General features: G+C 33.2%; 3 protein-coding genes and 1 pseudogene across 27 annotated transcripts in view; all 4 read left to right on the top strand.

The window, feature by feature from the left end:
- The first annotated feature begins 19656 nt into the window (after window positions 1-19656).
- On the top strand, window positions 19657-21467 carry LOC112784011 (N-alpha-acetyltransferase MAK3). Of its 2 annotated transcripts, none has more exons than XM_025827085.3 (2): window positions 19657-20197; window positions 20709-21467. In XM_025827085.3, the coding sequence occupies exon 2, from the start codon at window positions 20761-20763 to the stop codon at window positions 21361-21363; it is 603 nt and encodes a 200-aa protein (XP_025682870.1). In that variant the 5' UTR covers window positions 19657-20197; window positions 20709-20760; the 3' UTR covers window positions 21364-21467. The 2 variants fall into 2 exon arrangements, with proteins under 2 accessions (XP_025682870.1, XP_025682871.1); XM_025827086.3 differs by having other exon boundaries at window positions 19788-20138.
- An 11200-nt stretch (window positions 21468-32667) lies between these two features.
- LOC112786859 (glycine--tRNA ligase, mitochondrial 1-like) lies at window positions 32668-35045 on the top strand (annotated as a pseudogene).
- Window positions 35046-35976: 931 nt separating this feature from the next.
- Window positions 35977-44168, top strand: LOC112784057 (uncharacterized). 22 transcript variants are annotated; one of them, XM_025827159.3, is made up of 13 exons: window positions 35977-37380; window positions 38201-38430; window positions 38725-38828; window positions 40801-41149; window positions 41250-41335; window positions 41457-41523; window positions 42108-42250; window positions 42548-42596; window positions 42697-42834; window positions 42938-43018; window positions 43099-43275; window positions 43349-43435; window positions 43806-44168. In XM_025827159.3, exons 4-13 carry the CDS (start codon window positions 40880-40882, stop codon window positions 43866-43868), a joined length of 1161 nt encoding a protein of 386 aa, XP_025682944.1. In that variant the 5' UTR covers window positions 35977-37380; window positions 38201-38430; window positions 38725-38828; window positions 40801-40879; the 3' UTR covers window positions 43869-44168. The 22 variants fall into 22 exon arrangements, with proteins under 22 accessions (XP_025682944.1, XP_025682936.1, XP_072086619.1 ...); XM_025827151.3 differs by having other exon boundaries at window positions 40720-41149; XM_072230518.1 differs by having other exon boundaries at window positions 40661-41149.
- A 22902-nt stretch (window positions 44169-67070) lies between these two features.
- LOC112784638 (uncharacterized) overlaps window positions 67071-72089 on the top strand; it is a 7235-nt gene continuing 2216 nt past the window's right edge. The window contains exons 1-6 of one of the 3 annotated variants that reach the window (XM_025827921.3): window positions 67071-67203; window positions 68141-68455; window positions 68705-68813; window positions 69021-69141; window positions 69296-70138; window positions 70778-72089. The exon at window positions 70778-72089 is cut by the window's right edge and continues 567 nt beyond it. In XM_025827921.3, the coding sequence (XP_025683706.1) occupies window positions 68260-68455; window positions 68705-68813; window positions 69021-69141; window positions 69296-70138; window positions 70778-72089 (2581 nt within the window). In that variant the 5' untranslated portion in view covers window positions 67071-67203; window positions 68141-68259. Of the gene's footprint in view, window positions 67647-68140; window positions 68456-68704; window positions 68814-69020; window positions 69142-69295; window positions 70139-70777 lie in introns of all 3 variants that reach the window. The other 2 variants (XM_025827920.3, XM_025827922.3) reach the window with 2 other exon arrangements.

The raw sequence follows: 72089 nt of genomic DNA, 5'->3' as shown, positions 1-72089 counted from the left end.
ACTCCCCTCCCCTCTATTTATAAAATGTACATTCCCCTCCCTTATAACCTTTAAAAAGTCTCCTCTTTAATCCATTTTAATTTTTTTGTGTTAACTAATGTTAATTTTATCTATTTTTTTAAAAAAATAAATTATTTTTATGAAAATATCTTTTAGTAAAAATTTTATTTTTTGTCATTAAATTTTGCTTATCAAAATACAGTTTAATAAATTATTTTTTAATTGATTAAATTGTATTTTTATCAAAATATTTTTTAAAAAATTTAATAATTAAATTATTTTTTTAAGAATTTTTTCAATAATTTTTTAATTATTAAACTATGATTTTACCACAATTTTTGTTAACAATTTTTTTATATTTTACTATTAATTTTTCGATATCAATATATTATTTAATATTAAAAAAACTCTTAGTAAGATTATTTTTCAATATCAATATATATTAATTGTTATACATATTAATAATGGTAATATTTTTTATTTAATGTTAAAATAATATACATTAATATCAAAAAATTAATAATAAAATATAAAAAATTATTAACAAAAGTTTTGATAAAATCATAATTTAATAATTAAAAAATTATTGAAGGATATTTTAGAAAAAAAATAATTTAATTATTAAATTTTTTTAAAATTATTTTGATAAAAATAGAATTTAATCAATAAAAAATAATTTATTAAGTAATATTTTGGTAAGTAAAGTTTAATGATAAAAAAATAAATTTTTTGTTAAAGAATATTTTTGTAAAAAATAAATTTTTTTTTGAAAAATAGATAAAGTTAACATTAGTTAACACAAAAAATTTAAAATAGATTAAAGAGGAGGTTTTTTAAAAGTTATAAGAGAGGGAAATGTATATTTTATAAATAGAGGGGAGGAAAGTGTCATTTTAGCATCTGGTAGGGGAGGGGAGTGTAATTTTCTCTAACTTTAAACTAGAGATTCAAAATATAATAAAAAAAATACTAAATATATTATAAAATTGACTTAAAACACAGCAATGAAAATATTTTTGGTGGCTGACTCTATTTATATTCTGGATAAAAACTAAAATTTTGGGAGACACTTAAGTCCACTACACATCATATAAAAACTACTTAAATGTAATAATTAAAAAAAATTATTTTATTTTAAAAATATTTTTTATAACCATAGTTGTTGTATCATGTAATGCTCTTTAAGATCTGTTGTATTTGAAAATCTTCTTCTACTTTTGTAAGAAGTGCATATATAATTTTTGTCTCGATGAATTTTAGACTGATGATCTTTAAGGACATGATAACTATCAGTCTTTATTGCATAAATGGCAAAAATCATCAAAATCTCTTTTTTACAGTCTTTTAGCTTAGTCTTTCATTTCTCTGTTTCTCTTTTTCTTTTTTTCTTTTCTTGTCTTGTTTGGTCATTTTTATTAGTATTCTTTTTATTTCGTTTATTTTCATCTTTTATCTGAATCATCTCCTTCTTTTTTTTGTCATTATTATGACTATGCAGGATATCATCTCCCAGAATAATCACTTTCTATTAATGCAAAGATAACAAGATATTAATAAATTATATATATTCTTTATGTGTAGTTACTAGTGAGTTAAGCCTCACTTTAGTTTTTGAGATTGGCGAGTTACACTGATTTGATCTTGACTTTTAATTGCTACAATTTGATCTCTCAGGTTTAAACAAGTGCATCTATATAATCACTCATGTATTTTTCGTCACCAGAACTCAACATCGTTAGTGATTTAAAATGTTATACTCTTCCCTTTTAGTATTGTTTAAATCCTCAAATGACGTCGATTAGGAATATTTTTAGTGCCAAAACGTGTACAACCTATTTTAATGTGTCCAACATGATAAGGTTTGAGGTCACTAATGACCTTGAGTTTGAGTGACAGAAAATATATAAGGGACTACATTAATGCACTTTTTAATATGAGGGATCAAATTGTAGCAATTGAAAAATCATAAATTAAATAAGTGCAACTTGCCAGTATCAGAGACTAAAGTAGGGCTTAACTCAGTTATTAGTAAGTGAGGTTGAAATGTAAAATTATAGATTTGGTATATATATTATCTATAGATGATATGAAAATGTGATATCTATAGTGTACATTTAAATTTCTATAAATATCATTTAACAATTAAGATTACGAATATTTCATGTTCAAACTTCACATGTAAAAAATTTAATTTAAATAAATCTTATTCTACAACTAATATCAAATTCATGAGTTAGTAAGTAATAATCTAATTATTTTGGACAAGTCTCATTCAATAACCAATAAAAATTTCATGAATTTATTATTATGTAATGGTATTTCATAAATTTCATCCGTACAACATGAATTTGTTAGTAGACATTAAAATTAAAAGTGAATAACAGTAAATATTCATAATTTATTATATAATAATTCATATAAAACTATTAATTATGTATAATAAAAAAGCAACCAAAGTTATAGCTAATGTGAAAAAGAAAAAAGATTTCAAATATTCATCTATTAATTAATTTATTCAATATATTTTTTATTTGAATGACTAATTTAATAATTAATATATAAATAATATAACTAAAGAAGCAAATTTTTTTTCAAAGATCAAAATATTTGGGATGCTATTTTAAACATAATTTATGTAATTTAGCCATTTAAGAGAGTAGTCATTTTTTATTAATGCAAAGATACCAATATATATATATATATATATATATATATATATATATATATATATATATATATATATATATTATTCTGTGGGTGTAACTATTAGTAGGTAATGTTGAAATATAAAATTGGTAAATATACTACTTATAAATAATATAAAAATATGATATCTAAAATGTGCATTTAAATTTGTATAAGGATTATTTAATAACTAATATTACGAATATTTCATATTCAAATTTTACATGTGAAAAATTTAATTTAAATGAATCTCATCATTTATAAATTAATAAATAATAATTTAACTATTTTGCACAAGTCTCATTTAATAACCAATAAAAAATTCATAAATTTATTATTATTTAGCTGCCTTTCATAATCATTTTTAGTCATTTTGGGTTAAAATTCAATTACATTTCGTTACCAATAATCAAATCATTCTCTCGCATGCATTACACGGTGGAAGATTAATGTCGTTGCTACTCTAGGACGCCAGAAAAGCTCGTCGCACGCATTCCCATTTGCTAGGACGAGGAAGAAGAACCTGCGCACCATTATTTCTCCAAAAAAGGTTAATAACACAAGTATTCTACTTTTGGGTTTAATATTATATTTTATTCTTCTCTTGGTTGAGGTTTATAGGCTATTGATTTGTGCACTATTTAATGCTCAAATGGATTGGTGGGTGCATTGTGAAAGTAGATAATTTTAGTTATTGATCCTCTTCTGTTAGGATTTTTTTTTTTTAAAAAAACTGGTTATGATTAATGGTAACTATGTTACAAAAAAAAAATACATCCAAGTTAGTGAGTGAAATCTTCCACTTCTTTATGTACCAGTTTCTCCTTATAGATGATTCCAATAACTGAGCTTTTACTATGATTAGTGTTAACTGTGTTATTTTGACAAATAACTTGTTTAAATTTTCTGGGATGATATTTTTTCTGAAAATATAAAATGAGAAATTCATGAATGAGTAAATAGATTATATTTGTCAACGTGATAATGCGTAGCTGTTAATTATAGATAGCAAAAAATTGTGTAGCTGTTGTTACAAGGATCACTTTTGAATATAAATTTTTACATTTTTTGTTCTGAAAAAAGATTGCCTTGGCATGTTAATATAAAGTCAGCAGCTGATACATGATATAAAAGGATTTGAATTTTGAAGTTAAGTTGTTAATTATTTGAATTATATTTGTAGATGGGTAATTTGATAACCATTGTGTATCATCATGGAGGCAGCTTTATTACAAAGAATGATGGCAGTGTAGTTTATAAAATGGACAACACAGATGAATTAACTGGATTAGATGAAGATAGATTGGATGTATTTTTACTAAGGAATTACTATAAGAAACTTGGTTATGCTGACATTGTTGAATGTTGGTGGCTTGTTCTTGGTAGACCTTTAAAGAGTGGACCGAGAGTGCTTTCACATGATAAGAGAGATGTGCTATCTTGCAAGAATAAACCAAGAAAGAGTCCACTTATATTTTGAGCATAGAGTTTTCCAACCTCATGATGATGAAGTACCTCAGTGAATAGAACTTACTTCCATTGCTCGTGAAGAAGACAAGGATACATCAGTCACCCCACACCTAATCCAATAGAAAGTCCAAAATAATGTCTCAGCTACGAAACCCACTGAAGAACCACCAGCCCAGGCCCAAGGAGAATCACCAACCCAGGCACAATCCGAATCACCAACCTAGACCCAACCTAATCCACCAACCAATATCAAGTTATCTAAACCCAAGCCCATGTCAACCAAATCCACTACTACTAACATCAAATCTAAACCCAAACCCAAACTCACTACAACCAACTCTGCCAAGACCAATCACACATCATCTAAATTTGCAACCAAACCCAAACCCAAGACCAAACCCTCATCATCTAAAGTCACAACCTCTAAGTCTACAAACAAGCCCTAACCCAGACCCACTTCAGTTAATTCTGCCAAGAGCAAATCTATTATCAGATCATATGCTAGATCAGTAAGTAAAATAGTAAAAAATAAAGATGGTGGAGACTAAACCAGCAGTAGTAGTGACTCATATGATTCTGTAAAAGACAACCTATATAGACCTGATCCATTTAAAAGCTCAAGTGACTCTGATATTGATGGTGAAATTTTTGAAGTAAGGAAGAAAAATTTGAAGTTCAAGCATTGATGGTGTTTTTGTGGAAAAATGAATTTCCAAACACCTAAAACTCACCGGCAAGTGTACCGGGTCGCATCAAGTAGTAAAACTCACGTGAGTGAGGTCGATCCCACAGGGATTGATGGGTCAAGCAACTTTAGTGGGTGATTAGTTTAGTCAAGCTAACATTGAAGTGAATTGTGTGAAATTGTAGCCAACAGAAAGTAAATGACAATGAATTTAAAGTTGCAGAATGTAAATTGGCACGTAACTTAAAGAGCAAGAAATGTAAATTGCCAAAATCTTAAATGACAAGAAATATAAATTGCATGAAATGTAAATGGGAGTGGGTGCTGGAAATTAAATAAAGCAATAGATCAAAGCTTAGAACTCTTGCAGAAAGCTTAAATTGCAGGAAAGTAAATTGAGAGCAATGTAAACAGAGAGTAAAAATGCTTGAAAGATCAAAAACAGAAAATGACTGATGCTAAATTTCAGCAATTAAAAGGATGTTGAAGATCTCAGGGGTGGAGGAGACTAGAAAACAAATCTAGATCTCAAGTCCTTCCTTGATCCAACAGCAGACAGATTGAAGAAGAAATGAAGATGAAAGCAGTAAGAGAACTTTGATTTAAATTGCAATTCACTTGAAAGTTTGCAGAAGAAGAAAACAGAGAGAATTTTCGAGGTGAGATTGAAACAGAATTTCTTCAATTCTCAACCCAAGATTTAAAACAAAATGAAAACTAAGAGAGAGAGCTCTCTAATGCCAATGCTCCCTAGTGGAGCCAACCTCTAATGCTCTAGCAGAGCTCGCCTTCTATCAAATATGAAAATGATGCCTTATATAGGCTTTACAAAATGAAAATGAAAATGAAATTGAAATTAAAAACAAATTACAATTAAATGAAATTCCTATTTTATCTATCTCTTGTGCCTTTGAGTGATGATAATGGGCTTTGCTTGCTTTGGATTTGGGTTGAAGATGGCCTCTGTTGATTGCTCTTGGAGTTGGAGAGAAACCCATTTGTGAACTAGGCCACGAACCATTAAAACTTGAGTCAAAGTTTGAGGCAAACTTTGACTCAAACTTTTTCACCAAACTCATCATGAAGATGGCCATTTTGCTGTCATCCACGTTTGAGCCAAAGTTTGAGGTCAAACTTTGAGCCAAACGTGGATCCCTCTTGTTGCATATCAAGCCTTGGGGCGCTACTTTGTCCTCTTGTCAACATTGCCAATTTTATGCCCACTATGAACTATTATATATGGTTGAAAAGCTCTGAATGTCAGCTTTCTAACCCAATTGGAATCATCTTAATTGGACATCTACAACTCAAGTTATGCTCCTTTGAAGAGGACAGGGTCGCTGGCTTTGGTGTGCAACGTTTGAGGTAAAGTTTGCCTCAAACGTGGTCGAAAATGCCAATTCTGGAGGCTCAAACGCATTGTCCACCCTATACTATTATATATTTTTGGAAAGCCTTGAATGTCTACTTTCCAATACCGTTGGAAGTGCATCATTTGGAGCTCTACAGCTCGAGTTATAATCCGTCGAAGGTGCAGAGGTCAGTTGGCCTCACTGCAGGTTGCCACCATGTTCGTTTATACACATTGCGGGGCAGTTTTCTCCCTCAATTTTAGTGTCCACCATACAGTGCCATATATGCTTGGAAAGATCTCGATTCCTACTTTCCATTGCTTTTTGAATCACCTCATTTGGAGCTCTGTAGCTCAAGTTATTCTTGTTGGAAGTATACCCCTTCAGGCTGTTGTGGCGCCAACGTTTGCCAAAAAGCTTGAGGCAAACGTTGGCGCAAGCTTTTTCTCCCCTGGGTATGTTGGTGTGGCGCCAACGTTTGCCAAAAAGCTTGAGGCAAACGTTGGCGCAAGCTTTTTCCTCCAGGGTGTTTGTTTTGTGGTGCCAACGTTTGCCAAAAAGCTTGAGGCAAACGTTGGCGCAAGCTTTTGCTCCATCTAGGGTGTTTTCAACTCTTCCAAAAGTTTGAGCTAAAGTTTGAGGCAAACTTTGGCTCAAGCTTTTTGTCCTCTCTTGCTCTTTGCCATTCCTTCTTTCTTCAACCTTCTTCAAAGCTCTTTTCACCTATCATCAATCAATCAAAACATCAAAGCTATGCTCAAAATCATGAGATTGTTTCTCTTTCATAATATACGACAATTATAGCAAAAAATCTCATGAAAATGCATTAATTTATCCATGGTTGATCGAATCAAAGGAAACATGGAATTCCACCCAAATGGCTTACTTATTGCATAAGAATGCATGAAAACCAAGTAAAAAAACTAGTGAAAAAGCATAGGAAAACATGACATGGTGACATGTCATCACAACACCAAACTTAAACCTTGCTTGTCCTCAAGCAAGAAAAGAATCATGTAATAGAGATTGACAATCCAAGGTAAGAAGAATAGCAACTCAATGTTCATGGTAAGCTAGTTTTCTAAGCATGCTATAATCACAAAAGAAATGTAAATGATTGATGCTTCTATCTAGCTCAATTTATGAAATCTTTTCTTTATATTTCTTCCTTGAAGCAAGCTTTTGATTTTTTTTATTAGCTTCTCCTTATGGGTGCTTTGCCCCATGAGTTAATAACAAAGCTACGACTTCTAAATGCTTTATTTTCAAGTATTACCACTTGATACATAAGCACCACAAGCATTTGATTAGAGGACTTCATTAAGCTCATTTTTATTTTCTTTTCTTGACTCTCTAATCATTGATGCTCAGAGCCTTGAGCTTTGAGGGAGTGCTTTTGCACTTTGAGCCTAACCTTGACTTCTAAGTGTTTTGTTTTCAAGCATTTGGCTTGATACATAAACACCACAAGTACTTAACAAATAAATTACCATTGGTACTCAGAGCCTTCAGCTTTCTCATTCTTTCCCTTTTTCTTTTCTTGCTTTAATTGTATTTGCCTCTTCAAGGTTTTCATGATTTTCAAAAGATTTCACAAAATGTCCTAGATGAAAACTTCAATTAAATAAAATCCAATGCAATTAAGCAACAATCAAACATACTAGCTTTCCAATACTTTTATGCACATGCTAAAATCTTCTTTAATGCCTTGTTTGTTTATAATCATGATACTTTATTGCTTTTGAATTCACAAAACTCAAGTTGGTAATCATAATGGCACAGCACCATGCTGCAATTTAGAAATCAAATTATGCCTTTTCATACACACATGCATACAGAGAAGGTAAAGACAATCAGGCAGTTTATAGTGCTTGAAACAAATGAGAAGAAAAGGAACTCTACAACCTTGTAGTTCATCTTCATTATTGTTGTCCTTTTTCCTCTATTCTTCTCTTTCCCTTGCCAAACTCAGAATGCTTGCTCATCCTCAAGCAACAATTAGAACAATGGCTATGGGGCTAAGATGGATCATGAATGTCTTACACAATGAAATGTTAGTAGCACATGTGTTTTAAGCAAGCAAAATGATAGATAACAATCAAGGCACAAGAGACAGAGACATTATGATTGCATAGATAAGAAGGTGTGTACAATACATTGCATAAAAGATAAGTGGCACACCAAACTTAGTGTGACACTTTCACTTGGAATTGATGCAAGTATCTGTAAAGATTGGAACCAAATTTTGTTGCATAGCAACACCAAACTTAGAATGCAATCCTATGTCAATTTATTTGAATTAATACTAAATGAAAAAAAAAAAGAAAGACTGTTATATGTTAAATACAATCACCAAGTGAAGAATCTGTCATGAATAAGGATGTCTTGGTGAAGTATTAACAAGAACAGTTAAACAACAAATTAAATGAAAGCAAGTAAAGATAGAAAAATGACTAAAGCAAGTAGAATGAAAAAGTGTCAAGTCAAAAGAGAAAATAAAACTGCAGAGGCATTATGATTATGCAGACAAGTAGTGTTGCTTGAATAAATTGCATAGAAAAATAAGTGGCACACCAAACTTAAAATCTTGGTGTGTCACTTTCATTTTTGATTTGATGCAATCATCCAAAAAGATTGAAAACAATTTGTTGCAAGGCAACACCAAACTTAGAATGTAACCATATGCCAATTTATTGAATTTAAACAAAACAAAGAACGAAAACAAAGCAGAGAAGAGAAATTATACCTACGGTTGATATGTTATTCACTTTCTTCCTCTTCTTCCAGTTTGTTAAGAGGAATGACTTCAAGAGAGGAAAAGATTCAGCTATTGCCCCCTGTCTTGGTTTTCTCTCAGCAAGCTTCCTTGTGAAATTGGCTTGATTGATCTTGCTTGCTGGATCAGGGGGAGGATTGTTTGCAGTTGACCTTCTCATGAATGTTGTCCTTGGTATCTTGGTCACAATCCTCTTCTTGGTGCTTTTGTCAATTGCCTTCACTTCTTGGATGTCAAGACATGGTTGCTGTGTGATTATTGGAGTGATTTCTTCATTAAGAGCCTCTTGAATTGGTGGTTCCATGAGTTCTTCTTCTATGCATTTCTCTGCTTCAATTGAGGGTGACTTCTCTTGAGTGTCTTCCTCACTTTCTTGCTCCTCCACTCCTTTCCTTGTCACCTCAAGTGCAGTTTCATTTTCAACCACCTCATTCTTCATTGAAAGTTCACTTGATGCAGTGGCCTCCTTATCTTGCTCTTCCACTTTCTCCTTCATATCCATCAATTGGCCTTCATTTTTCTTGCTCAGTGGTTCTAAGCTCCTCCTTATTTTCTCTAAATCTCCATTTATATTTTTGAAGAGAGCTTCTTGCCTTTTCCAGGATTGTTCTTGTCTTTCAAAAAATCCTATGGACTTTTGAAGGAGATCCTCTGAATCACAATTTGAAGAATTGTTGAACTCATCACAGTATGGATTGCTAAGATTTCTTTGATTTTGACTTTCCCAGTCACAATATGAGTAGTTGTTAGACTCATCAAAATCTGGATCATATTGTGTCTCTGGGAAGTGTCCCATATGATTCTCTTGCTCATCTTGTGTCTCTGAAGCAATTCTCCATGGATTGGAGTGCTCAGAATCTGTTAATTCTTGGTGATATCCCCAGCCACCATTAGAGGTTGGTGATGGTGGGTGATATCCTGAAAAATTTTGTTTGACTGCAAGATGAGTTGAACTCCATTTGTATTTTGCAAAACACAACACCATTGAAAATTGAAATTCATGTCACAGAGACAGAATTTCTTAGTGAGGCAAAAACACAAACACCTTGGTTTCAACTTAGAACAGAGAATAAAAATAAAGAAAATGCTTGATCTAGACTTCTCACCCACTTAATCATTATTGATCTAAATCAATCCCCGGCAACGGCGCCAAAAACTTGATGGTGTTTTTGTGGAAAAATGAATTTCCAAACACCTAAAACTCACCGGCAAGTGTACCGGGTCGCATCAAGTAGTAAAACTCACGTGAGTGAGGTCGATCCCACAGGGATTGATGGATCAAGCAACTTTAGTGGGTGATTAGTTTAGTCAAGCTAACATTGAAGTGAATTGTGTGAAATTGTAGCCAACAGAAAGTAAATGACAATGAATTTAAAGTTGCAGAATGTAAATTGGCACGTAACTTAAAGAGCAAGAAATGTAAATTGGCAAAATCTTAAATGACAAGAAATATAAATTGCATGAAATGTAAATGGGAGTGGGTGCTGGAAATTAAATAAAGTAATAGATCAAAGCTTAGAACTCTTGCAGAAAGCTTAAATTGCAGGAAAGTAAATTGAGAGCAATGTAAACAGAGAGTAAAAATGCTTGAAAGATCAAAAACAGAAAATGACTGATGCTAAATTTCAGCAATTAAAAGGATGTTGAAGATCTCAGGGGTGGAGGAGACTAGAAAACAAATCTAGATCTCAAGTCCTTCCTTGATCCAACAGCAGACAGATTGAAGAAGAAATGAAGATGAAAGCAGTAAGAGAACTTTGATTTAAATTGCAATTCACTTGAAAGTTTGCAGAAGAAGAAAACAGAGAGAATTCTCGAGGTGAGATTGAAACAGAATTTCTTCAATTCTCAACCCAAGATTTAAAACAAAATGAAAACTAAGAGAGAGAGAGCTCTCTAATGCCAATGCTCCCTAGTGGAGCCAACCTCTAATGCTCTAGCAGAGCTCACCTTCTATCAAATATGAAAATGATGCCTTATATAGGCTTTACAAAATGAAAATGAAAATGAAATTGAAATTAAAAATAAATTACAATTAAATGAAATTCCTATTTTATCTATCTCTTGTGCCTTTGAGTGATGATAATGGGCTTTGCTTGCTTTGGATTTGGGTTGAAGATGGCCTCTGTTGATTGCTCTTGGAGTTGGAGAGAAACCCATTTGTGAACCGGGCCACGAACCATTAAAGCTTGAGTCAAAGTTTGAGGCAAACTTTGACTCAAACTTTTCACCAAACTCATCATGCAGATGGCCATTTTGCTGTCATCCACGTTTGAGCCAAAGTTTGAGGTCAAACTTTGAGCCAAACGTGGATCCCTCTTGTTGCATATCAAGCCTTGGGGCGCTACTTTGTCCTCTTGTCAACGTTGCCAATTTTATGCCCACTATAGACTATTATATATGGTTGGAAAGATCTGAATGTCAGCTTTCTAACCCAATTGGAATCACCTCAATTGGACATCTACAACTCAAGTTATGCTCCTTTGAAGAGGACAGGGTCGCTGGCTTTGGTGTGCAACGTTTGAGGTAAAGTTTGCCTCAAACGTGGTCGAAAACGCCAGTTCTGGAGGCTCAAACGCATTGTCCACCCTATACTATTATATATTGTTGGAAAGATCTGAATGTCTACTTTCCAATGCCGTTTGAAGTGCATCATTTGGAGCTCTACAGCTCGAGTTATACTCCGTCGAAGGTGCAGAGGTCAGTTGGCCTCACTGCAGGTTGCCACCATGTTCGTTTATACACATTGCGGGGCAGTTTTCTCCCTCAATTTTAGTGTCCACCATGTAGTGCCATATATGCTTGGAAAGCTCTCGATTCCTACTTTCCATTGCTTTTTGAATCACCTCATTTGGAGCTCTGTAGCTCAAGTTATTCTTGTTGGAAGTATACCCCTTCAGGCTGTTGTGGCGCCAACGTTTACCAAAAAGCTTGAGGCAAATGTTGGCGCAAGCTTTTTCTCCCCTGGGTATGTTGGTGTGGTGCCAACGTTTGCCAAAAAGCTTGAGGCAAACGTTGGCGCAAGCTTTTTCCTCCAGGGTGTTTGTTTTGTGGTGCCAACGTTTGCCAAAAATCTTGAGGCAAACGGTGGCGCAAGCTTTTGCTCCATCCAGGGTGTTTTCAACTCTCCCAAAAGTTTGAGCTAAAGTTAGAGGCAAACTTTGGCTCAAGCTTTTTGTCCTCTCTTGCTCTTTGTCATTCCTTCTTTCTTCAACCTTCTTCAAAGCTCTTTTCACCTATCATCAATCAATCAAAATATCAAAGCTATGCTCAAAATCATGAGATTGTTTCTCTTTCATAATATACGACAATTATAGCACAAAATCTCATAAAAATGCATTAATTTATCCATGGTTGATCGAATCAAAGGAAACATGAAATTCCACCCAAATGGCTTACTTATTGCATAAGAATGCATGAAAACCAAGTAAAAAAACTAGTGAAAAAGCATAGGAAAACATGACATGGTGACATGTCATCAAGCATATACCGGGGTCTGCCTGAAAAAAGGAAAAAGAAAAAGTGTTAGTGGAAGATGATGGAATTGTAGTAGAGAATTCTGATGAGGAGGTGGACTGGTTGCAAGTGTTAAGGAACAACGAGGGATCACATTATGATGCTTATAATCCAATGCATGACGATTCTGATGGAAACGGCTCTTGGCAATCTAAAGAGTTAAAAATCTCCCCAGATTCTAAAGATGAACTCACCGAGGAAGAAAGTGATGACATCTTTATAATATTCTCGCAAGGTGCTCGGTTTGGACAGTTGATGCTCCAAGTTGGAATGAAATTTAACACCTAACAAGAATTTATGGAAGTTGTAAGGGACTTCACCATTCAAGAGGGGAGGCAAATAAAATTCAAAAGAAATGAAAGTTGCAGGGTGAAGGCAGTTTGCAAGTGAAAGAATGAAGAAGTTAAATGTCCATGGGTTGCATATGCATCTAAGGACCATGAGGAGACATCCTGGCAGTTAAAGACGTTCAGCAATGAGCATGTATGTCTTATGATGACCAAAAATAGGACAGCAAATAAGAAGTGGCTTGCTCAGAACTTAGTCAAGAAATTGAGAAAATACCCTAACTTGAAGCATTGTGAGGCAGCAACTTATTTCAAGTGGAAATGTGACTTGGATTTGAATAAGTTCTCTTTGACTAGAGGTTTAACAGATGCAAAAAATGCGGTGTATGGTAATGCAGCTGCACAGTATGATAGACTTAGAGACTATGGTGAGACATTACTTAAGAGATTCAAGGTTTGCATATTACACCAAATCGAGCATAGTCATAGATATCATCAAATCTATCTGTGATCATATACAATATGTTATCGTCAAGAAGTGCCCATTGAGACGAAGCATTGCTGGTGTTTCCTTCACTATTGTCGTCATAATTACAACAGAGAAAAAGAAAGAGAAAGAGAAAAGAGAAACTATGGTTTAATGATTTTATTTTCAATTACCTAAAGTGTGTGAAGATCAATTATATGTAATTGAAAAGATATTAGAAGTTGATTTTATTAAATAAGTTGGATTTTAATAAAATACTTCAAACTTTTTTTTATTTAAATTTCAAATTTTTTTAAACATAGTAACATAATCTTTTCTGTGATTAATTTTTAAATAAAATAAATATTTTTTAAAATTTTGTAGACATACGAATAAAATTTATTTTATTCAAAGTTAATTGAAGTTCAAAATTTCATAAAAAAAGTGATATCACAATTTAAAAATATATATAACTGAAATATGAATTATGTTACAGCATGGAAGGATAAGGATGAATGCTCATTTAGGGGTGAATCTAATTTTCCATGCTGGAAGGAGCGAATTCTCATATAGCACAATTAATAATATTTGAAAAGAAGAATTTGTTTGCCTATAAAAGCATGAACGAGGCAATAGAATTTGACACACACAATTACAAATATTTTCCTTTCTCTCTCTCTTTACAGTAATAAAAACAAATGCAATTCTCTCTATCTTTACTTTTAATACTTCTTTCTATCTTTACATATATATACATATTATAACATATAATATTAATGTATATATATAAATCATTATTGAACTAATAATATTAATGCTAGAGTCTTCTATTTACATATTTTTATTTTATATTTACATCTTCCTTATTTATTTAGTTGTTTCACAACACGTTATCAACACGAGACTCTGATCAAATTTTTAGGAAGACTCAGGTAAAAAATTTTCATTATGTCGAAACTCTCTCATCTTGAATTCAATGCTCTTGATATATCTGGAAACAATTATTTATCATGGATACTAGATGCTGAAATCCATCTTGATTCAATGGATCTTGGAGATACCATTAAGGCTGAAAATAATGCATCCCAGAAGGATAAAGCCAAAGCCATGATTTTTCTTCGCCGTCATCTTGACGAAGGATTGAAAAATAAATATCTCACATTAAAAGATCCTGCAGATCTTTGGAAAGACCTTGAAGAAAGGTATAATCATCAGAAAACGGTGATACTTCCTCAAGCTCGATATGAATGGACGCACTTACGTCTACAAGATTTTAAATCCATAAATAAATATAATTTTGCAATGTTTCGAATCACCTCACGAATGAAATTATGTGGAAAAAAGATCACTGATCATGATATGTTGGAGAAAACTTTCTCAACCTTCCATGCCTCGAATGTGCTCCTACAGCAGCAGTATCGAGAAAAAGGATTTAAAAAATATTCTGAGTTAATTTCTTGCCTTCTTGTTGCTAAACGCAACAATGAGTTGCTCTTAAAAAATCATGAAGCGCGCCCAGCTGGCGCCGCCCCATTTCCTGAAGTAAATGCAGCAAATTACCCAGAAGAGGTAAATGGCAAAGTTTTAATAACAAGAAAAATTATGGAAGGAAAAAGAATTATATTCAAAAGAAAGGATCTCACCAAAAGTGGGATAAAGAAATAAATATCGAGCAGAATAAATCAACAGAGGATAAGTGTTTCCGTTGTGGTGGAAATGGCCATTGGTCACGTACCTGTCATACCCCAAGGCACCTGGTCGATCTTTATCAGGCATCTTTGAAAAAGGATGACAAAGGAAAGGAAACAAATTTTATTTCAAATGATACTGAAAATTTCACCACTCATTATGATGTATCTGATTTCTTTGAGGACCCTGAAGGAAATATTGGTCATTTGATCAATGATGGAATAGTTTAATATGTGAGATTGTGAAGTATCTATGTAAATAAATAATGTAAAGAACTTATTGTTAAGTTTTATTTTCTATGTATTTAAGTTTCAAATGTGATGTATATAAATAATGAAATATCAATGTTTATGAATTTTGAAATCATTAAATATGTCATTTTTTAAAATAAAATTTTAGTATATGATATTATGTGCAGTATTTCTTAGAAAAATAATTCCGATCAAATATTCAATTTAACTGTGCATGTACTTTTACTCATTTTATTATTATCATTATTTGTTTTTTTGAAGAAAAATGGCAAGGACATATTCTGAAGATATTTGCCTTGCGGATAGTGCAAGTTCGCACACTATTCTTAAAAGTACTATATATTTTACCCATCTTGTGCCAAAAGAAGAATGTGTTAATACTATTATTAGCTCAGGCAATGTGATTGAAGGCTCCGGAAGAGCTATAATTTTGTTTCCCGGAGAAACAAAATTCATAATAAATAATGCACTATTATCTACGAAGTCTCGAAGAAACTTGTTGAGCTTTAAAGATATTCGCCGAAATGGATATCATATTGAGACTATGAATGAGGAAAATCATGAGTACTTATGTATCACAACTCATGATTCAAATAAGAAAGTTATATTAGAAAAATTTTTCTCACTTTCATCTGGGTTATATTATACCAAAATTAGTGCAATTGAATCACATGCCATTGTAAACCAGAAGTTTACTAGCCCAAATGAATTCATAACTTGGAATGATAGATTGGGTCATCCGGGAACAACCATGATGAGGAGAATTATTGAAAACTCTCATGGACATTCACTAAAGAACCAGAAGATTCTTAAATCTAGTGAATTTTGTTGTGCTGCATGTTCTCAAGGGAAGTTAATTTTAAAGCCATCACCAGTAAAGATTGGATTTGAGTCCCCTAAATTCCTAGAAAGGATTCAAGGTGATATATGTGGACCTATTCATCCACCATGTGGATCTTTTAGATATTTTATGGTCCTGATAGACGCATCCTTGAGATGGTCACATGTGTGCTTATTATCTTCTCGCAACCTGGCGTTTGCGAGATTACTGGCTCAAATTATTCGACTAAAAGCACAATTTTCAGAAAATCCAATCAAAGCAATTCGCCTTGATAATGCTGGTGAATTTACTTCCCAAGCTTTTGATGCTTATTGTATGGCTAATGGAATAAGTGTTGAACATCCAGTAGCTTATGTTCACACACAAAATGGGTTAGCAGGATCACTTATTAAGCGCCTCCAATTAATTGCTAGACCCTTACTTATGAGAACAAGTCTCCCAACCTCGGTTTGAGGGCATGCTATTTTACATGCCGCATCACTTATTCGTTTGAGGCCAACGAGTTACCATCAGTTCTCTCCTATGCAATTAGCTTTTGGCCAACAGCCAAATGTCTCTCATTTAAGAATATTTGGGTGTGCGATATATGTTCCCATTGCACCACCTAATCGCTCCAAAATAGGACCCCAAAGAAAATTGGGGATATATATTGGATATGATGCTCCCTCTATAGTGAGGTATCTTGAGATACAAACTGGAGATGTGTTTAAAGCCCGATTTGCGGATTGTCATTTTGATGAATCAAAATTTCCAACATTAGGGGGAGAGAATAAGCTTCCTGAAAAGGAACTTAATTGGAATGCATCATCATTGATGCATTTAGATCCTCGATCAGGGCAATGTGAACTAAAAGTTCAAAAGATTATACATTTGCAAAGAATAGCAAATGAATTGCCTAATGCATTTTCCGATACAAAGAGGATAACCAAGTCGTATATACCAGCGGAAAATGCCCCAATTCGAATTGATGTCCCAGTAGGACAAGTAGTCACTGAAGCAAATACACGCCAGAAGCGTGGCAGGCCTGTCGGTTCCAAAGATAAAAATCCTCGAAAGAGAAAATAGGTAAATACGATTTCTGTTGAAAAAGACATAGTAAAGACACCTGCAGTTGTCCAAAATTCTGATATAGTGTTAACGCCAGAAGACGTTCAGGTACCTGAAAATTGTGAAAATGATGAGATCTCAATAAATTATGTCTTTACAGGAGAGAAATGGAACCGAAGTAAGACAATTGTCAATGAAATATTTGCATATAATGTGGCATTAAATATCATGCATGAAAGTAAGGATCTTGAGCCAAGATCAATTGAAGAATGTCGACAAAAGAATGATTGGCCAAAATGGAAAGAAGCCATGAATGCTGAATTAGACTCACTTGCAAAACGTGAAGTCTTTGGACCTGTAATCCGTACACCAGAAGATGTAAAACCTGTTGGATATCGATGGGTATTTGTGAGAAAACGAAATGAGAAAAATGAAGTTGTGCGCTAGAAAGCCCGACTTGTGGCACAAGGTTTTTCACAAAGGCCCGGTATAGATTATGAAGAAACGTATTCTCCTGTAGTGGATGCGATAACATTGCGCTATTTGGTCAGTTTATCTGCATATCATAAACTGCATATGCATTTAATGGATGTGGTAACAGCCTATTTATACGGCTCATTAGATCGTGATATCTATATGAAAGTCCCTGAAGGACTAAAGATATCTAAACCATCCAATGAATATTCGCAAGGGTTATACTCAGTCAAATTGCAAAGATCTTTATATGGTCTAAAGCAATCTGGACGAATGTGGTATAATCGTCTTACTGAGTATCTGGCCAAAAACGGTTTCAAGAATGATGATATATGCCCGTGTGTTTTCATAAAGAAAACTGCATCTGGATTCATTGTAATTGTTGTGTACGTTGATGATTTAAATATCATTGGGACTCCTGAAGAGATTCCAACAATTATAAAAACTCTAAAAGAAGAGTTTGAGATGAAAGATCTTGGAAAGACTAAATTTTGTCTCGGCCTGCAGATCGAGCATATAAAAGACGGGATCTTCATTCATCAAACAACATACACAGAAAAGATCTTGAAAAGATTTTATATGGATAAGTCACATCCATTAAGTACCCTAATGATCGTAAGATCTTTGGATGTGAAAAAGGATCAATTCCGCCCTAAAGAAGAAAATGAAGATATCCTTGGTCCTGAAGTACCATATCTCAGCGTCATTGGAGCACTAATGTATCTTGCTAATAATACGCGACCTAACATATCATTCGCGGTAAATTTACTAGCAAGGTATAGTTCCTCTCCAACCAGAAGACATTGGAGTAGAATCAAGCAAATTTTTCGATATCTTCATGGAACAGTTGATATGGGATTGTTTTATCCTTATGGATCTAAGTCACAACTAGTTGGCTATGCAGATGCTGGATACTTGTCTGATCCACACAAAGGGAGATCTCAAACAGGATATCTGTTCACATATGGTGGTACAGTTATATCATGGAGGTCCACAAAACAGACGATAGCAGCAACCTCCTCTAATCATGCTGAAATACTAGCGATTCATGAAGCTAGTCGTGAGTGTTTTTGGCTGAGGAGTCTGATTCAATATATTCTGTCATCATGTGGACTGATTGATCATAAGATAGCTCCAACTGTCCTGTTTGAAGATAATACAGCATGCATTGCTCAACTTAAAGGCGGATACATCAAAGGCGATAGAACAAAGCATATTTCTCCCAAATTCTTTTTCACTCATGATCTTCAAAATCAGGGGACAATTGATGTCCAACAGATTCGATCAAGTAACAATCTGGCAGATTTATTCACAAAGTCACTCCCAAAATTCTCCTTTGAAAGATTGGTACATGAGATTGGGATGCGGCGATTTCGAGACATTAAATGATGTCGGCAAGAGGGGGAGACTGTACTCTTTTTCCCTTGGTCAGATTTTTTTCCTATTGGATTTTTCTTGATAAGGTTTTTAATGAGTCAGTCCCCATCACAAAGGATATTGTACTCTTTTTCCTTCACTAAAGTTTTTTCCCACTGGGTTTTTCTTTAGTAAGATTTTAATGAGGCATATTCCTAAATGAGCATTCAAGGGGGAGTGTTACAACATGGAAGGATAAGGATGAATGCTCATTTATGGGTGAATCTAATTTCCCGTGCTGGAAGGAGCAAATTCTCGTATAGCACAATTAATAATATTTGAAAAGAAGAATTTGTTTGCCTATAAAAGCATGACCGAGGCAATAGAATTTGACACACACAATTACAAATATTTCCCTTTCTCTCTCTCTTTACAGTAATAAAAACAAATGCAATTCTCTCTCTCTTTACTTTTAATACTTCTTTCTATCTTTACATATATATACATATTACAACATATAATATTAATGTATATATATAAATCATTATTGAACTAATTATATTAATACTAGAGTCTTCTATTTACATATTTTTATTTTATATTTACATCTTTCTTATTTATTTAGTTGTTTCACAACAAATTAAAGATATATATATATATATATATATATATAGTAATAATAATGGTGTTGTTGGTGGCGGTGATGACAATAGTTTTATTTAGTTAAAACTTTAACCTAATTTAGTTTATGTAAAAAGTATGAGCTAATTAACATGTAGAATACTTAAAAAAATTAGAAGTAAGAAACGACTTTTTGGTCGAGGTATGGGCCGGACAGGCCCGATCCATACCGGAACAGAACCTAAAGACCCGGCAACACCCCGCCGAAGTCACTCTCAAATTCGAAACACTCCTTGAAACTACCCCCCAGGCTCTGCGTCTGGATACTCCTTCTTCTTCATCCGATTTCCTTCCATTTTGCCTTCTTTCTTTCTCCGACGAAGACACCCGCTGAGTTTTCCAGGAACTCCTGACCTGAGAGCTTCTAAGTTTTACGCAATTTTTTTGGAGTTTTGGTCGAATGGGTCTTATTATCCATACTCCTAGTTTTTGTTTGCATAATTGGGCCAGCCCATGAACCCTAACTTTTTTTGTTCATTGTTAGGGTTTATCTCCCTTGCTTCAGATACCTCGCATCTCGCACGTTGCCACATCGCCGATCACCGTAGTGGTTTCTTCGCCGGTAATCGATTGCCGATCCACATATAATATCGTTGCTTCTTCCTTCGTTGATTTGTCCAGGTTTTTTTTCTTAATTTTTCATTTTTTCTTCTCTGTATGCTACTTCAAATCTTCGTTATTGAGATTTGTTCAATTTGAGTTAGATTTTATTTTTAGTTCCAATTTCAGTTGGATTTTAGCTTTTAGGTAGCTCTAATCTTTCTCTGAGAACTGGTTTACTTCTAATGCTTGTATTATGAAACTATATCCATCATTAAAGTCTTGTTCTATGATTCATTGTGTGGCATATTCTTTGTGATTGATTATTGGATCTTTTTATGCTTCATTTATTTTAATAAAAAATCGTTGCTATTAATTGTTTGAAAACTTTCATGATAAGCTTGTTAATTAACGTCAACCTTGAAAGAATTTGTTCAAAGCAGTAAAGATGTTTGGGTTCTTTTAAATGAAACTTAGTCTTTTGATTACTAAATTGATGTCATGGATCTTGAATAAACGATGTTTCACACCTTTGAAGAGTTAATTTAAGGGTTTAGCTCTAAATGTTACAATTGTATTCCAATGCAAAAAGAATATCAAAGCAATAGCCAAGACTAAAACAAGGAGTACAAAGAAGAGACACCATGGAAACAAGCACCAAAGAAGGCTTAGAAATCAAGAAAGTGGATTGTGATGCATCGGAGATTGAGTATGTTAGTTATGGTGGCGAGCACCACCTCCCCCTTATCATGAACCTAGTCGACCAAGAACTCAGCGAGCCGTACTCCATATTCACCTATCGTTACTTTGTATATCTCTGGCCTCAACTCTCTTTCCTGGCATTCCACAAGGGTAAATGTGTCGGCACGGTGGTTTGTAAGATGGGCGACCATCGAAACATTTCCAGAGGATACATTGCCATGTTGGTTGTGATCAAGCCCTATAGAGGAAAAGGCATTGCTACAGAACTTGTTACTCGGTCTATTAAGGTGATGATGGAATCTGGTTGTGAAGAAGTTACTCTGGAATCAGAAGTTACAAACAAAGGAGCATTGGCACTCTATGGTCGCCTTGGCTTTATTAGGGCTAAGAGGCTCTTCCATTATTATTTGAATGGAGTCGATGCTTTCCGGCTCAAACTGCGATTCCCTCGGCCGGAGCTGCACCCATCTCTGCCTGTGATGTCTGATAAATATGGTAGTAGTCATATACCAAGTGATCATGATAATTCAGCATTTGAACAATGATTTGGTTCCTTCAGTGCTGTTTGAGTGTTTGTAAAGAATCATAAACCCTTCTTGAGCATATTGCTGTACAATTAATTAGATACCAAGATTTTTTATTGGCTCAACTCTACTTATATTACCATGTAAAGATTAATATAATGCTATTAGTATTAGTGATTATACAATATATGAATATGGTAAAAGAAAAAACTATAGAATTATGTTATATTCTGTTAAATAATATGCGGTGGGATGCCTTTGTTGTGAAACATGGAACAAATTGATTATCAAAACCTTTATTTTCTACCTTGAATATAGGAATTTACCACTTCAACGATGCACTCATGCGAGGTTTAGTATCAATCTCGCTCAAGTCATATTCATCAAGTTCTACCTCTTGATTTTGTATTAAGCAAATATTTAAGAGGACATGTATTGAACCAAAATATATATTTTGCAAAGGCAATATATACGCAGATTTGTATGGCGTATTTTAACGTTAATGAAACGTTAAAATGGTTTAGTGCAGCCAGTTCAGTTTGGAAGAGTAGGGAGGATTTTTCTTTTTCGGTTTTTGAGGCGACGAAACGTTAATGTGGGATGTGCGATTTTTTTTTTTTTTTTTTTGTCAGTGAATTGGATAACTTTCAATCCAAAGTATCCCAATGGATTGGACAATTCCTAATTCTAGGTACACAACACATCCACACACTCCATTTATTTATCACATTTTTTCCTTCAAATGCATTCTCTAGAATTTGAACTCTAGACCTTAGTGGTAGGGAGGGAGTGAAGTTTAAGGTCGAGGCTTTTGGTCTTTTTTTTTTTTTTTTTGGACGTGATTTGGTCCTTTTTTTAGGTCCTTGGTTTTTGTTAGAATAACGGAATTCCCAAGGACGCCTTTAACTGTTTTTTTTGGTGACTGAACATAACACAAAGAAAAAACAACTAAGAGAAAGAGTAGCACTCCTCTCTAATGATAATGTCTAAATTATTAGGGGGTTGTAACCACTCTAGGTACACCTGCTTGTTTAAAGCAGCAGTCTTAGCCATTAAATCAGCCGCTCTGTTTGCTGTACGCTGGATGAGCACTAAAGTAGCTGTCCAATTGCGCTGAAGCATCTCTTTGATTTTGCCAAGCAGATCAGAGTCATTCGTAATCATGCTGGTTGTGCCTCGCGAAACAAGAAGAAATGCATCAAGATTATCAGTTTCACATATGACCTCTTTACACTCGCAATCCCAAGCCATAACAAGCCCTCTCCAAATAGCATGAAGCTCACAAGAGAGAACACTAGAAAGAGGTATACTGGCAGAACAACCTTTCATCCAAATTCCCATGCTGTCTCTAATAATACATCCAAAGCCCGCTAATTGCCCATTTTCAAAAACGCTTGCATCGCAGTTCATTTTACAGACATTCATTGGAGGTGGTTCCCAGTTATATTGCAAAGAGGAAGGAATAATATGTTTTTGGTTGGTAACAACCTTAGAGAAATCGCGAGCAGCATGTTGAACTAAGTGAACAATTTTTTCCTTACTCCATGGATCATCTTGATGGAAGATGTCATTGTTCCTATCCCTCCAAATCCACCAAAAGGCCGCTGCAAAGAGAAACTCATTTTTGTTGAGGTTAGAACGAATCCAAGACACAAAATCCAAACTAGAGTCCTCAGCGGTCATTCCCAAATTTAAGCTAATCCAAATCTGACGAGCTTTTTGGCAAGTCCTAAAGCAGTGGTTAATATCCTCTAGAGCAAGATAACATCGCTGACAAAAATCAGAAGTAGCAAGACCTCTTTGAAACCGGTAACTAGCTGTGGGAACTCCGTTGTTGAGACAAAGCCAGAGCAGACACTTTATCTTCTCCGGTATTCTCAAGCGCCAAAGCCAAAGCCAATTTTCATTATCGTTCCAGCCAAATTTCTTCTTCAATAGCCATTCATACCCACTTTTAGTCGAGTAGGTGAGAGTATTTGAGTTTGTCCAAAACCAACCCGTTTTATCTCCTGCCTGCTTGATAGGATCAAAGAGCATCAAATCAAGTTTAACTTCTTCCGGAATCATTGTGCAAAGAATATCCCACCGCCAATGTCCATGGTACCAGACATCTTCTAGCTTCAAGTGAGAATCAGAGATGTGCACAAAAGGAACCAAAGGAGCTAGCGTTCCACATGGTCGCCAAGCATGATACCAAAAGGATTGAGACATCCTGCCTGTACACCAATCAAAACCATCACGAAGCTTTTCTATTGTCTTATAAATTGCTCGCCAAGTGCTTGAAACATTATTAGAAAAACTGGATGAAAAGCAAGACCTCCCAGATAAATATTTTGCCAACATAATTCTTACCCAAAGCTTATCATTATTATGCAGTAATTGCCAAACAAGCTTTCCTAATAAAGCAAAATTTACACACTGGGTATCTCTAATTCCCAAGCCTCCATATTTTCTTGGAGTGACAACTTTGCTCCACTTGACATAATTTAAGCATCGCTCCCCCACCTTTCCCTTCCACAAGAATTGTCTAAGCACAGAATCAATCTTTTGACAAATCGAAGTAGGAAAAAGAGTCACTTGCATCTGATAAATAGGAAGAGAAGAAGCAACAGATTTAATTAAGCAAAGCCTGCCTGCTCTGTTAAGGAGCCGACCTTTCCAACTAGCCAGCCTATTCTTGATCTTCTCTAAAGAGTCCGAAAAAATAGACCTAGCAGCTCGAGGATGGTTAAGGTTCACCCCCAAGTATTTGCCTAGGTCACTAGTAAAAGGAATATGAGAAACACCAGACAACATTTCCTTCCTTCTATTAGAGATATTTCTAGAACAAATAGCTTTAGATTTTTCAATGTTAACCTTCATACCTGAAGCTTTGCAGAACAACTCCAAGGTGTGCACAACATTCCGAACTTGATTTTTCTTCGCTTTACAAAAAAGGAGGAGGTCATCTACAAACATCAAGTGAGAAACTCTAGGTCCTCCTCTAGAAACAGCCACACCATCCCAAATACCCTCATCAACTTGTTTGGAAATGAAGCACGCCAATCTCTCCATGCACAAAACAAATAAATAAGGAGAAATTGGATCTCCTTGCCTGAGCCCTCTGCGAGGTTGGAAGCTGTCCAATCTATTCCCATTCCAAAGGATGGAAAGATTTGAAGCCTGAACACAATTCATTACAAGCCGAATAATTAGAGAAGGAAAGCCAAAAGATTCAAGAGTGTGCTCAAGAAAATTCCAATCAACTCTATCATAAGCCTTTTCTAAATCAATCTTAAAAGCCATAGCTCCTTTTCTAGACTTTGTCCGCTTAAGAAAGTGAAGAACTTCTTGGGCCACAATAATATTATCAGGCGCTCCTCTACCATGTATAAACCCTCCCTGAGTTGGGCTAACAATCTCATCCAAAAAAGGTCGTAATCTATTAACCAGCACTTTAGTCACTAGCTTATAAATTACATTACAAAGGCTTATTGGCCGAAAATCCTTCAATCTAGTTGGAGGATCGCATTTAGGGATAAGAACAATCAAAGTTTCCAGCAAAGAATGGCTTAAAGTCTCCCCTAAGAATGCTTTCTGAACAGTACGCCACACCTCATGACCCACCACATCCCAATATTCCTTGAAGAAAAAAACTTGAAAACCATCCGGGCCAGGAGCTTTGAACGAGCTCATATTATCCAGAGCTTCTTTAACCTCCAACATTGTTACTGGTTTAGACAAATTATCATAAGCATCTTGGCTAAGAGATGGCATAGGAATTTCTCCCATGCAATTAACCTCAACAGGCTCAGTAGAGCAAAAAATATTTTTGAAAAAATGAACGACCTCTCTTTGCAAAACTTCCGGATCATCAGACCAGGACCCATCACTGACCAGCAACCCATGAACCTTGTTAGATTTTCTTCTAATGATGGTTTGCATATGGAAAAAGCTAGTATTTCTATCACCATACCGAACCCATTGATCTCTTGACTTCTGGTACCAAAGCAATTCTTCCTGGGCCAAAACTAGATTATACTCAGCTCTCAATTCTTCCTCTTTGTGTTTCAAAATCGGATCATCGTCAGCCTCCATTTTTCGTTGAATATAATTCAAATAAGCCTCCAATTCCCTCTTTTTAATAAAAATATTGCCAAAGACCGTAGAGTTGAATTCCAACGAAGCTTCTTGAACCCCCAACAACTTCCTATGGATGCCAAAGTATGTACTATTCCAAGATTTTTGAACAATGGCCTTGTAATCAGGATGCGTTGCCCATGCCGCTTGGAATCTAAAAGGCCGGTTTCCTTTCTTGATAGGAACTCCTTGACATCGGATAAGTAGGGGACAATGATCAGAGTGGGAACGGCTGAGAACTTCAACAAAAGCTTCTGGAAAAAGAAGACGCCATTCTGCAGTACAGCAAGCTCTATCTAATCTCTTTGCAATTTCTCTGTTTCCTTGAATTTTACGGAACCAAGTAAACCGTCTTCCAGAGGTTGTCAGATCAAAAAGACCACAAGAATCTAGAGTACTTGCAAAGACACTACTGCGAGTCGGATAGTAATTACCCCCCTTCACCTCATGAACACTCAAAATATCATTAAAATCCCCAACCACCACCCATGGGTCCTGAATGCACAAACCAATATCAAGCAGATGACTCCATAATTCTACTCTATTAGTGGCTTGAGGGCTGCCATAAACCGCACTGCAAATCCATCTTCGCCCACCACCATCAATTTCCAAAGTTACACATTGATTCATAGCCCAAAGAATTTTACAAGAAAATTTTAAATTAGCAGAGAGGAACCAAATTCCTCCCTTATGTCCAACAGCATCTACAATCCCTACAGGATAATAGCCTAATCTCCCCCAAAATTCTTTCATAGTTTCAAACCCAATATGAGTTTCCACCAAAATAAAAAAAGTTGGTTGAAATTTTCGTACTAACTCCTTACAGTGCACCCGAGACATCTTATTTGACGCTCCCCTTACATTCCAACTAATAATATTTAAATGGTCACAATCCATAAAAATAAATTAAATAATTGGAATTTATAATCATTCTACCTCACGTTGATGGACCCCTGTCTTCAATTGTCTTCTGGTGGCCTTGCGTTGCAGAACCATCATTCTTCTGTTGAGGTTGGTTCTCCAAGTTTGTTGTTGCACTAGCTTTATCAAGCTCTTTTTGTACTCGAGAATCCGTTGACAATGCTTCAATAGGTGAGTTTTGAAGCGAAATAGGACGCTGCCTTTTGTGCCCTGCTTTAAAAAAAGGAGTACTCTGATCCTTGAAAGCCACCTGAGTTGTTCCCAAAGAGCCAAGTGTGGATGGAGGATCTTTCTTTTCCTTAGGCTCCACCTTTGCATTTGATAAAGACTTCACCTTTGCATTTGATGAGGATCCAGCATGCATTTTATTAGACCCAAAAGAAAATTTCTTACTCACCAAATTGGAGCATATTGCTACATTGGCTTTTTTTGGCACTACATTGGGGCCTTTACCCACTTTTTCCTTGCCTTTTCTACTAACTGTAACCCATTCATCCTCTTTTGCTTGAGTATCCCTATCCATGCGTGATTCTTGTAAATTATCATGCACAAGACCCGCTGCTCCATGCTTCTCCATAATTGGAATTGATTTGGCATTAATTCCAAATTCAAAAGTTGAATTTTGATTTTTTACTGGGATTTGACTACCTTCTGTCGTTTTCTCATTGTTATCCACCGAAAACAGTGACGACAAATTTTTCTCCTTCACCATGGTTTCCTTCCCAATGTCATTGTTGTTCTCTTTCGCACATTCTCTTGTTACATGCCCAAAGCAGCTACATTTTTCACAAATTAAATTCAAGTGCTCATATTCTATGTCATACATATGACCATCAACTTGAATCTTTTTTATGACTGGAAGTCCCAAGTTAATTTGCACACATGCTCTTGCATACTTTCCCCTTTCTGCAGACTTGGTGGCTAAATCGATGCGGATCGGTTTACCAACAGCTGACGCAATCATTTTCATGGCTTTCTCTTGATAATAGTTAATGTTTAAACCTGTGATTCTTATCCAAACCATGGTAGATCCAAAAGTGTTTTCACAAGGTCTGAATGAAGAACTCCAAGGTTTAACCGCAACATAACTACCAGTAATCATCCATGGTCCTCCAAGGAGAACTTTTTCTCTATCCTCCAAGAGATCAAATTTAACTAAGAAATAGCCAAAACCGACATCTAGTACCTCATATCCTCCTTTGGTTCTCCAGACTCCTTTAAGCCTGTGCGTGATCGCCGTATAGCTAAAGTTTTTTCCAAGAACTTTGATCACGATGGCATCTTTGTAGGGCTCTGCCAATATCTCCTTTGCTTCTTCAGTGAACGTCACAGTTGGTATCTCCGAATCGCCTTGCTTACCAACTACTTTAGCCATCTTATCCCCATCAAGAGAATCAGCAACTTCCAAAGCTCTCCTTGTTGAGGCACCCACAACTTTATCTCTGAATGATATCCGCTGACCTTGAATCTTGTTATTGTCTCCTTTAATTCCCTCCTTTTCACCTGATGCATGCCCACCTCCACTCTCCCCCTTATTGCTCTCGCCGGCATGGCCGGCTACCTCGCTATGTGCCACCCTCGAAGACTCTCCCCCGCTCTCTCCACTCTCCATTTCAAAATTCAAAATTTATTTATTTAGGTAAATTGCCCTACGCCTTTAACTGTTTAACAACTTTATCCCTTTTTTCCCCTTTGGATAAATTTAATATAATTTAGGTGTTATAACGTATAATTAACGTAAGAGTCTGAATAACGGTTTAATTAACGGGTGTTACCTACTGTTATTATTTGGGATTTTTAAATGTAGGATGAAATAGATTTTGCAACGACAAAATTGAAATTAAATATTGGAAAAAGTTTGGTAACAGAAAATTAGTCATACTTAGCCAAAATTTTTCATAATTTATTTCATTTATATAACTTAATAATATTTTGATTTTTTATTTCATTCTCTTATCAATCTACTTATCAGCCCCACTTATTACTGATATTAATTATAATATCATATTCCTAATTATTAGACATTATTATAATCACTATTTAATATTTTCTTTTATAATTTGAATGTTAATGTCATATGATTTTCTCTCTCATGCTTAATAAATAGCCACCAAAGGAATGTCATCTTTGGAGAGAGGTTCAAATCTTAGATTTAAGAATACAATAATAACTAATAATAATTAAAAATAATAATAATATTCACTAAATAATTTTAATTGTAATTTATTTTTATTTTCTTTAATTCATTTATTATTATTGCAAACGTTGAAAAATGTGAAAGCTTGGTTTAATAGATTTTTCATTGTTAATCTGGATCATGAAAGTTGTTTATTCTTTCCAGCTAAAAATCACAACTCTATTTTAATTACAAGCACAATTGGCATAGGCTAAGGAAATTTACAATGAGTTGAAAAATAATTTGAACAACAGAAAACTCACCCGATGAGATTATTGTCCGTCAAATAATTTTCGAGAATATGAAAAACAACACTAACTTTAATGAGATATGGTAATAAATTGATTTAATTTTTTTTATGTGCATCTATAATTATACTGTACTAACAAAGTTCATACACATAACATTCATAAGTTCATATACATAACAGCCATAATTACATACAACTAATATCTAAAAATTAAATTCATGTTTATTAGATGTTACATCCATACACACATTATTTTTTAGTTATTACATAAGTAACTATCAAATTAACACAGATGTTTTTAAATTTTTTCATAATTGAATTTGAAAAAATGTCAAATTCTTAAATTAATTTATTCAATTGATAAATTTACCCATAACATCCATAAATTCATATACATAACATCGATAATTTCATATTAATAACATCCATAATTTTGTACTCATAATATTCATAATTTCATACATATGATGTCTATAATTAATAAATTTTTATAATTAATATTACCAAATTTTAAACTATGCGTCTTATTGTATTTTTCAAATTATCTCATATGTGCACTAATAGGTCATGATTTTAATTATTTTAATATTTTTTATTTAATATTCATATGTATACTTATTTATTGATTTTTATTATGACGAGTTAATTATTTTTAAATATTTATTTTTAAATTTTTGTTTATATCTTATTTTTTATTTTTTATTTTTTAATAGTTTATATATAAAATATGAGTTGTACAGTAGAAGTTGTTAAAATTTTTAAATTTAACCTCCATAATTTCTGCAGAAAAATTGTATTTTAATGGGTAATAATGTGATTGAGGAGTTTTAGGGATTTAATTTGAAAGAAACTGAAATTGGTTTTGGAAAGAACATTAATGACTCCAAGCATGCAGAAATATAGTAGGTAATAAGGAGAGTAAGTGATAAGAAGGTGTATATCACTTACTTATCAAGAGAATGAAAATTTTTATATGACATTTTTATATTGTAATTAATCTTTGACTACCTAGTATCACTCTTAAATATTAAACCTCAAGGTCAATTTGGATGTGATATGGCTGTTATAATACGGCCATACGTTATAACTCGGCGATAGACGTTATAAGATCGGTTATTAATCAAACGGTCATCTAAATAAAAACGTTTCCATACGTCATTATTCTACAATAAGAAGGGGAATATTCAAAATGCAATGATCGAATACTCCACCCTATAAAAAGGGAGGTAAGAAATTTTTATATACACAAGTACATCTTGATAAAACATTCACTAAGTTGAACGTCGAGATGCCTTTTGCAAGTACCCGCACCTTTTTGTTTACCTGAGCCGAGGACAACTCTGCTGAAAGAAAAAGCTCGGATTCATCCAGCAGAAGATGAGATATATCCTGCCGATTTATAGTTCATCCACGCAAGAATAATTGGCGCCAGCCGTAGGGTCTAAGAAATAAAAGCCCTTCCTTCCTTCCTATGATGCACGGACACTGATACGGACACGGGACATGCCGACACGCGAATTTTAAAATCTTACATGACACGGGGACACGCATATATATAAAATACAAAGTATTTTTTAGATAAATTGTAATAATATTTTGATATTTTATTGATATTAAAATATAAATTAAAATTTTTAATTATTTTTAATGTCTTGTTTTAATTATATCAAGTATTTAAAATATTTTTTGTTTTAATAAATAATAATATATACTATATATAAATTTATTTTAAGAATATATGTTAAGAATAAGAGTGGACACGCGGACACGTAATGGTATTTAGGTGTGTCCAGGCGTGTTCGGAAAAGAATTTTTTATTTTTTATTAAGACACGGCTGGACACAGCAGTCACGCGTGTCGGACGAGTGTCAGTGAGTGTCGTGTCTGAAATGTGTCCGACACGCGGATACGATAACTCAGCGAAGTGTCCGTGCTTCATAGCTTCCTTCTTTCCTAGTCCTCAAAATTTTTCCATCCACCTATGGCTGCTCAACCACCTCCCACTAGGGGTGTGCATGGCCCAGCCCGATCCGAAGACTCGGCCCGATTCCGAACACTTTAGAGGCTATTTTGGTGTGATTTCACCGGGTTTAGGGCCGGGTAAGGGTCTCAAAAATAGACACGGTCATTATTTTGGGTTGGGTCTGGGCTATGGCTCGGGTCACCCGAAGTCGGCCCGGTGGCCCGGTCATCATACACAATTAATATTTTGTGTTATTAGTGATGGATGATGGCTATTCTTATGTGGAATTTAAGTATTGTAAACCTTAATATTTTGTGTTATTAGTTATTATAAGACTATAAGTTAATGTTTTATGTTTAAAATGCATAAGATTTTAGACTAATGCATAATATTATGTTATTTATATTGATTTAAATATTTGGTGTTATTAGACAATATTAGTATTGATTATGGTTATGCTTTAATTTTAGAGAAGAGTTGGTTCTTATTATATTTTTCTAAGTGAATTTTACCATGTCAAATAATGGTTGGTGTATTGGAAATTTGGATATTGTCACATGCTAGCTTATAAGAAGGTATCAAGGTAATGTAATGTTAACGGCCTGGTTTTCACCCGGTTTTTACCCGATATAATCGTGGCCCGAAAGTGTATAGGTTTCATCGGGTCTAGGGCTGGGTTCGGGTCTAATAAATAGGCCCGGTATATATTTTGGGTCGGGTCTGGGTCACATCAAATCCGGTTTCATCCGACCCATGCACACCCCTACCTCCCACACCCTCTGAACTACTTCGAATGATGACTGAGTTACAACAGGCTAATCAGCACATGGCGGAAGAGAATCAAAGAATGGCAAACCAAATAGCCGAGTTGACTAATGCTCGGATTGAAAATAATGACGATCATAATGAGAGCACGAATCTAACCCAACACATGTCTCTGAAACCCAGCAACATGAAGAAGGTCGGCGAGCCGATGAAGAGAATCAACCGGACGATGATGTTGGTCCGTTCACTGTAGATGTCATGAACTTTCAAATGCCCAAGAGGTTTACTCCGCCTACCAGCTTAACCCATTATGATGGGTTGGGCGATCCAAGAAAGCACGTCAAGAAATTTTGATCTATAATGATAGTAAACGATGCTTCTGACCTTGTTTTGTGTCATTGTTTTCCTATTTATTTAGACGGTCCTGCACTTGATTGATTTTGTTCTTTTCCTGCAGATTCTATTTCTCGTTTTTAGGATTTAGCAAAACTTTTTGAGGATCATTTCGCTGCATCTTCTATCTGTTTACATGACTCCAATTATTTAAACACAATCAAGCAAGGATAGAATGAAAGCCTGAAAAACTATATTACTCGTTTTACAAAGGTAGCAATTACTATACCAGACCTTCACCCCAAAGTGCATCTGCGCGCTATCAAAAGCGAACTTCGACCAGGCAAATTCCAAGAAACGATCACGGTTGCAAAGCCAAAAACATTGGCCGAGTTCCATGAGAAGGCTAAAGTTCAAATGGAGATTGTGGAACTCCGCCAAGCTTGAAAATAAGAGAAAACTCACAGCAGCAAATACGAGGATAAAGCTCGGGACAACAAGAAGGCCTTCAAGCTAACTCTTTGCTATGACTCATATACACAGTTTAATACAAAAAGAGAAGACATAATCAAGGAGATCCTAAATTCGAAGCTCATCAAGCCTCCCCGAAAGGTCGACAATTATCAGGACACAAAAAACTTGGATAAATCCAAATATTGCACCTTTCACCAAAAGCATGACACGCTACAGATGAGTGTGTGATCGCCAAAGATTTATTAGAGCGGTTAGCTCGACAAAGACACCTAGACAAATACATTAGCGGCCACATACAAAAACGTGCCACAAGGCTAACTCCCATTTGCTGCAGCCCAAATCGGGCAGGCATTCAGAAATGAGGTTGGTAATTGTTGCCTTGTTTTTGCTTTACAAACGCCTAGATGTTTCTCTTTGAACTTGTTACATTATTCTTTAATGTGATGACAGGTTTATAACCTTTTCTTATTCTTGATTGTTGTCTATGTGTAGATATCTCCCCGACAAGGCCTTCTTAGAGTCCGTGAATTTACATTGGCAGAAATTGAGCACTTTGTTGATCCAGAAGATAAATCTCATCCAAAGTACAAAGAGGTTGCTGAATTGGAATTTTTAATGTTCCTAAGGGAAGAACAAATGTCTGGTCAATCCGCAAAGAGAATTCGCCTCGGTGAAGCTTTGTCAAAGGTCAGTTTGAGCTATGATGAGTTCAAGCTTTCTTGTTTTCTTCTGCCCTGATTTTCAGTCATCTTCTATTATGTTTTATGATTCTTTTTTCCAATTCTTTATTATTATTATTATTATTTTATTATCAGAGAATTGTCAACAATGAGACTCTTGGTTATTTCATCGGTAGAGTATATCTTTTCTTGACACGTCTTGGTATAGACAAAGACCGGTTACGATTTAGGCAACACCTTGCTAATGAAATGGCCCATTATGCTGCTGACTGCTGGGATGCTGAGATTGAGTGCTCCTACGGTTCGATTGAGTGTGTTGGCATTGCAGATAGGTCTGCATATGATTTGCATGCTCACTCGGTAATGACCATTAAGTAACATTCTCTGAGTGATATCATTTTAAACCAAGATACAGTTCTAATAGATTAATAGGATGGCAACTTTGGTGGTTGGTACAATTCAAATTGTGTATGTTAACTACAAGATTAAGGAAATTTGAGTGTATACTATAACTACAATTCATGTGCTTTTGTTGACGTTGGCATATTGTTGAGTAAAATACATTTTTGTCATTGAAAAAGTCATTTTCCCCCTTTGTTTTACCATTATACGATAAACTGTTTGATCTATCACTTATTCTACTATTGAAGTTTCGTTTTTGACTATCTAGTGCTTGCTGTGCATTTAATTAATAAAGCAGAACTTTCAACTTTGAAACAACTTACATGGGGCTTTAATGATCGCAAAAAGCTGGAAGGGCAGTAAGTTTAGAAGTGGCTATACTTAACGGGTCATACTGTATACTATATTTTACCCTTTGTTGTAATATCATGATCACTAAATAAATCTTTTAGCATATTATTATACGCCTGTGGTTTGTTTTTGTTTCATTCTCGTTGTAACTTTTTATTTGATATTTCAGGATAAAAGTGGGGTTCCATTGGTGGCTCATGAAAAATTTTCAGAGTCTAAGGAAGTGGAGGTACGTTTTAACATTAGTAGTGTTTATATATATACTAGTCCCTGAAACTTGATATGCAACACTAAAATCTGTGGTACCCATTAGTTGATATGGTTTATGTATGATGCCAGAAATTGGTTATAACACCAGGGTCTGGCATTCAAGGGGAGTCAGAAGAATGAGGTTGAAGCACTTGAGGTAATGCCTTTAATATGGTGACACTTTTTAACAGCTACTGGGGTTACTTATGACACGTCAATTTTTTCTGCAAGCGATGAAGGAGAAAGAAGCTTTGAATATGAAGGCTGGTCTTGAATCAAAAAGGGAGGTGAACTTTGAAGTTTGTACACTTGGTAAAACTGTGACTGTTACAAACAAAATGGTAACTATTCAGAAGGAGAAAAAGAAGGAGCACCAACGAGTTTTTACACCATCCGTGATTGAACCATCCTTTGGAATTGGACGGATTATTTATTGTCTCTTTGAGCATTCTTTCTACATGAGGCCAAGTAAAGCTGGGGATGAACAGTTAAATGTATTTCGGTTCCCTGCAGTTTTGGCTCCTATTAAGTGCACAGTTTTCCCTCTGGTCCAGAATAAATAGTATGAAGATGTTGCTAAATACATTTCTAAGTCATCGACTGTTGCGGGTATATCAAATAAGATTGACATTACGGGTCAGTCAATAAATAGAAGTTCTAATAAGATTGACACCATACAAGTTATATCGTCGTTCACATGCTTAAGACTAATGTAAAAAATATTAACAGGTACATCAATAGGAAAACGGTATGCAAGAACAAATGAACTTGGTGTGCCGTTGGCAATCACGGTAGATTCAACATCTTCAGTAACTATTCGGGAGAGGGACAGACTGAAGGCCACAAGACATGGCAAGATGTGTGGTCAACTTTTCCCCATCACTCCTCCGCTTCCACCGAAGAATGAGTTTCACTCCTTTCATTGTTCCATTCTCTAATATCTCATGTAAACGCAACTACGCAAGGAATTATTCATTTAAAAAAAAAATTGATAATTATTATTGATTCATCACCTTATAACTCGGTCTTTATTGTGCATTATGAGTTATAATTCGGCGTTAATTATCATTTATTCTTTGCTTGTAACCGACACCTTCATTACCGACTTAATGACCATCATTTCAATCTTAATGACCAAACGGTCATAACATGAATATCATTCATCAATTCTATGCCTATAAAAGGAACCTTCTATATCTAATCTCAAGGGGCAACATGATAAGTTCTATAAGTTTTATATCATGTCTTACATTCTATATTTATAGAATTATTACACACACATGATAACTTCTATTTCATGTCTTACATTCTATATTCATAGAATTATTCTTATACCTCTTAAACACTTACTAACTTGAGCGTCGGAGTGTCTTTTGCAGGTATCCACCCCCTTGTTCTCTCATTGCCGACGTATACCTCATCTTGACGGAGAACTTACAAGTATTCACCGGCGGACGAGTTATACACCAGCCAATCTCAGCAAGAACAATTATGTAAACCGATTTTACGGTAGTAGGGTTTTTTTTTTTTTTTTCTACGCAAGGAATTATTCATTTATCACATTTTTTCCCTCAAATGCATCCTATAGAATTTGAATTCTAGACCTTAGTGATGAGGAGGGATCAAACGTCACCTGAGCTAAGGCTCTTTGGCAGTAGGGTTTTTTTTTTAAATTTCTATTTTTTTTTGGGCCATAAGAAAGGCCCAAAGGGTTCCATCAATCGCCCGGTAGAAATCCTTCGAAACCCCCAATTGAATTTTTTTTCTAAATCCTAGCAACCACAAAGTAAACCAAAATTCTGCAGCTTCTTATTGCAAAAGTCCTTGAGCAAGTGGTCGGCATGGTAACATACTAACATGTCCCCGTCTTCTCATCCTTAACCATGAGGTCCGTAAACTTATCCACATGACCTGAAGCCTTGAGGACAACCTCAGGTGTCACGTAGGGGCAGTCAACTTCCAACATATTCTCCTCAAGAACAAAATGCTTCCAAATACAAAGTAAAACAACACCCACAAAACCTAAACCTCTCAACTTAACAATGAAACCATAAGCACATCCATTTCTATTTCCATTTTAAGCGTGCGAGAACTTAATCATCTGAAAGCTCAAGTAACAAAGCTAATATCGTAACCATACCGATTAACTTTGTAACCACATGCATGTGCCAATCAGCAATCTCAAATAAGTGAAATAACTCAAGTCTCACTCAATTCCTTCTACAATACACAACATGCAAATTCCATAACCAAAACCGAAATTCGAAAGCCCTAAGTTTTCAATTAAATCAAATCAGTTATTGAACAAATTGTGGATCCTTGGCGCCAGAAGGCGAGAACATTGGACTTGACAGCGCATCCGGGAGGGCCGTAGTCATAGAGGCCAGCCACACCGCGGTAGATCTTGAACGATGGGATGTAGAAAAGGCGGCGCTCGAGCGTGTTGACAGCTGCCTGACGGAATGCCTCCCTGCTTAGTCCACCGTCGGCGGAGAGGATTGACTGGAGCTGGCGCTCGACATCGTTCTTCTCAAGCTTGAGTGCGTTGAGTGACTGGACGGCGGCATCGATGTCAGACTTGGGTGCTGCGGCGGCCTTGAGTGCACGTGACAACATTTCCCTGAGCCTCGACGGCAGATTGCTTTTCGGTGAGGGCCTTGCGGAGCGATTCTTCAGTGGCAGCCATTGCATAAGAAGTTGAAGAGAAGAGTGAGTGTTATGTGAGTTGGAATGAAGTAGCAGCTGAGGAGGTTGAACCACGCAAACGCAAACGCAAACGCAAACGCAGAAGCATTAGCTAAGAAGCAGTAGCACTAACAAATTAACAATACAGCAAGGAATCATAACAGAAAAAAAAAATTCAGAATAAAAAACAGTAGAGAACCAACTGATCCAACTGACCGGTCCGGTTCGGTTTTTAAAATTCTGCAATAGTTTAGTTAGTACTGAGTAGGGACCATGGTTCTGAAAACTGATCCGATCTACTACATAGAACCGCTGGAGAAAAAAACCGCTTGAAAACCGTTGAACCGGCCGGTTCGAATAAAACAAGGTCGTTTTGTTTTTTTGGGAAAAAAAAAAAACACAAGCAGCATCATTCATGAACCACCCCCCCCCCCCTCTCTCTCTCTCCTCTTCTTCCCCCAATCATTCGTGCACTCCCTGGAGACCTCTTAAGCAAAGCAAAACCCTAGCCCTTCATCACCGCCGCCGTCCCCGAGTCCTCAGCGCTGCCGCTGCTTCCTCTTCCCCGTGTCGTTTTCATCTTCACTGGCACGTCGTTTTCATCTTCCTCTTCCCCAGGTAGCTCGGCACGTCGTTTTCATCTTCGCTGGCTTCTCGGCACGGAACCCAGGTTAGTGGCTCTGCTTTCATTCTTCGCCTCCGTTTCTTCCTTTTAATTTCTGAATGTTCGGTCTTCTTCTTCGTTTGAAGTTCTGAAATTGTTGTTCAATTTTTGTTCCATTTTTCTTGTAATGTTTTGTAAATTGTAATTGCCTGCTGCTGATGGATCTGTCTTGTATTTGCTGGTTGCTGATGGCTGTAAAATTTTTTTTCAAATTTATTGATGGCTTGATGGCTCTGTTAGTCTGTTGCTTTCAATTCTTTGCTCTGTTACAGATGGCTCTGTTACTGATGGCTCGATGGCTCTGTTAGTTGCTGATGGCTCTTAATTTTTTTGACCAAATTTACTGATGACTTTGTTTGTAGTTGCTGGTTTTGCTGGGTGAAGGTTTAGTGTTTTGGAATGTTTTATAATGTGCTAATGTTTGTAATTGCTGGCTTTGTTTGTAATTGCTGAGTGAAGGTTTAGTGTTTTGTGATTATTGGTTAATGTTTTGGTTTAGTGTTCTCTCTTTTTCAGATTTCCCTTATCCCTGTATTTTTGCGTGTTGCTGAATTGGTAATCAATAAATTTGCCTTTTTGCTGTAATTCGGGACTTTATTAGGATTTGTTAAATTTGTTGCTGTAACTTGAATTTCTTGCTTCCCAGTCACAGAATCAGAACAGAATGCTCAGTCAGTGCTTGATTGATTGGCTTTGCTCACTGATTGTATTTGATGATAAATTTTAAATTGATAATAACTTTTAAATTTTAAATTTGCACTGCCTATGTTACTGATTTGGCGCAACGTCGCCCTTGTTCGCCGCATCCGCCTCCTTTTTGGCCAAGCTTCTGCCTCTGGTTTTTGGCCAACCCATGTTCTGCCCTTTTTGGCCAACCCTTGTTCGAGCTGCTTAGCCCTCTGTTCAGTCCTCTACGCCGTGTGTTCGAGCCTCTGTTCCGCCGCCTTTCAGCCACCGTTCCGCCATTGTTCTGCCTCCGTTCAGCCATCTCCGTCGCGATTTAAAGCTCCTCCCTCTCCCTGTACTGTTTGAATTTCAGAACTGCTCCATCCTAGGGTGATTTTTTTTCCTTCTTGTTCTTTCTTGTATTAATTATTCAGTTATTGTTTTTTTTATTGTTGTTTTCATGGTTAGTATGTTTTCTAGTTCTTATTTTGTTGTTGGTTTGCTGTAGTTTAAAATTGTAATTGTTCTTGTTATTTTGATTTTCAGTTTTAGTTGATCTTATTAACTTGTTAATTTGATAAATTATTGTTTTGGTGTTGTTCTCTACCTTTTGATTATTATATTGTGTTTTGCTGTGGTTGATTTAATAAATTGTTCACTGAGTGGAAGATGAAAACCTGCCAGGTAAAACTGCTCCTGCCATGTTAAAACTGCTCCTATTGGTTTAGTATGGCTCAATCCATGCTTCCAAAGAGATTCTACCACCATGCTTGGACCTTCTCTCTGAGGTTGGTCCTGTGATGATTAAGGATGTAAATCTTGTGACCCACTTTAGGAATTAACTTTTTAGTTTCTTTTTTAAATTGGGTATCGAAATTTTGTTTGTTGATCCTAGTAATTTTTGTTTGTTGATGTGTGAATATATTCTTTCATATTCCTCACTAAGTCGTAGTGATCTGTATGCCTTTGATCCCATAGCCTTTGTATTGTTGCATATTGGTAGATAGAAGGTATCAAATTTTGTGACATATGGTAGTAACTAGTAAGTAGAGTAGTTTATTCTTTTCTTTTCTGTTAGAGATATGTCGGATAGAACAATGTATATACTTTTGAAAACCAAATTGTTTCTTTTGAACCAAAATTTGGGTGATTACTCTTTTCTAAATATGCAAGCAATTCTATCTAGTTGGCCATGAAAGTTTTCATTTTCTTTCTAGTATTAGTTCATGTTGTGAATGACTTTGTTTTGCAAATAAAACAGTTGTGAAGTTACTGTGAAACAGTGGCATGGAATAGTCTCTTGCTCTTTCTCTCATTTATTTTCTATTTTTTCCTTTGAAAAATAACATATTAGGTATTTTCTTTGATTGGAATGTAGAAGATATAGTACATCTTTTTATGGTTTTATTTTTTATTGTAACAAATTTTGAAGCATGATTAATTTTTGAAGCATTGATTGATTAAATGATTAGGGTAGGGTTGTGTTGTGTTGTGTCATTCCAAGATGAATATGATTGTTTGCTTTGCGATGCTTGCTGGCTGTTATTTGATATCACCGCATTTCAGCATTTGATCAATGAAATGTTTTGCAAACATTCAGTTTTTGGTTTGCATTTCCATATATTGACTTGGATTTATACTTTACTAAAAGTTATCCAACGGAATAAGTCAAGCTGATCTCATGAAAATACCAAATGACTAATAAGATTGAATCTAAATATCTTTGCAATTTTATATATATTAACCATAAACCCTATATATATAGTAAATCTAGCTTAGGGAATTTAGAAAGATAAACATAGTTTATCTAAATTATTGTAATTGATTCCCTCATAAGATCATAGACATATTAGAAGTTGAGAATTTTTGTAATAATAATTGTTGATTGTTGTTTGTTGAGATTATTGGGTTGGAGTGGGATGTTGTGATATTGTAACTGGATTATATTGTTATTGGATTGCTGGTAATTTTTAAGTATGGATGATATTTTAAAGTTTATATTAGACTATAATTATGTTTTAATGTGTTTATTTATATTTTATTTATTATTTTATTATAAAACGGTTTTTTCGGTTCAACCACGGTTAAACCGGTTGAATCTATGAACCAATGAATCAGTAGTTAGAGCGGTTCGATAACCGATTCGGTTTTCAGAACCTTGGGTTTAACATTTAAACTCTCAGCTTCTCAGCCCTGTTTGATTCTTCTTCTCAGGCAATTGAATTGAATCAACAAGGCCTTCCTTTTCTTTTTCTTTTGGTTGATTCTTAATTTTTCTAATATATGTAGCTTTCTGAATCAAGTGGATCAGATTATGTAGTTTTCTTGATTTGGGATATTTTCGGAGACGCATTAGAAGAGTTATTTTATTATTATGTTTGCTATAAAAATATTCACATGTTGTGTATGCTTGTGATTGTTTCGGTGTCTACATTTTCTTTCCAAGTCACTTGCTATGGTTGTTCTTTGAGTTAAGGCTTTGTATGTGTGTGAGAACATGTGATAATGTTGAATGCTGTTGCATCTAATAGGAGTTCTTGGAGTACCCTCATCTTTGGTCTTTTGTAATTTATTTATTATTTTATTCTAAAACGGTTTTTTTAGTTGAACCACTGGTTAGACCAGTTGAACCAATGAACCAGTGAACCAGTAACTAAAACGGTTTGATGACCGGTCCAGTTTTCAGAACATTGGTAGGGACTAGGGAGTGAAGTAATTGAGAGATTGACACCCTGGTTTGTGGTTTCTTTGGTTTTGAAGAGGAACAATCCAACATCTTTGAAATCTCCGTCTCACTACAATACCCCCAAGCAACATATTTTCTTATTTCTGCAACCGAATGCAAGCTTTGCTTCACCATTCCCCTCTTATCCGAACCTCACATTCTTCCTTCTCAGCTATGGCTTCTTCTTCTTCCCTCACTCTCCCTTCTCTCTCTCTCAACAACTTTCCTTCTTCCCCATCAAATGCACATTCTAGAACCTTCAACCTTCCCCTCCTTCGATCTAGGGTTTTCATGAGCGTCGCTTCCGGATCTCAGGTCTCCGTTCTCAACGATGCTCCCTTCTCCGATTACAAACCCTCCAATGCTTTTCTTTTCCCCGGTCAGGTAAACAGACAATTCTGATCCGCATTTTTTATTTCATTTTTATGAATATAATATATTTTGTTTATTCGATGTATGAATTTCTGTATTAATGTGATTACAGGGTGCACAAGCCGTTGGAATGGGAAAAGAAGCTCAGAATGTGCCTGCTGCTGCTGTTCTGTATAAGAAGGCAAATGAGATATTGGGGTAGTTGCTGATTTCGTTTTATATTAACTATTTTCTCATGTTTGTCTTTTTATTTATTTATTTAAATTCTATGATTCTGGGTTCCTTGTTGTAACTGATATTGTGTATTCTCTGCCTTCAGGTATGATCTTCTTGATATATGCATCAATGGCCCAAAGGATAAGTTAGATTCAACTGTTCTTAGTCAGGTAAAGTGGTAAATCTTTTTACTTCTTTTTGGGTAGTGGTGGTTGTTTTTTTAACAATCTATTGAACATGAATTTAGAATATAGGGTACATTCATCTTAGTTTTATCGTTAAAATAATTAGTGGAGTATTATGGAGTTGGTTTATGTGCAAATAATTGAGCTAGGCAACTTTAGTTAAATGATTGCTTGTCATGCGGAGGGTAATTAGTTTTGGTTGGATGGATATTTTTACAGTCAATTCACAGGTTGCTGTTGTTAACTTGTGTCTCCAGCATGTGTATTTCATTCAACCTTTTTATAATGTGCAAATACTAAATATCTTTGGCAGTTAATTCATTCCTGGGTCAAATCCCACCAAGAATTTTTCTCCTCCTCATCGTGTCTTTATTTATATTCAAGAATAAAATAAAAGAATTAGTGAAGTAATAAACAAATTCGCCTTTAATAGAGATCTTTTATGATTATGGTATTATATTAGTGAGTCCATACATAGTTATCCACCAGTCTGTTCTTCATGTTTATTTTTGTCGCATATAAAGATTTACATGGGCATAATGTTTACCAATTTTTTTCTACTTCTTCAGCCTGCTATTTATGTCACAAGTCTCGCTGCTGTGGAGCTACTTCGTGCAAGAGATGGAGGACAACAGATTATTGATTCTGTTGATGTTACGTGTGGTCTAAGTTTGGGAGAATACACTGCTCTTGCTTTTGCTGGGGCTTTCAGGTGATTTGCCAAGTATTAGTAATTAATATATAACTGGATTTTGTAATGCTTTCCCCTTATGGCCCCCTTTTCTTCATATTATTCCTCATGTATCAAGAAATCACTGTAAAACCAAAGGAATAGCAAGTACGACATATATGCCCCTTCTTTTTGGTCATGGTGACCTATTCTGTCATAAAAGTACCATCTGGTAGAACCATTATTTATGAACCATCAATAAAGTACGATTTTGTTTGGAGTTCAACTTTGTTCTTTAATTGACTTGCTATCAACCCATGTATTTATTTGAATTGTAAGCTTTGAAGATGGACTTAAGTTGGTCAAATTGAGGGGAGAAGCCATGCAGGTAAACAATGTGTTCCAATTTCTTGTCTGACTTGCATCAACTTGTTTGGATAGAAGCTCGTAATTTTTATTCACAGAAATAACTTCCTCCCTTTATCTAGGATGCTGCTGATGCTGCTAAAAGTGCCATGGTTAGTGTCATAGGACTGGACTCAGAGAAGGTCCAACAATTGTGTGATGCGGCGAATCAGGAAGTACCCGAAGCTGAGAAGGTTCAAATTGCCAATTACCTTTGTCCTGTAAGGTTCTTATGGATCTGATTTTTAACAAGCTTAGCAGACAAAATTTAGTGTCTAAATTTCTCATCACTAGCTTCTTTTTGATGTTTTTTTGTTTTCTTAGGGTAACTATGCTGTCTCGGGGGGCTTAAAAGGAGTAGAAGTGCTGGAATCTAAGGCAAAGTCTTTCAAGGCTCGAATGACTGTATGAACATATCCACAAATCTTATCTTTCCAATGCTAACTTTCCTAAAAAGTTTTAATGCCTTTCACTCTATTCTGCAGGTTCGCTTAGCTGTTGCCGGTGCATTCCACACTAGTTTTATGGAACCAGCTGTGTCAAGGTTGGAAGCAGCATTGGCAGCAACAGAAATCAGAACACCAAGAATACCAGTCATCTCCAATGTGGATGCACAACCACATGCAGATCCCGAGACTATCAAGAAGATATTGGCACGTCAGGTATGCTGCTGAAACTCCATCATGCAGAAATACATGAACGGGAAATAATTGCATTCTATACTACAATTTGCAGGTTACTTCCCCTGTTCAATGGGAAACAACAGTGAAGACTCTTCTAAACAAGGGGCTGAAGAAAAGTTATGAACTAGGACCTGGAAAGGTAGGATACATAGATAACAAATACTGTTATGGTAAACAAATATTGCAATTGGGGGACCGGTATTAGCATTTTCCTGCAGTTCTTAGGGTTAAGTACACTTAATCTCCATGACCACACGATGTCCACTTAAGCCACTGGATTTTAAAAATGTGAAAATCAACCTTTTGAGTTTTGAATTTTTCTAAATGTGTGGATTAACCATGTTGGTTCTTTTCCCAGAAATTAACAAAAATAACACATTTAACAAAATTTAGAGCATCAAAATTCCATATTTAGGAAAGTTCACATGATGTGAAGGACTGGAATTAAAGTACAACTAAACCTGATTTTTATAATTCTGCTAACATTTGTTTTGTTGTTCTCTTCTCAGGTAATTGCTGGTATTATCAAGAGAGTGGACAAAGGTGCTGATATTGAGAATATAGGTGCCTGAGAAGTGAGAAGGCAGTGAAACCTTGCTTCTTCTGTGACTTCCAAATTCCAATCAACCCAATAGTAAACCAACATTTTGTCTCGTACAATGTGGGAGAAAAGGTTGCATCCCCAAATCAAGAGAACATGGAGCTTGGGAATTTTGTAAACATAGATTAGCTACAGTTGGATTTGAATGCCAATTTTAAAGTTCAGTTTTAGTTTTAACTTTCAAGAATTGACACTATCATGATGAACGTGTTGGACTGTTGAATAATGGGTTTATTTATTAAAAGATATGTACCTAATAAACGTTGTCATAGTTGGTGTTCCTTTTTTTAAGCTTCCCAGTTCGATTGGATCAACCATTGGTTAGTAAGATCATAGTTGAGGATTGGATGGTTAGGTGGAGAGTAAAGAAAATGCTTTGGTGACAATATTTTTTTTTTACTTCTTAGAAAATTCATTCGATTGACAAGTTAAAAAAAGATTATTACTAATAGAAGTTCTTAAATTTTTATTTTAATAAATAAATAATAAATGTATTGGAGATTTAAATATTGTATTATTTTACGTATATTTTTTTAAAATTGATAACGTTAATATGTGTCTTTAAGCTAAATCCTAAGTTTAAATAGAGAAATATTAAGTGATTAACATTTTTTGGCATATATTTTGAACTAATACTAAATAAATTTTTTTACACTAAAAATATTGATACTTAATATTTTTCTTTTACACTAGGATAAAACTTGATTCAGTTTGGTTGGAAGGAAATAGAAAGGAAAGAAAAAAAATTAAGTGGATTTTTATTTTTTTTTAGATGTGTTTGGATGAAAGGAAAATAAGAAGGAAAGAAATGTTATAAAATGATAATTTTATCTTTATATTATAAAATATATTAAAAAAATAAAGGGGTAATATTAAAAATAAAGAGAAAATTAGTTTTTTCTTCATTTTCTTTCCATTGTTGGAGGAAAAAAAATTGGTAGGTCCACCAATATTTTTCTATTCATTTTCTTTTTTCTCCCATTTCTCTTCTCAACCAAACAAAAAAAAATAACTATTTTTCTTCCAATTTCTTTTTCTTCCTTTTTCTTTCTCCCATTTTCACCTCAAACAAACACACCCTAAAATACTATGGCAGCAGATAAATTGCATTTATATCTAAGTTTCATTCTTTTTATTATAATAAAGAATTTGTGGCACACCAAAACATTGCAATTTGACAAGAGCATTAGCACAATGCTCCGATACAATTAAAGCATACCATGTCAACTATAACTATGAATATCCTAAATCTTTCATCCTGGCTTGTCTCATTTTCTTCATCATCTTCATCAGATATTGTCGATGTGTCATCATCGTTAGAATCCTAAAATACACAGAACAAATCATTCTCTAAGTGTTTTTTTGCATGCCTAAATATCTTTAAAATATCTTAAAGTATCGTTTTAAGTAATAAGTGAAATGTTTTAGATAACTCTTGAACTTTGCTTCATGTGCAAAGTTGAATCCAAAGTTTTAAAAATGTGTTGCATCATTTGATTACTTTAATGTGTTGAATTGCACATTTCAAAAACTAAAGCAAAGTTAGGGACTTGGGGGGTTATTTTATTTGTATTATTTTCCCAAATAGAAATGAAGGTGGTTTGTTGAAACCTGATGATAGTGGCGGTGAATACTACTATGTACGCCTCCAATTGTCCTAATTATTATGTACATGGGCACAATAATTCCACTTGCCCTTAATATAAACACCTAAAAAAATAAAAAATAAAAAAGAAGTTAGACACATTATTCAAAAAGCAGATATTTATTTAAGTTTCTTTTCAAAATAAATAAATAATGGTGGAAACCAAGTACTTACAGTAAGAATTGTAAATGGATAATCTTCCATGCCACTTGTAAGCGCTGCAAAAAGATGTCTTACAAGCAAAATGAGTGTAAACTGCATAACAAAAATGAAACAATAATGTTTATTAGTTGACTTGGCCAAGTTCAATAAATCATTGACATAAATACGGCTAGAAAAATATTGGGAATTTTGCTTTTATTAGGATTTTTTGTGATAACCCAAATTAATTAGATCCAAAATGACTAGTATTTTTATGATTTTTGAAATAAATAAGCCCATTAGCTTATTAAAGTGGTTTCTTTCCAACAACATAATAAGGTGCACTATATAACATCAAAACTACAAGCTAATTATTGTGAAGGAGTGTGGATGGAAGGTGATCCAACCCAAATTTGTAATCTCTTGGACATCTTGTTTGAAAAGGATGAAATCCGTAAACTTTTTTTTAAAGAAAAACAAAAACGCATAGAAATATCTATTGGAATCCTAATTTGGCTATAAATTTCTAATGTTCAATTATTATTATTATTATTATTATTATTATTATTATTATTATTATTAACTTTCTAATGTATAATATTTTCAGATAATATATATATATTGATAAATGCTACTCTACCCTTCCTATAATAACATGTATATTACCCTTTGTGACATGTCACTCTTTAATTGGTTATTATGTTAACTATGATTAAGCTATTTTGTAATTAAATTATAGTCTAAAATGGGTAATTGTATAATTTACTAAAATATTAAAAACTGAATATTTGCTTCTTCCCCAAATTGAACCCTAATTCTCTGTAGCTCCTCCCCCATTCCGTCGCCGCCGTCACGCCACCTGAGCATAACTGCCTCGTTGGGTGTCCCGTTCTCTCCGTCTATCGTGCCGTCGCCGACCTCCAAAGCATCGCCGCTGCTGTCGTCACAAGCAGTGCTGCCGTCCTCTGGTATCCTTCCTTCTCACTCGGTCTCTGTTTCTGCTTTCTCTCAGCCCTTGACGATGTCGTTCCAGCACCGTCATTGTAGTAGTTGTTGTTATCACCGCTCTCCTGCAGCTTCGTTGTTTCTGATTTTAGCCTTTTGTTATGTTTGTTCCTTTTGTCGCAGTTTATATCAAATTTCTGCATATGCTTCTTAATAAGATTTGAAATATTTTATTGCTTATATGTAGATCTGCCAGCTTATCATTTTAAGGAAAAAAAAGAAGGGGGTCATAACATGCTCATCCATTATTCCTAATTATGATCAAGAATTAAAAATAGTTTTCTCTGAAACTATTGTTTCAGACAACTTTGTGATTCAACTGCAGGTTTTCTTTGCGCAGCTCATGCTTTCTGACATGAATAAAGAACTCAAAGGATTAAGGTTCGATTTTTCTTAAACTGATTTAATGCTTTCTTGATTCTAGAATACTTATCTAATTTGTCATTTCCTGCAGATGCGTGGTGAGTGGTTCTGGAAAGATTACAATGCATGTTTTGGAGAAGCTAATTGCTTATGGTGCTCTTCCCATTTCCGTATCAGGTGATTTGCTGTGTTATGATGTTAGGAGGCTACTACACTGGCTGTGAGGCTGCATAAATTCTTTTATTCTAACAAGAACATAACCATTCACCTCACTATTTCTTGTTAGATTTCATCTTAATACCAATCATAATTAAGAATTCTTAGTTAACTCCATTTCATTATTGTCAAGAAATATGAATATTTCTTATCAAAAGCATTTTAAGATTCTAAAGGATATTTGGTTGATGAGGATGGATTTGACTACATGAGAATACAATTTCTGAGAGACATGAAAGCTCAACAGAGAAGTTAGAGGTTTGTATCAATTCTATCATTCATTCATTTGTGCTTCATTTTTGTAAAAATGTACATATTTTTATGGATTTTGTTTATAGAGACTATTTAAAGACATATGCTCGGTCCAAATACTATGATGAAGCAAAACCTTGGAATGAAAGGTGTGATCTTGCATTTGCACGTGCTTCACAGAATGAAATTAAATTTAGGAGAAATTGTTTTCAAGCTGTTGTTCAAGTAAATTACTTTTTCAAGGTTTACAAGAACTCAATTAGAATAAGGGTCATACTTCCGTTCCACCCAAATTCATAAGATGAAGAACGAAAATAAATTCTTGAAATCAAAATCAAAACTAATTAAAATAGAAGAGTAATAGTATCTATCAATCCATACAATAAACAGAGCTCCTAACCTTAACAGTGGATGTTTAGTTGCTCATGGCTCAGAGAGAAAACTAGGATTCTGAAAAACTATAAAGTGCGGAATGAGGTAAGAGAGAATAGAAGAGCACGAAGGGCTAAATCTTTTCCCTTTTATATCTAATCCTAATTAATGTAAAATATATTTTCTAAAACTAAATAATATTTTTTCTTATTTGTAATTAAAATAAAAGTTTTAATCAAAATCTAAAATAATCTTCGAATACTTCTTATCGTGCGTGGGGACTATGGTTTCTATTTGAACTGGCACCTAACTTCAGGAAAATGAAGTTAGGCGCTGCCTTGGCCTAATGGGACTCCCAGCTTCTTCTTTCATATGGCACCAAACTTGGAAAATTTTAAGTTAGGCGCCACCTTGGCAGCATGCATTGTGGAAGGCTTTGTGATCCTGGCGCCTAACTTGGGAAATTCTAAGTTAGGCGCCATCTTGACCATACAGAATGGAGAGAAAGGGTATACTATTATATATCGTTGGAAATCTCTAGAAGTTAGCTTTCCAATGCCACTAGAATCGCATCAATTGAACATCTATAGTTCAAGTTATGTCCGTTAGAGTGCAGGGAGGTCAAGGTTGACAACATCATCCACTTTCTTCCTCTTCTTCTATAAAACTCCGTCAAATCCATTCGAATGCTACCTGAAATAAATAGAATTACACACAACTCAAAGTAGCATTTATAGTGGCTAAAAAGTATTTAAATCTTGATTAAACTTAACAATTCAAATGCAAATTCACTAGAAAAAGATAGGAAAGATGCTCACTATGTTTGTGATTGCTTACTTGTACCTGTGATTGTATTTTGTCTCTGCTTCTTGTATTCCGTTCTTGGTTACTATTTTGATATATACTTGTGCTTGTACTTGTTTGTGTGACTTACCGACCTAACTGCACGAAGACTTAGACTTAGGCTGCGGAACCCCATAGGTAGTACCCTGCTGGGAACCTTAGGTTCTCACCCTTTACTTCTCAATTCCGCAGATGCAAACCGGTGAGATCTTCTTTGAGTTTCCAGCCTTGGGACTAGCTAGCAACAGTAGCATTACCGGAGGGACAGAGCGACTTCTCTTACTTCCACACAGTACTTTCTTGTTTCTTCAGCTACCAGGGATCGATGACCATCAGTAGTTATAATAGTAGCAGTGGTAGTAGTTGTCTTTGCCCTCGTTTTGTATAGATTTTTAGAGGGCTAGATGCTTTTGTAAATACCTATATAAACAAGTTAGAATGGGTCCCAGACTAGAGTGACTCTTGTGAATCGATGTCTGTTAGTATAAATATAGAGTCTGTAAATATTTTTATGAATAAGCAACGACATAACTTGGTGTGAATTATAATGTACTAAATGAGCCTTCGGACATAAATGTATGATATTACTATGTTTTCTATATTTTCTATGCATCATGTATATATTATCTATTTAACTATTATCTATTTCGTTATATCTATATATCTGACGCATGATCTCGACTAGCGCTATAGGCTCATATGTATATATTTAATATAAGGTGTAGAGTCTCTAAGAAAAGCCATGAAGTAGCGCCTGACGGCTAGCATTGGTCATGATATGCTAGAAGTTGGGTCGTTACAACAATCCTTCACCATTCTCTCTAACTTCAAGTGCTTGCTTTGTTGACCTAAGATCAAATTGTAAGCCCATGATTTCAACAAAGTAATACACCAAGTTTTGAATTTCAAATACAAGAAGGACGACTAGTTAGTTAAGTGTGACTAGAAAAGATTTGATTTGATTATATTTGATTCTGTTTTGATTTAGTTTGAATTTGAATTTTAGGTTTTCTTTAGGTTTTAAAAACTTGTCCGCGGACAAAGGGGGACAATTAACACACATCACACAGCACATCTTACACCACACTTTACAATTCTGTTTTCTTTATACCATGAGCAACTAATCTCTTCTGTTAAGGTTAGGAGCTCTGTTTACTTTGATGAATTAATATTATTGTTTTTCTACTTTTGGTTAATGCATTGATGTTTTATTCAAGAAGTGAGTTTCGTTCTCCATCCTAAGAGTTAAAATGTATTGGAAAATAATTTTAATCTGAATTGAATTCCTCTATTATCTTAGAATAGTTAATCTTTGGAATTAGGCTAGAAACTCCTTCTCATAATTCTTTGAGTGTCCGAGACTGATTTCGATAAGTGACACAAAATCAATTAGGGTTGGATTTTAAGAATTGTGTGGCTTTAAATCAGAAATTGTGCTTAAACTCTTACCATAGTTAATTGATCAAGGAATTGACGGTTAATTAAGTTAAAAGAAATTGGAGTTTGATTACTTAAGATTTGTCATGAATACGTCTTTGCATGATCAAAGTAGATAGCAAGAAGTGTTAATCCTAAAATTTAAATATCTCTGAAACCTTAACATTCTCACAATTATTATCTTCATTCACTCCTTTGCTATTTGTTTTGTCTCTGTTTACATGTATGGATTCTCTACTTTTCTGTTTTTGATTTGTCTAATTAGAATGATAAATTAATCATTGTTGTTTAGTCAATTAATCCTCGTGAAAATGATAACCTCCTCACCGTGATATTACTTGATACGATTCAGTGTACTTGTCGAGTTAAAAATTCTTCCATCAGTCACCAAAAGGGGTCGTTGCAATTAGGTGCTTAGTCACCTAGTTACTAAGTGAAAATATCAGTAAAAAGATAATTATTAAAACTAGATGTATTACAACACAAGTAATTACACTTCTAAAGGTAAATATATGAACTACTAGTATAAATGACACTAATAACTTGATTATCTTGGAGATAAAAGATTTATGATAAAGCATTAACATAGCTAATTCACCGGAGAGTGCCGGCATTAGTCCATGTCATAGATTTTAAATCCAGTTATAATATTATTAAACTTATCTCTGTTTACTAAAGCGGATATTATAATAATAATAATAATAATAATAATAATAATAATAATAATAATAATGTAATTATTATTATTATTATTATTATTATTTTTTCTCTCGAGATTCGAATCCGGCTCAAACTGAGTCTAACCGCGAAAATCAAAATTTTAAAATTCTTAGCCGAAATGGCTCAAAAACCGAGTTTTTTGTGACTTAGTCAACGTGCTTGTTTAGCATAAGTAGAGGTGTGTGCTTCATGATGATACAATGCTGACGCAGTAGAGGTGCTTGCTTACTCAATGATAATGCAGTAGAGGTGCTGGTTTCACTGAACTTCCGAAAAAATTCCGTTTCCTCAGAAAAAAATTCTATTTTTTTGAGAATTAAGGGTGTGTTTAATAACCACGTTTGAATGAAAAAAGCACATTAGAGCTTCTTGAAAGCTTCAATTTTTTGTTTGGCTAATTTTATTCTCTACAAACGCATAAGTGATTTTGTTCATAAACCACGTTTACAAGAAGCAATAATTTCTAACTTTTCTGTTGCACAAACGTGCTTTTAGCTACTACCTTCAACATTTATTTTTCTTTTACCAACTTTATCCTTTATACATGTTATTGCATTTTTATAAAATTCTTATTATTTCTCTCTATATGAACTCTTTTTTTATTATTTATTATTTATATTTTTTATTAATTATTTTATTTGACATTATATATTTTTATAGTTATAATTTTTGTATATTATATTTGTTATTATCTTTTTATAATAGAATTTATTGATCCCATTAGGTAAAATAAATTAAACAAAAAAATTAACCATAAATAATAATAATAGTTAAAAATTATAACATACTAAAAAAGAGTACTAAGAGTATTAAAAATATACTATATAAAATACATATAAAAAAAGTATAAAAAAATTAAACATGTATAAAAAAATAACATTGTAATTTAATGCCATGTCCTTTTAAGTAATTATCTATCTAAAAGTGATTTTAACTAATATTATCCAAATAATATTTATTTTATCAAAATCAATTTTGGTAAAAAATTGCCAAACATAAATCATGTTTACACAAACTTACTTCTACTCAAAATCAATTCTATAAAATCACTTTTATTCAAACTCCAGTTTAACAAACCACAATCCAAACACACACTAAACCGTTACACTTTACATGCTTAATTTTATTTTTAATTTGGGAGATTGAGTGATAAAATAATATCGACGAGGGCTGTTGTGCATCTTAGCTTATTCTTTATTTTTTTTTGCTTACCTCCTTTTTTATAGAGATCATGAATAATTATATATAATGGTACTTATACATAAATGATAAATAAAAATTGTATTATATTTTTTGTTAGTCAAATTTTTATTATTTATTTTAAAATAAAAAATATTATAAAATACTTTTTACTAATAAGTTTGACTTTAACGTGATAAGGTATTGTACATTTATTTATACATTTATCTTATATTTAATAATTTTGGTAAATATTTAAGCTAACAAAAAATATAAAACTATTTCACTGATTTTATTATTTTTAAAAATAATTAAACTTTAAATTTAATTAATTTAATAAAAAATTTATCACAAAAATTATTATGTATATTTTTATTTAAAAATTTAAAAAATACTTTATATATTTTTAAATATGATCTCAATAGAAGTACATATAGCTAGTAATTTAAAATAAAAAGGTTATATCTTATTATGAATACTAGCTTGCATAGGATAATTTGCATTAAACTTTGGTATAATTTGAAAAAAGGGATCTTAGCTTTTCGAAATTAACCATGTAATTTTTTTTCAGTGACCTTGGATGGATATGGCAATTTGGCATGACATGGCATGGGGTGGGTGCCTGCTTTAGCCAAGTCAGAGAAAGAATAATGAGAGCAATTCCAATGAAATTAATTTTGGATATATTTTTTGTTAATATAGTATTTGAAATAATTTAAAGTTAAAATTAGTATTAAATATCATTTTTAAAATGATATTGATATTAATAAAGAGATATCATATTATTTTGAGAAAATATTAATAAAATATTACTACTTATATAATTTATTAAATATTTTTGGATAAATTAAATTTTTTAAATTAAATAATTTCATAGTTTTAAATTAAATTTTTTATAATAAAAAATTTAAAATTTAAAAATAAAATATCAACCACATTAAAAGTCTTATAATCTCAACAACACAAATATCAAATAATAAAAAAATATTTAAATTTTAAATATAAAAGGCCAACGTTAAGATTTGTATCATTCAAATTAATTAGTGATAAAAATAAATACTATCCAATTTAATTTCTAAATTTTTCAAGACTCATCAAAACAATTCCTGACATTTTGAAATGACTTAATCCTTGAATTTATAAATCATAAATTTCTATTTGATCATAATTCAACTACCGTCAACGTAATATATTAATATTGACATCAAACATTGAAATACCGGCTTTAACATCTCAAATGATAAGTTGACGTAGTTTTTTTTTTTTTTTTTCAAAGATAATAGGTTATATTTCATTAATTATTAAAAAATAAAATATAAAGATGTTCAAAAGTAGGATAGTATAATAAAAGGTGAGGATTTTCCAAAAATACTATAATGAAGGTATTCATCTAATGGTGTATGGTCGAAAAACGAAGAAAAATCTTAAAGAAAAAAGAATGATAAATCCAATTGAATGCAACTAAGAGCTTGCCTCATGGAGATGACGACCTAAACTGAGAGTTCTTTGGATTTCACGGAGCAACTTGACAGAGCTTGCTAGAATGGCAGACGGCATAGAAGTAGAACCTTCAAATATCAACTGGTTGCGAGCTTTCCAACAGTTCCAGCAAATGATGGCAAGCAATTGAGGATTACGGTCAGCATTCTTCAACGGGTTAAGTATCTCTGTTGATGTAGTTCACCATGTCCAAAAGTCGTTAGAATTCTGAGGGGGAAGACAGTCACGAAGATAACTCTGAGACCATACGTCTTTAATTCTAGAGCAATCGATCAAACAATGAGTGACTGTTTCCGTTGCTTCATGACAGCAGGGGCATATTGGTGATATAGATGGGATGCGGTGATGAATCTGAGCAAGCACCGGAAGTCGACCATGGAGAGCTTTCCAGATAAATAGCTTAATTTTGTGAGGCAAGTTCAACTTTCATAGATCAATCCACGACTTTTTCTGCTGCATATAATTAGGGCAAAGCTCCAGAGGCGGATGGTAAAATAAATAGCCAATTCTGTAACCTGAAGCTGTATCATATTGCTTGGATTTGTTCAATTCCCATTGCAATTTGTCCCTACTCTACTGAATTTTAACTGACAAAATCATGTTTGCAACGTCTTGGGGAAATAATTCTTGAATGAGATTCTGATTCCAATTCCTATCTTCAGTAATTAGATCTTTAACTCTTAGAACCAACTCAAAAATAGCCTGTCTATTTGGTATGTCAGAAATCATTAAAGGATACGGAGGAGGCAGCCAAAGATCCTCAAAGGTTCGGATATTCTCACCAGTACCCACAGCCCAATTAAGACCTTTTTCAACAATCTTTCGGCCTTCCAGTATGCTCCTCCATCCCCAAGAAGGTAAGACTCCAATTTCTGCCGTTATAGCATTACCATTGCTAAAGTATTTACCTCTTAGGATTTTGGATAATAAGGAAGTAGGCTGTGTTACAAGTCGCCAAAACTGTTTGCCTAAAAGCGCCAGATTTTGGATTCTGAGATCTTTAAATCCAAGGCCTCCTTCTTTTCGTGGGCGAGTCATAGTGTCCCAGCTAATCCAAGCCATCCGCCTTTTAGAATCTTTTTGTCCCCACCAGAACTGAGAAAGTAGAGAGTGAATTTCCGAAATTAAACCATCAAGCAACTTGAAGCAAGACAATGTATAAATAGGAATAGCTTCTCCCACTGCCTTAAGCAATACGTGTCTACCACCTGACGAAAGAAGATTGCGCTTCCACCCTTGGATTCTTTTCCGAACCTTTTCTTTGATCATACTAAAAGAAGCCTTTTTCGATTTAGAGACTGTAGAAGGTAAACCAAGGTATTTATCCTGAGCCCAATACGATTAATATTCATAGAGTTAGCCAGTAGTATACGAGTAGTGGAGGGAGTGTTGTGGCTAAAGAATACAGTAGATTTATTAAGATTTACCCTCTGGCCACTGATGCTTTCATAAGAATTCAATAAATGCAGGATATTTGAACATGCTTCAAGAGACGTAGTTAAGACTTTAATATAATTAAGTAGGTATCCTAATTAGTTAGTTAGACTTATTTTAGTTCCTATATAATATAAAAATAATTAATCAAAATGAGTTTAATTAACCAATTTAAAATGAGAAAATATAAGAACCAATAGAATATTTATACAATGTGTACAATGAAAATTTAGGAAAGTATTAGAAATATAACCATTAGTATTATCTTTTTCTATCAGCTGAAGCTTTTGGGATGAGTGGTATCATGATATGGATAGTATAAGTGATATTCATTTTTTAAATTATATAGCCCATTATACACATTGTACAAATATTCCATTAGCTCTCTAAAAAGACTCATTTAAAATATCTATTTAATTATGTTACTTTATCATTGGCGATACTACTACGTTGGCACTATAACATTCTATATTAACTCTCTATTAACGAAAATCAAATTAAAAACAACACATATTTGTTTAAAATATTTTAAATGTTATAATAAGATGATGCATGTCATATTATTGACCACCACATATAGGTAGTATTTGGTGAAGAGACAGAAATAGAAAAATTAAGAGACAAAGACTAAAAGATAGAGATCTATTCTATTATATAAAAATCGGATTTCTGCACTTAATGATGGAGCTGACGTGGCATGCTCTGGAGAGTGTTTCCCGATTTAATTATTTTAACTCATTTAATTCCATTTATGACAATGATTTAATTATATCAACTAATTGATTTGATTAAATATTTAAATATTAATATAATTTATTATAATTTATATTACTTAATTAATTATACTACATTAATTATAATTCGTTATATTAGTGAATTGATTTTTTCATTTATGAAGTCTAAAATAAAATAAAAAATTTATTGTTTATTCTAATTAAATTCATTAAATTTAATTATATATTATATATGAATTAACGTTAATTTATAAATTATTTTACATTATAATATTCAATCAAATAAATTATAAATTACTTTAAATTATATACACACGGAAAAATGGATTTAAATGTGGTTTATATAGTATAGATAGTATTAAATTAAAAACGGTGCATTTTTAAGTATTTTGGTATGACTTAATTATATCAGCTAATTGATTTGATTAGATATTTAAATATGAATGTAATTTATTATAGTATATAATACTTAATTAATTTTACTACATTAATTGTAATTTCTTATATTAGTTAATTGGTTTATTCATTTATAAAGTCTGAAATAAAATAAATAATTTATTGTTTATTCTAATTGAATTTATTAAATTTAAGTATATTATATATAAATTAAAGATAATTTATAAATCACCTTATTTCCTTAGTCTTTTATATTCCATGAATGGTTAAGTTTTAAGTTTTATATTTCCGTAAGCAAAAGTAATATAAAGCAAAATTTTATTCATTCTAAACGGAATTATTCTATGTATTATTAACTAATATCATCATTAGATTTGATTTATTAAAAATATAAACTAATTTTATATAACAAATTATTAATTAAGCTCATTCTAAAACGTAAGCAAAATAAATTAATTTTCTAAACGGCCCAATGTGGATCTATAATTTATACAACAATCAAACAAAGCAGAGAATTTGTGAATGGTGATAAAAAGGGAATAAAAAAGTAAGGTCCACATCATGTCGACTTGCTTGCCTCCATTGTATCTTAATAAAACATGGACCTACGGAGACTAATCCCAATTCCAAGTTGGGCAGATAGAAAACCTATCCGGATCTCATACAATTAATTTCAACCCGCACCCAAAGTCCTCTTTTAGTCTTTTTGGGTCTTCTCTCTCCCAGCAAGCAAGCAAGCATATACGCCAGCAATGGAGAACGGCGGCTTGGCACTGGCAACTTCAGAATAGCGAAGACGAGAAGACTGGTTGCTCATACGGCGACGGGATGATGACGGGGTTGTGCCGGCGAGGAGGTCGACGATGATCGGAGATGCTAATGTGACCAGAGATGTTAGATAGCGGACCGGCAAGAAGAGACTTTCACGGATGTTATTGTCGTTCAAATCGCCGTCTCATTGGAATGCTCTCTATCTGTAACTGATGGAGGTGAGCTGCTGTAAGGAAGACATGGATTCAAATCTTATTTTCATACCTTTTTTTTTTTTACTCGGTACATTTTGATTTGTCAGTATTTATGATTTAGAATAAGTGTTTTATTTTCAACTCAAATCTTTTTTCGTTTTTTAAACCATCAAGATAGATTTTTTCTTCTTTTGGATTATGGAGGATATGTGATTTTTGATGCACTCCAATTTTAAAATGATTTACCCAGAAATATACCTCTTCTTAGTTGCTATAAAATTCTAAAAGGTGTGGTCCTACAATCTTACCATACGTACTTGCTAGAATTTACGTTTGTTTTTTTTTTACTAAAGAAAAAATGGTTAGGCGATATGATTTGTTGGAGATGATTGCACCGCCAAAAGAATGTTGGAAGATTCATGTCAAAGTAACCAGACTTTGGTCTTTACCGAGATTCAAAGACCCCAAATCCATTAACTCCATTGAAATGGTGTTGATGAATGAGCAGGTACTTCTAATTTTATTCATACACACAATTATTTCTCTGTTTTCATACACTTAGTCCCATATTTGTATGATCCTCACCCTCATAATTGTCATAATTTCAACCTCAATAGTTTCTGCTTTTCTTGGGACTATTCATTTAAAAATAGAACAAAAACAAAATCCAGTTCTATGTTTTCCTGCAAGAAAACATAATCTTTTCATCATAAAAAAAAGATTCTGCAGTCAAAAATAGATTTAATATATAGCTCATGTTGTATTCGGCCAATAAAGAGAGGGGTTGGGGAACTTTTAGCAAGATTTTCATAGGCAGTTAGTTATATAAAATTATAAATTTTAGCTTGCAAAGACATGCACTAATGCCAAGATACATAATCACTAAATAATGCAGATTGGATATAAGAGTTTATGCCGACCAAAAACAACAAAGTTTGAGTCACTCTTGCTTTCACATCCTACAAAAAGCATAATGTATATCTTTGATAAGAAATAATACGCACATCACAACAAAATTGAGAATCAGATTATTTCTTCTTTGTTTATTATTCTCATCTTAAAGACTTAAATTTCCTCCTCCCGTATGGGTGACAACTAACAAGAGAGGTTTGTATTAGAAAAGTTTGTGCCAAGCATCCCTAGGTAGTGTTGACTGTTGGGAACCAAGCAGTATAGCCTTCACTAATTTAACATTCAAAATTCTAGACTAAATCAATCACATTAAACAAAGATGCATATGGAGGGGAAAAAAGAGAGAAACATAATAAGAGTATGACTAACACATACGCATGTTTGTCATTAATCTTAACCCTTTTTCTAAATAAGATTTAATTCTCATGCATGATTGTCATCATAATAATTGAAATCGCATAGCCTAATCCATTTAGCAACTTAAAAGTGGGGTTTTAACCAATATTTTTGCAGCAAATATCGAAGAATATTACCAACGACTTCTCTTGAATACTCAAAGAGGATGTATGAATTTTCGAGATATAAGAACAGTAGGAGGAACAATTTATGCTACGTATAGAGATGCATACTTCACCCTTAGACTCTTGCAAGATGACAGAGAATTCATGGATGCAATTAAGGAAGCAAGCTCATGGGCCTCAAGATCATATATTAGGAGGTTATTTGTCATTCTATTAACATCCAACAATATCTCAAGACCAGAACATGTCTGAAATAGATGTTAGCATGAACTCTCAGATGATATTTTGTATCGACAGAGAACCGTGATGAACATGAGGGGTGAGTTTTTATTAATTATAATTATAAAAGTTCTTCATTATTGATCATTTTTAGTTTGATTGAATTTTTATAGTATCGTATAATATGTAGAGTTGACTATGTCAGATGATGAGATTAAGCAGTTATGCTTAATGAATATAGACAAGATCTTACATTCCTATGATAAAACCTTGAAAGACTATCCTCCTATGCCTTTAGCGACTGAAGTTGATAGTTCTTTGTTAACCGAAAGGGTTATCAGGGAAGAGCTAAACTTTAACAGGGATGATTTAAAGTCAGACATGTTAGCCATCGCAACACTTGAGCAGAAATATGCATTCGATAAAATTGTTACAGCTATATATTGTGATGAAAGGGCTTTTTCTTTGTGTATGATCATGGGAGTACTGTGAAAATATTTCTCTAGAACCTTATGTCTGCTAAGATTTGCTCAAGGGGTGATATTGTGTTAAACATTGCTTCAAGTGGTATTGCATCTTTACTTCTTCCCAATGGAAGAACGACACACTCAAGGTTCAAAATACTGCTGAATATAACTGAGGATTCTGTATGTAACATCAAACCTGGTTCCCCTCAAATAATTCTGTTGTTGAAAGCCAAACTTATAATTTGGGATGAGGCTCCAATGGTTAGTAGGTATTGCTATGAAGCGCTTGCTAAATACTTGGGTGATATCATGAGATTTTCTCTAACATATAATAAAGATTTACTCTTTAGAGGAAAAGTGGTTGTATTAGGTGGAGACTTTAGACAATTTCTTCCTGTCATTCTACGAGAATCGAGACAAGATATCGTTCATTCAACCGTGAATTCGTCTTACCTTTGGAAGTTTTGTCTGGTGCTTAAACTAACAAAAAATATGAGACTCTCTGTAGGGACGACTGCTTCAGATCAAGATGAGACAGAGCAATTTGGTGAGTGGTTATTAAAAGTTGGTGATGGTCTAATAGGTAACAATATGGATGGTGAATCTGAGATATGTCTTCCAGGAGATATTATTATTCCTTCTTTGGACCAGGTATTTGATGAGTTGGTTCATTTTTCTTATCCAAATATTTTGGATAACATGTCCTCAAAGGGTTTTTTCAAAGTAAGAACTATACTGGCTCCCACGCTGGACATTGTTGAAGAGGTCAACAACCATCTGATGGCTATCATTCCTGGAGGGGAAAAATTATATCTCAGTTCAGATTCGATTTGTATGGATGAAGAGAATATGGAGAACCAACTAGATCTCTATGGTCCTGAATTACTGAATAGCATAAATTGCTCTTGTTTGCCTCCACATAAATTAATACTTAAGGTTGGTATTCTGGTGATGTTACTGAGGAATATTAACTAATCCAGTGGTCTTTGTAATGGTACAAAGCTACAAGTTAGGAAGTTTGGAAATCATGTCATAGAATGTGAAGTCTTAACGGGTAATAATGTTGCTCATATTGCTTTGATTCTAAGAATGAATATGGTACTAACAAATGAAACCATCCCAGTTAGATTCCAACGAAGACAGTTTCCAACCATGACAATTAATAAATCTCAAGGACAAACTTTATCTCATGTTGGATTGTACTTGTCCAAACCAGTTTTTACACACGACTAACTATATGTGGCACTTTCAAGAGTTAAGAGTAAGAGAAGTTTAAAAATTTTACTTATGAATCATGTAGGAATGTCTGCAAATTCAACCATTAATATTGTTTATAGAAAAGCCTTTGAAAAAATAGGATTCTAATGTAAATATTTTAATTTTATTTTAAATTCTGTATCAATGTATAATTATTTTACTTTAAAAAAGTGTAAAATGATTATTACGCACTTTTTTAAGTTAAACTTTGATTTTGATCATAATTTTATAAATTTTTTAAAAATAATTATTGTGTTTTTTTTAAAATATCTAATCATATATATTTTTTTATTTTTATAAATTTTTCCGTGCTCAGCACGGGTTCATACACTAGTTGAAATAAATCTTAGTATTCTGTTTGATGCAAAATGGGAGACAAAAATTGAAACAAGAATGAAACTCTAATTTAATTTGCACAAAAGGTAAATTGAAATTAATTAATTAAAATGGGGATATTTTAGGCATAAAATGTTATTAAAGTTTCAGTCTCCATTTCTAAAAATTTTAGTTTCCTGTGTTCCCACTTTTTGAAAGTACTGAAATACTAAAATTTTGGAGACAGAAACAAAAATTTTAGTACCAGTCTTTAAACCAACAAACATGATACTGAGTCTCAGTTTCTCAATCCCTCCGAACAAAGACTATTATAGAAATTTTTCTTTAACTAAGAAGGACTTAAAAAGGCGACGATATTAATTTTAAGATAAAACTCTCACATAAATTAACAATAATATTTTCATTCATAATAATTAAAATCTCAATTTAATTTATATTAAATCTAAAAATTTTATAATTTAAATTTTATATTTTACGTATTTAAATTATTTTTTGATTTCACGTAAAATTTAGAGTTTTTCTACCTTCCTCTCACGGTCTCACCTCTCTCTCTCTCGGTATAATTTTGTCTTGTAGCGCTAAAGGAGAATAGATACGCGAGTTTAATTAAGTTGACGTTTTTATGACCAAACAATAGATATGCATGAGAAAGCATTCGAAATCATTACCATGTAGCCTTTTAAGTTTCCTTATTACCTACCAATTAAAGTGACATAATTCTATATAATCCTCGAATTCGTGTACATAGATATTGGCTCATCATGAATAACTCATTTTATTGTTCTCTTGATCTTGCATTGTCCCACCTAAATATAACCCTTTCATTATATATATGTATTTTAAGTGTCTTCTTTTTTTGACTTACTCGTTTAGCACTTCTTTTGACATTAATTAATTAAAAAAAAATAGCCTACTCATATATTTAAATACATTGATATATAAAAGGATAAACTACCACAATACACTTAAATTATTTTGTCGCTCATAAAAATGCTTTTAAAATTTATATCGACAAACATACATTCAAATAATTAAAAAATAATAAAAATTCTCAATTGTAATTAAAGATCGGTTCTATTTTTTTATCACATTTTTAAATAATTTAATAATATTTTTGTTGATAATAAAATTCGAAGATATTTTTATTACTATCAAAATAATTCGAGTGAATTTTTTTATAGTTTACCCTATATAAAATTAAATAAATAAATGAAAAACACAAATAACCCTTTTAAATTTTGCATCAAACTCTTCTAAAAGGTAAAAATTGATAAGGTAAAAAAATAAGAGGTTTAATTATCTTTAAATCAAGTTAATAAAATTCATATATAATGAAAATTACGAATTTAAAAAAAAAATAGACCATCACTTTCTTAATTTATTAGTCTCTTTATTTTAGAATGCCTTTTTTCTAATTTTTTTCTATGTAATTTCAATTTTCTAGAATTTTTGAAATGTGAAATTTAACATTCTAAAATTGAATATTACCAAAAGGATTTTCTAATATATTTTCTTTACTAAAGTGTTTTATTTAAAAGTCATAGAGAAGTAATTCTGAAAGAAATTTTAACATTTTTTCCCTGTTTGACAACTTTGTAATCCAAGTTTCAGATGAGTCATCAAAATTTGGGTCATTGCAATCTCCCAAAAAATATTCACAATAACGAATAAGTAAAACGGATAGAGAATGTCACTTATTTCATTGTCAAGCTTGCCAAAATATGGCAGTGATCGTGATAGTTCAATTCATAGTTTAATGCTTGTTCCATGTGTTCTTTTATTATTGATAATCAAAAGCTCATAATAGTGTTAGCTCATTTTGGCTATTCTACTTTTTCGTCGCAAAAGAATGGATTAATTTGAAGTTATGATGCTAATTTTGTAGGAAGAACATTAAATTTTCATGATTCATCTTCATTAATTGAAGTAAAATACTCCATAATTGTCCAATAAGAGTAATGACAAAATTAAATGGTTGTCCCATTTTAATAGTTGATAAATTAAACGGTACTTTTGGACAGCAAATCAACATCATTAATGTTAGTAGTTGGTTCATTGTGTTTAGTTAACGTCTTAGTTTTTTTTTTTTTTTTTTTTTTTTTTTTTTTTTTTTTTCATTTTTTGTTGTTGTCTATCATATGTATGGCTAGAGTTTTATAAGTAAAATATTTGTTCGAAGGATTTAACTAATATATATCCTAAAAATATATATTAAAGTAGAAATTTTTTAATATTTTATTTTAATAAATATATTAAAATCTTAAACTTTACATATTTTTTATTATTTTTTATTTTTTTATGATATTCTTTAATTTGGTAAAACTGTTACATGCATAAAATAAATTTTAAATTTCAGACATTTATTCAAGTGAACTAATAAATTAATCATTAGACTAATTCAATTTGATTTTTATTAAAACTTTTTAAGCATAACAAGTTAGTTAAACTCTTTGACTTGATGGGAATTTTATAAAACAAATACATCTTTCAACAAAGATTTTTATATTCTAGAGACTTAAATTTAAAATATCTTATTATTAGATGAAAATTTTATAATGCACGATCTTGACACGAATATAGAATATAATACAACACAAAATACGTTAACACATGAATTTTAAATCTTATAAAATATGAAGAGACATATATATAAAATATAAAGTATTTTTTAAATAAATTATAATAATATTTTAATATTTTATTAATATTAAAATAATAAATTAATTTTTAATTATTTTTAATGTTTTGTTTTAATTATATAAAATATTTAAAATATTTTTTATTTTGATAAATAATAATATATATTATTTTTAAATTTATTTTAAAAATACATGTTAAAATAAGTAAAGACACGTTGACATGTAATGATATTTAGGTGTATTTAAAAGTGTCTCGAAAATAATTTTTATTTTTTATTAATATACAGTTGGACACCACAAATACGCGTGTTGAATAAATATCGATAAATGTCGTATTCAAAATATATCTGACACGCAAACGCAGTAAGTCAGTAAAGTATGTGTACTTCATGGGATGAAATTATCTCCCACTTTAATCAATTTTAAATTGTAATATTTAGCTTAGATTATATTGTGTTAAGATATTTCTAATTGTATCATTGTTCAAAAATGACTCTTAGAATGGTGCATATGAGAATATCTTTTGGCTTGTGAGATTTTTGCCGTGCCAAAATCTATTGTTGCTTGGTCTATAGCCAACAATGGGTCAATCAAACATTTATTAAAATTTGGTATAATTAAATTATTTTGTCCCAAAAATTCACCGCAATGTATGTGTATCCCGAAGCTTTCGCATGTGTGAAAAAGGTCCAATAATCTCTGCTTTTTCAAGTTGGAAAGCACCGCAAGCATTAATGGAACATCTAACAACAACTACTATTCTATCACAAAAGTTAAATAAACAAATAATTTATTTATTTTTTTATTAACCATTCCAAATTTTAATTTTAAGTATTAAGTCAAAAATAATTATTCTTTAAATTTTTAGGCTATTAAAAGTAGGATTTAGTTAAATTCTTTAAAAAATCATGCTTTGGTTTATTTTATATAAATATTTAAGAATTAAAAACTTTTAAGATTTTTAATGTTAGTTTTCATCATAGTAATGATAATTTAAAATTGGTAATCCTTTCAATTGAAATAATTGTCAATTTAATCATTTACACACTATTTTAAAAATCTAAAATGAAGGATTACAAACTTTCTTTTTATTTGTAGCACAATATCTTTATTTAATAATTAATTTGAGATGTACATATTTTATTATTTATTGTACTTATTAAAATTGTGCAAAAAGTAAAGATAAAATATGCTTAAAAATTATTACATTGAAATTTAAGAATGAAAAATATATTAAATTTTATAAAAAAAATACCTAAAATAAGAAATATTGCAAACAAGGAATATATCTTAATAATAGGATTATAAGAGGCTATATATGAAATTGTGCATATAATAAAAATCCAATTAATTATATCACTTATTAAAATGAAAACGAAGAGACATCTAGCTACTCAAATTTATATATTTATTTTAAGTATTACTTGTTTTTAGAAATATTTACAGAAAAATATATCAAGGGTATTCCAGTTTTTATTTTACATAAAATATTAAAATAAAAACAAAAAATATTTTCTCAATCCAAAACAATGTCATTAGTGTGATTATTACTCTAAAATTAAAGCAAAAAGGAAACTAAAATTCATGCTACAAAAAGGGTAAAAAGATAGTGTCGAAATTTGATAATCCTATTGGGTCTACTTTACATGGAATATATTACTCATAATTAATAATTAATAATTAATCACTTTGAAGACACTATCCGTTTGACCTTATTCATGACTTAATTGTAAATCATTTTCGACAATTAAATAATGAAAAGACATATTTCCCATAACTCACTCATATGCAGTGAAGCATACAAAGAATACTTTGCACCTACAACACTTAAAGGCCATTGTTATTTCTGCACGGTACCTTTGGCGGCACAGCACGAACCGACAATAAAATAAAATAAAAAATAGAAAAGGAAAAGGAAACATTATTTAAAAATTTCTTTATTTTCTTTAGATACTAAATCCACGTCATGCATATGAAAGGTAGGAAATGAATCTTCTCAATTGTTAAAAAAAATTGACAATATAAAGTGTGATTTCTAATCTTTTATTGTTCTCTCTCATATTTATTCTTGATCCCACTTATAAATTAATGATAAGAGATCACACTTTACTCCCTCAATTGTTAAAAAAAAAAAAAGATTCATTGCCTAAAAGGTACAACCCTTAAACTAAACCTAATTATAATTTACATTATTTCGTTATGAACTATATGATACATAGATATTCACACGGACGATAGAATATCAAATATAAAAGATATATAAATTTTAAATTTTTATAAGATACAAACACACGATATATATATATATATATATTATTTTTTAGATAAATTGTAATAATATTTTAATATTTTATTAATATTAAAATATAAATTAATTTTTTAGTTGTTTTAATATATATTTTATTATAAAAAATATTTAAAATATTTTTTGTTTAAATAAATAATAATATATTTTATTTTTAAACTCATTTTAAAATTACATATTAAAAATAAAGTAAGACACGTTGACATCTGATAATATTTAGATGTGTTCAAGCGTGTCTGAAGAAGAATTTTTTATTTTTTTATTAAGACACGGTTAGAGATAGAAGATACACGTATCGGATGAGTGTCGATGAGTATCGTGTCCAAAATATATCTGACACGTAGACACGGTAACTCAACAAAAAGTGTTTGTGCTTTATAAGTTACGAAAGAAAAAATATTTTCTATTACTTATATTTAAGGTTGAATTACTCTACTAATATTTATAATTTTGTAATTAGACTTTTTTTTTCAATTGAGTCTATATATTATTTTTATTTTTATAGTTAAGTCCTTGCCAATGTAAAAAATATTAGAGTTAATATAATATTTTTTTGTAAATTAAAAGTAACTACAATTAATAATCTACTTAGATATTTGATAAATACATATTTTTTGAGAGAAATATTTCATTAATTTTAGTATTTTTGACACAATAAAAATCTAATTACAAAATTAAAAATAGTATAAAAACTCAATTAAAAAAATATAAAATCTAATTATAAATTTAATAAAACTATAAGAACTAACAAAATAATTAAACTTATATTTAATGTAGATTTAGTTATTCTATTAATTTTTATAATGCTATTAAATTTTAATTAGATTTTTATAGTTTTAAACTTTGTTTAAATAAAAAATTTAATTAAGTCTTTTTAATTATATTTTACTAAAAAATACAATTTATTTTTATATTTGATTAAACATGAGGTATAAAACATTCTAAAATCAAATATGTTAAGATTATTATATAAGCTTTTAATAATAAATAATAAGAATCTAACTATAAATTTTTATCTAATATAAAAATTAAGTTATAAATTTTAAAACTGTTACTCACAAATTAAAAAGTTGGTAAAATTATATAACAAAATAATCAAACTTATAACTTATCATACATTATCTATATTTAAATATTTATAAAATAATCTGCTTTTATTATTTTTCTAGTTCTAATCCTATGTTTACTTCTTTAAGAAACTAAATCAAAGGAAATTAATATAATTTCTCTTTTCTTAAAAAAAAAAAATCCATTTTGTTATATTATACTACTTTTTTAGTAAATAATTTATATGCTTAGACATCTCACCTGATCTGTACAACTAAGAAAGGCAGAAAAAGAAGCCACAAAAAGAAAAAGAAAAAAAAAAGAAAATAATAAAAAAAAAGGTTGGACACTTGCTGTTGAGAGAGGTAAGCAGCAAAATCCAACGACGACAAAGGTTTTGGGTATTATTCTCAAATTTCACTACCATAATTCTTAATAATAACAATTGTTTAATTTAATTTCGTTTTTGCATCATTATATAAGAACAGGACATTTTTCTTTTATATTTTATTTTTAATATTATATATATTTTTATTTTATTTTGTGTGTGAGAGTTTGTTGTAACCGTTGGATCACTTATTTGTTTTTCTTTTTCGATCTGTACTTTGGTGTTTGGGAGAAGAGTGAAGACTCATGAATGCTATAGATCCGAGTGTCTCATACAACATTCGTCGCATTATAATTCGCATTTAAGCTCTGTTTTTTTTTTATTGTTATTTTTTGTTTTTTTAATTTTCTGAACTTGACTTTGGGATCTTTAAGCGCACCCTACTCTTTCTAGTTTCTGTACTCTTTCACCAAGCTCTTATATTTTCAACCCAATTTTGACTTGGGAGGAGTTTCGGTAAGTCAAATTCCACTACCTGTTTGTGATTTTTTTGTTTGTTTTTTATTTTTTTTTCCAACCTCAATGGTGGCTTTTTAGGTTTCCAAAGTTCAATTCTTTGGTCTCAATTTGAACCCCACAATTGGGATCTGTTGCTGGCTAATGTTCTAGGGTTTTAGGGAGTGGAGGTGTCAAATTTTGGGGGTTTTTTGGGATGTTTGATGCGTGTTAATAGTGTTTACGCATTGCATTTTGAATGGCACAGTTGTTCCGTTGAGTCACTGTATTGGTAATCTGAATTTGCTTTAATTTGTTTTGAGATAATGGGGTTTTGTTGACTCAAGTCACACTCTGCTGCATGATACTGTGTAGTATTGGGTAATTAGAGAAGCAATTAGATTATTAATCTATTGAAGAATGAGCATATAACAAAAATGTAGGAAGAAATTTTTTGTTTTATTCATTTATTTGGGTTGTAAATGATTGATTGTTGGGGCTTGAATTTATTGTAGGGTTGAGCTTAATTAAAGGCCAAGGGTTGCTCATTGGGTATAGAGGGATTTTGAGTTTTGTTTTGATGGAGAGCTTGAGGTTGAGGTGATTTGGTCTTGCACTGAACTAGGTAGCGGAAATGCCGGCCTCCCCAGTGATGAGATACTCTCCTGGGAGGGAGCCAAGAACAGATGGTCACAAGCGGGGCCGTAGCCTCGAAGGAGGATTGCTCTTAAGGGAGAAAGATGACGATCTTGCTTTGTTTAGTGAAATGCAGACCAGAGAAAGGGAGAATTTTTTGCTTCAATCGTCCGACGACTTGGAAGACTCATTCCGTAATTTCCTATGCTGAGATCCTAAGGGATGTTTGTTAGTTTTTTTTTTTTACAGGAAAAAGTGAGGGGTAATGGAAGTCTTGTAGTTATAAATTTTACACTACAACTCCTTCAAAACCCTCGTTTCCCCTCCAAAATCTTAACTCAAACATTCCCTAAGGGAACATTGTGTTTATTTTTGGGTTCTGCCTTTGTGTAATGTAATGTTCATGCATTTGTTTCCTCTTTGTTGTGTGTTTTATTTTACAGCTACCAAGTTGAGACATTTTTCTGATGTCAACCTTGGAATCTCCATTCCGGGTCGAGGTCAAACTAGTGACTTGCTTAATGCTGATGGTGACAAGAATGACTATGATTGGTGGGTAGCATTCCTAATTTGGTACTCTACATTGTCAAATCACATTGAATTTTCTTACTATTTACTATTGTCATTTTTTATGCATTCCAATTCATTTACTTGGTTGGACAATAATTCAATTTTCTTGATCACAAAGCTTGAGATTAGTCAATTTCTGGTCATCACTGCTTAGTTCACTGATGTCAGTCTATATATTCATTTCTAAAGGTTATTGACACCCCCAGACACACCACTGTTTCCTTCATTAGATGATGAACAACCACCATTGAATATTCCCAGCAGAGGAAGGCCTCAGAGTAAACCTATTTCCATATCAAGATCTTCTACGGTGAGCTTTGAATACATTTGTAGTTAAGCTTATACACGGTTATATTTTTCAGGAAGAAAAAGGTTCCTCTCGAATTCTTTTTCTCATCTTGAAAAATGTTTTTGTGCTTTTACTTATCAAGCATCTTATGCCGGATGACCACCTCATCTATCAGATGGAGAAAAGTTACAGAAGCAGTAGGGGCAGTGCAAGCCCTAATCGTGCAAGTCCTAATCGTGCAAGTCCAAATCGTTTAAGTCCCTCCCCTCGTTCTGGAGCTAACACACTGCAATCAAGGGGAAGGCCATCGTCATTGCCAAATTCCAGTCCAACCCCAATTTCACAGTATGGTACTCCGTCTAGAAGACCATCTCCACCACCAAATAAACCCATGACACCTCCTTCTAGGTCTTCCATTACTACTCCCCGGAGGATGAGTACCGGCTCTAGTGGTCATGTAGTTTCATCGGGGAAGAGGGGGAATTCTCCAGTGAAGACAAATCGTGGAAATTCTGCATCACCAAAAATAAGGGCATGGCAAACTAATATTCCTGGATTCTCTTCTGAAGCACCTCCCAATCTTCGTACATCATTGGCTGATCGACCTTCATCATATGTGAGGGGTTCATCTCCGGCATCCAGAAACGGTAGGGGTTCATCTCCGGCATCCAGAAATGGTAGGGGTTCATCTCCGGCATCCAGAAATGGTAGGGGTTCATCTCCAGCATTCAGTAGGCAATCGATGTCACCAACTGCTTCTAGGAGCAGTAGCTCGTTTTATAGTCATGATCGAGATCAGTTTAGCTCACTGAGCAAAGGTTCTGTTGCATCATCTGGAGATGATGATCTAGACTCTTTGCAGTCCATCCCAGTGGGTAGCTTAGACACACTGGATTCCCGAAAGGCTGGTTCATTTTCAACAAACAGAACTCCTACCTTCTCCAAGAAATCAGCCAGGATTGTTTCCCCTAATTCTGCTCCTAAAAGATCATCATTTGACTCTGCTTTCCGGCAAATGGTATGTTTATCTAATTCTCCTATTGAACAGTGTTACTTTTTTAAACGAAATGTGTTAATTTTTCATGCCAGTTAGAAGTTGATACCTTTAGGGTAGTAATCCCTGAAGAAACGTGAACTCTCTCTCTCTCTCTCTCTCACACACACACACACACACACACGTGCATGCATAAGCAATCGCAGCACGAACATGTGCCCGCAAACTCGGCATCTCTTTTTTGACAGATCCCTTTTGATGCGAACTAGTTACAGAGGTGGCTTTAATTTGTGACTGAAGCAATATAGAATGGAAACTTAACCATTCTTCTGTACCACCTTCAACGACAATTTTGAAGTTATCGTTGTTTTTATGTATCTTTACATATTCTCTAGTGCTATAATTGTTATTTTTTGCTTGATTTCTGCAGCATGTTGTCTTTCCTATGTGCATGTATTTTTAATTGACCTTGATTGAACAAACTACTGTATGCTAATAGCTTCATATAGAGTCACAATTGAGTCCCCCCCTCCCCCCCTGCTGTCACATTCTTGCACCAACAAATAAATCCCCCTTTTGCCATGATTTCTTCTCGAATGCATTTTTCTTTTTGGATGTAACAAATCTACTTATTTTTATAATTACCTTTCAAATCATATGCAGGATAGAAAAAGTCCTCAAAACATGTTCCGGCCACTTTTATCAAGTGTTCCAAGTACAACCTTTTATGTTGGAAAAGGAAATTCAGCCCAACGCTCCCTTGTATCTAGGAATTCCTCTGTCACTACTAGCAGCAACGCAAGCTCTGATCAAGGTACAGGTTTTGCACTAGATATTGAAGGGAGTGACCACAATCAAGATGATATGGCTAGCGAAACTGACAAGATACTATACCCTGATATTCACGAAGAAGTGTTTGCCTTTGATAAAATTGATAAATTAAATGCCAATGTTGAGCATCAGACCAATACAGAAGCAATTGATGTCGTGCACAACGAAACTAGAGGACTTAAGGTTCTTGGTTCAACTGTATCTCCAGAGCCTGTTTATCATGGTGGTATTGACATTGTAGTCAATGAAGGCTCAGAATCTTCCCTTCTCATGGGTGACAATTCTGAAACTGGTAGTTTCGAAAATACAGCAATCTGTTCTCATTGTGGTTGCTCTTATGAGGCAGCTGATGAAGTTGAGAAGAATATTGGGATTTGTCCAGAATGCAGAAAGAAGACCACAGTTTTGAAAGCCATCATACTTGAGACAGCTTTGACTGTACCCGAAGATTCTTCAGGAATTTCTAGAAACAGGCCTGAAGAAGAAGCTTCAGCTACAACAAGCTCATCAAATGTTACTTCTAAACTGCCACAAGAAACTGATGTAGTTAATTTGAGGTTTCCCCATGGTGAACAGGAAGCTGAGGAAAGTCAAACATCATGCAGTGAACTAATCCAGGATCACTCACAAAGCAGATCTCTTGTTGGTTCACTGACAGAGGTAGATGGGCAGGTGTCTACAACGCCACTAGAAATGAACCAGTCAGAAGTTGATTGCAAGCCTCATGAGGAATTTGGTGATCAGCAATTGAACAACAGCGAGCGGCCAAATTTGAAAGTGGACTTCACAGAAGGTGCTGGTATTTCTGTATTGCTGAAAAGGTCGAACAGCCACAAAGGAACTGTAATTCAGGGCAGGTCCTTTTCTGCCTCAAGAATTTCTTATGATGATCTGTCTTTTTCAAGGGACAGTGTAACCAGTATTAGAAGCTCAACAAGGCAAGGTAGTTGTTCTGCCTCATCATCGGTTGATTTTAGCTCAACTAGACAGACAGAGTTTCGTGGTCAAAGGCAGTTGAGTAGCAGGAAACTAGACGTAGATTGTGGATATGACTTGAGGATCAAGGCTCCTAGTGCTGGTTCATCTTTCTCTGGAACCTCAAACCATTCTCACCATGGATTAGATCTCGCAACTCATGATAATT

Source organism: Arachis hypogaea, chromosome 20 (assembly GCF_003086295.3).
Source record: "Arachis hypogaea cultivar Tifrunner chromosome 20, arahy.Tifrunner.gnm2.J5K5, whole genome shotgun sequence".
NCBI lineage: Eukaryota > Viridiplantae > Streptophyta > Magnoliopsida > Fabales > Fabaceae > Arachis > Arachis hypogaea.
Note: the sequence above shows the minus strand (reverse complement) of the source record. Positions and strands in the feature narration are given on the sequence as shown.

Excerpts from the sequence above, each read along its gene's own strand:
- LOC112784011 (XM_025827085.3), top strand. The coding sequence starts at position 20,761 with ATGGAAACAAGCACCAAAGAAGGCTTAGAAATCAAGAAAGTGGATTGT.
- LOC112784057 (XM_025827159.3), top strand. The coding sequence starts at position 40,880 with ATGCAAGCTTTGCTTCACCATTCCCCTCTTATCCGAACCTCACATTCT. Across the intron at positions 42,835-42,937 it reads TTGCCAATTACCTTTGTCCT|GGTAACTATGCTGTCTCGGG; the intron begins GTAAGGTTCTTA and ends TTGTTTTCTTAG. Across the intron at positions 43,019-43,098 it reads CTTTCAAGGCTCGAATGACT|GTTCGCTTAGCTGTTGCCGG; the intron begins GTATGAACATAT and ends TCTATTCTGCAG.